We start from the raw sequence: 66,082 nt of genomic DNA on the forward strand, positions 1-66,082 counted from the left end.
TGATAGAATTAGTAAAACCATCAGATCCAGGACATTTGGATTACTGATTCAGACTTCTTTCAGGTTATAGATCTGTTCAATTTTCTGTTTATGAGTTGATCTTGGTAGGTTTTCTGTTTCCAAGAGTTTGCACATTTTGTTTAGATTATCCAAATTTAATCATAGTACCTTTGTAATAGAGTGGTGCCTCAGTTCATGAAAGCCTTCGTTTGTAAACAGTTTGGTTCACAAACAGAAGCATTTGCCAAAATTTTATTTTCGTTTGTAAATGCTGCATCAGGTGGCAAACACGACTGCTGCCATCTTTCCCACACAAACATGTGTAGCCATCTTTTCTAAAATCAGAACAAATGAAGTTCATGAGTCAGTGTACCACTGTACTCTTTATTTTTATAGACTCACTAGGCATGTCACCATGTAATTTCTGATTTTAGTAATTTAGATCTTATTTCTGAGTCCACCTGTCAATTTTATTGGTCTTTTCCCAAAACTAACCTTTATCTTTTGCCTGGTGGTAAAGAGGTATGTGGATTTTTAGCTGTTTGTGATTTCAGTGCAGTGGCTGTTAACTATAGTTTTCTTCTTAGAGTTTGCCCCAGGTCATGTAGGTAGAAAGCCTTCCATTATCCTAAATGTAACATTCATTCTGATTACTGGGTGCTTACATTTCCTTAACTCTGCATTTAAAAACACCTAACAGGTGTAAATATAGCCAAAGCTTTATATTTTGCTGTGACAAGCTGTAATTTGACCTAGTTTAGTGAAGATACAATAAAGCTATAAAAACTGGTGAAAGGGAAGAGAGATAACCGTGATTTAAATCCAGTTCAGCTTTTTGTTATATTTCCTGAGGCAAATGACAGGCTTCATTTCCTTATTTATAAAAATGGAGAAATCATATCTGTCTCGTGTGTTACTTCAAGGATTAAAGAGATGATGTGTGTAAAGTATACATAGGAAACATTTCTGAAATGATAGCTATAGAATGAAATGTGACCTTCAGTTCGTCAGATACTTTAAGGTTCTTTCTAAGTTTTGCACCAGATAGTAGCATTTATGAGTACTCGTGCAAATCATTCAGCATTTGACCTGCTAATGATTTCTGCTCTTTTGGGCAATAAGGCTTGGCTTCTATGAGGTAGATAGCAATGGCAAAAGAACTAAGTTCCTAAAAGCAGTGAAAATGTCCAGACCTCCAGTGTTCCCCAGTAGATGTGGCATCCACTGGTCTCCCTGACAATCAGAACAAGAAGAGATGCCCTGGGGGTCTCTGGCCATCTACCCCGCCTGCAAGGCTCAGCTGCTTTCGTGATCGAGCCCAAGAATGGAGGTCGGAGCCTCTTCCTCCCTGTTGGGAGAGACAGGTGCCCTGTCAATATGTTTTCATATGTGAAATTTCACAGTTGGAGAGGGAAGGAGCATGAGGTAGCAGTAGAAAGTAGGTTGCAAGTTTTAAAGAAATTACAAATGCTCTTTCCCGGACACATCGTTGTGTCATAATTCTGGTCCCAGTGCCTAGGGTGGAACGGAAGATAGGTACGGAAGGGCAGGTGCACCCCTCATCCTATGCCTCCGGCGGTGTGCTCGTTTTTACCGTCCCCATGCCCTCCCTCCTCTGTGCTGTGCTCGTAAATCTGCACTGCAGCTTCCTGTTCCACAGTCGTGCTGGTTTCTAGAGCTGCAGACATCCCATTTGTTACAACCTTGACTTTACAAGTGAAATCGAAAAAAGACATTAGACTCCCTGTTCTTTCCTTCAAAAAAGCAGTATCTCATCTTTTGGCATCATTATTTTTTGGAGTAAAACCCATAAAAACCAACATTTTTGTTTTGTCCTCTGAAGCTTAGAAGACATGGATCCTGATATTTCACAGAACCTTTCTAGGAAAAAAAGCCTGAGGGGTTTTCTAACAAATGTCTATAAAACTTAACATCTAATATGAATGTGCTTGCCTTCCTGTTTTAGAGACACAATGCCATTCTGCTATATTTGCAGTTCAGAGTTCCTGTTCAGACATTGTCAGGAACATTGTATTTAACATCTGAAAACAGTGAGACATCTGAAAAAAATATGTATAGACATACACCTACATTCATTCATGTTATGTTATTCTCTATATTTCTGTGTTTGAATATTTCGTTTTTTTAAGTGCAGTAACATAATTAGCTACCTCAGGTGAGAACAGGTGTACAATACACTTACCAATTAGCTGTGAAGTTAACCATGTTGATGAAGGTTCAGTGATTATTGGCATAGAAGAAAACCTTGATTTATAGCATGTGGCAGGTTCTGTTTTGCAAATTATCAAAGTACCAAGGTGAATAAAGGTAGACTCGAAGAAAGATGCCTAGAATGAGTTCCAGTGATCAGTGTGAGTGGAGTTCAGAATACCACTGCATGAAACTCCCACAGAAGAGTACGCAATTTCCGCGAGTAGGTAGGCAGAAAAGGTATAGTAAGTAGCTGTAGATGGGGCAGAGAGACTGCCCCACTGTTAATCCTGATGTGTCAGCTTTAGGGATTTAAGAATTGCCTGGCAGATTAGCAAAGCACGTGCCGGATGTGTCTGGCTGGGGCGTGCAGGCGCGGCTCTGGTACTGCGTATGAGCTCTCTGCCATTGCTCTCTGGCACTGCTCCCCTGCTCTCCTCCTGCCTGCTATGAGCTAAGCAGCTTCGCTCCACCATGCCCTTCCGCCTTGTTCCTGCCTTGGAGCCAGCGGACCATGTACTGAACTTCCCCAAACCATGAGCTAAACTGAACATTCTCTCCTTTAAATTGTAGGTTTTGTATTTTGTGTCTCAAGTGATTGGAAAGCTCAGTAATACAGAGATCTTTGTAGCATGGGAAATATTAGAGATCTGTCTCTTCTTTACTTATGAAAATCTAAGATTACAGCTTTATTTGTTGGTCTCGTGTGTGTGCTTATAGAAAAAAAACAAAAAACAAACTCTTCATCAATAGATTGTCACTACCCAGGGACTGAGGAAAGCATGCAGCTAAGAGATTTTACACATCTATGAGGCTTCTTTCAAAGTTAGCTTTAGATAACCTTGTCCAAGAAAAATAAGCCTGAGAGGAATTTTTATAAAGATAGAAGCTTTAGAAGTCTATGTAAAATAAAAATTAATTAATAATTTTCTCATAAATGTAAGAATTTAGCTAGTTCACAAAATTACCTTGATATACTTTCATTAAAAATAAGATATAAAAAGGCTGTACAGTGGAGTGAGTAGTATCTCCCCAAATTTGCATACTCTCCCCACCAGATAATTGAAATATGACCTTAACCAGCTTGTGCTGGTGTAACTAATACCACAAGGTTAAGCAGCAGAAACGCTTTGTCTCTCAGTTCTTGAGGCTGGGGGGATTCCAGTTGATATCTTATCCCTTTGATTTCGATGAAGGCTCTCACTTTGACTTGCAGAAATCCAATTTCTCACAGTGTCTTCACATACATTTTTTTGGTGTGTGTGTGGAGAGTGATTTTTGTAATCTCTCTTAAAAGGCCACTATTTTTGCTTAATTAGGTTGTCAACATTGTGACCTTATTTAACCTTAGTTACTTCCTAAAATCCCTATTTTCAAATTCAATCACATTGGAGGTTGGAGCTTCAACAAATAAATATTGAGTGAATATATAGTAGCCTTCTGACCTTTTTTACAGTAATCATTTACTGTCTCTATTACTTTGTTCTAGATTAGGTTCTCTTGTTCTCATCCTTAGTGCTATAAAAGGCGGTATTAGACACTTAATCTAAACCCACTTAAACTGTGAGCATTCCTTTGTGCATGATCCTCTGGGAATGTCATTTTTGTTCATTTCAGTAGACCTCTTTGCTAACCTACTTGAAGATCCCAAAGGATTTCCTGTGTAGTTACAGCTTTTATGATATTGAGTGTAAGGGCCACACACAATTCCAGGTACTCTACAAACATCATCTCTAATTCTTACAGTAGCTTTGGGGTTAGTTCATTCTGGAATGAAGAAACCCTTTCAAGTTTTTCAGTTCTCTGCCATTTTTATTCTGAGGCAGTACTGTAAGCCACAGGCACGTATCAGTGAAGGAAACAAAGCCCCTGCCCTCACAGAGCAAGATCAGCAGTGAATAAAACTTACTGTCAGGTGGTGATTAGCACAGTGAAGACACATGAAAAGTGAGGGAGATACAGAGGGACTGGGTTCAGGAAGATGGTTCTCTGGGTGTGTTCAGGGAACAGCAGAGAGCCCTAGTGCCAACCCAAAGTGCCCACCCTAAGTGACACAGGCTACATTATAGGGTTTTGAGGAAAATGGTGACAGGCTATGATTGATAGTGAACGGGACCACTCTGCTTTGTGAAGAGACTGTAGGGCGTGAGAGTATACTCCAGGACAGCATTAGCATGTGTACTAATCTCGCTAGGATGATGGTAGTTTGGAGCAGAGCAAGAAGAGGTCTGACTTGGGATGTGCTGCAAATGCAGAGCTGGCAGAAGTTACTACCTCCACACAGAGCCAGAGCTTTCTCTGCACAGAGTTCTGTTCAGAAAATGCTTGCCTACAGCTCGATTTCAAGTGCTTTGCCTGGTTTATCTTTCAGTAGGTTCAGTGTTTCTCTGGTAATACTTTGATTTTTGATCCATTTTTATTTTAACTCAGTACCCTGAGAGAGATACAGGTCAAGTTCCAATCTTCTGCAAATAGAGAGTTTTCCCAGCACTATTTGTTGAATACCCTGTCTTATTTCAGGGTATGTTCTTGAGCCCTTTGTCAAAGATCAAATAGCTGAATGTGTGTGGAATATTTCTATATCCTCTGTTCTGTTCCGTTAATCTGCATACCTGTTTTTGTGCCAGTAACATGTCTCAAAGATCACAACTTTTGCTCTCTATCTTCGGATTCTTCCATATACTTCTGTTATCTCATTTTCCAGGTATGTTTACAGCATCATTTTTATTCAATTATCGTTCAGTATTTTAATTTATATGTTTATGTAAAGTGTGCAGGAATCTGAAGCACTGAAACTGATACTATTGTATTTTCTTGCTTGTGTACCTTTTTGTTTTCCTGGAATTGGTCTTTGTCTTTGCAATGATGTAGACCAGCGGTGCTGAACCTATGTATGGCACACATGCCACAGCAAGCTGTTTGTTACCTTGAAAGCTCCAAAAGGTTTGCCGTCACTCGTTTAGAGCAGAACCGTTCCCCGCAGATCCCGTGCATTCCTAGGTGCGGCTCTGTGAGAGTGACTGAATTACGGGGGAGCTGCGGCTGCCTTGCTGAGGCGTTGAGAAGGTCGGTCTGGGCAGGGGCCGGTCACTGGGCGCGGGGCGCGGCAGGGCGTGTCTTCCTTCCTGGCTGCTGTGATGCCAGCCGAGGCGCTCTCCTCCGCACAGCCCGCCTGCCCTGGCTCCCGTGTCTTGCCAGGCGTGACTGAAACCTCCAAACCTGAGCCAAAACAGACTGTTGCCCCTTAGGTCACAGGGTCAGCTATTTAGTCCCAGTGACAAGAAAGTGACTAAGACAGCCTTCGTCCTCATCTTCTTACTTGTGTGTGCCTTTCGCTGAGTCTTTCCCACGCCCTCTGCCACATAGATGGCTTTCTTACTAATACGCTGAAACGTGTCAGGTGTTCGTCTCTGAGAGCTGCCCTCTGGGAGCTGCCTGACGCAGCAGTCTGGGTTGGCCATCCCCTGAGGGTGGGTTTCCCCGGAAGCAGGCATGGAGCTTGGATTCGATCACAGGAGGCTGGTGCAGGAGGTGATACCAGGAAACGCTGTGAGGGGCTAGAGAAGAAGAGGAAGCCTATAAAAGATGCATAAAGTGGTGTGGCGAGGTGGGCAGACGCGGCTGGGACCCGCTGGGGAGCACGGGGCATCTGTACTTCGGAGCTGCCCTGTGGGCGGGGCGTGCTCAGCTGCCCGGAGCTGTGGCTCAGAGCTGCGTGCATCTGACGCTGTGCAGTGTGAGCCGTAGTTGTCCTCCGAGCCTCGTGCACAAGGTCTACTGGAGGTCTGCCGTTGCTCTCTCCTTAGGGATTCTCGCTGTCTCCTTGTACTAGGTCCCTATTTTGTGGATTTCATGTCTATCTATCCCTGTCTTGATTTATACTTGCTTTTTTAGAAGAATTCCTCTGGAATTATCTTGTGAAAAAAACCTTGCGACTTCCCTGTGTGTTTGGGAGCGCCACTACTTTAGCTTTGTACCTGGGTGATAAGTATAGGTTGGTAGATCACTTTTTCTAAGAACTTTGAAGTCACGTCTCACTGGTTCCCTAGAAAGTTTGTTTGTTGCTTATGTTTTTGTCATGTTCGTGGCCTTCTGATTTTTGCTATTTTGTGTGTAACCTATCTTTTCCTCTCTGAAAACTTTTAGGAACTTCCTTTGTTTTCAGTATTCTGAAATTTCATTGGTCATCCTCAGAGTGGGCCTTCTGATCCATTGTGCTGGACCTTCAGGGGGCCTTTTTATCCTGTAAACATTGTTCATTAGTTCTGCAAGATTTTCTTGGGTTTATAGAATGTTTTTATTTCCCTTCCATTTCTGTACTCTTCCTGTTTGGAAATTTAATTGTTCAGCTATTAAATCTCCTGGATTAATCATGATTTTGTACTTTCTTTCCTTTTTTTTCATTTTTTTGATCCTTTAAATTTTTTATGATCTTTTTATCATGTGTAGTTTTGTTGATTTTTAAAATTTAAATTTAAAGATTTGAAGTTATTTTTTATTTTGTGAATAAAGTATCTTAGATACCTGAGAATATTAAATGATAGTTATTTTTCCCACCCTAAAATTGTTGCTTATCTGGTGACACTGGCTGTCCCATTTAGATGTAAGACAGTAAAGCTGCTTGTGGGTAGATGGGGCATCTTACCTGTAACAGCTGCCTTCCAGGGTGATCACTTTGGGATTATAGCACTGATTGCTTCCAACTATGAGCATCTCCAGCCCTTTTCTCTCCCACACTTTTTGGACTGCTCATCGAGCAATCTTCCAGTTTCTCTGCCCAGAGGTTGCAAACCTGATGACCAGTTCTTTGGGAGACAAACGGGCAACGCAGACTGGTGTATTAGTCAGCTTAGCAGTACTGTAATGAAATACTTGACACATGTTACTTGTGAAGTAAAGAGAGATTTATTTAGCTGAAACTTTTGGATTCTCAGGGTCCAACATTGTGTGACCCCCATTGGTTTGTCCTCTGTTGAGGGAATAGGTGGAGCTAGTCATGGTAGGAGCGTACGTAGGAGCAAATGGTCGGATCTTGAGCTAGAGCAGAGAGATAGGCATACACACAAGGTACTGCAGTTACCTTGGAGGGCATGCCCCCAACACCCTACGATCTCCTATGGGCCCAGCTCCCAAAGCTCTGTCATCTCACAGTAGTGCCAACCTGCAGACCAACCACTCAATGTATGGACCCTTCGGAGACACTGAGGGTCATTACAGTCATGTCAGCTGATGAGTGATTGCCTCACAACGCATGCGGTGACTCTTGTGGAACCCTAACGGCGGCAGAGTCTTGGTTCGACCCCCAGTAACCCCCTGCAAATGCCCTGTTTAGTTGTCACTTTCCAACCAAAGGAAAAGTATTCCAGTTCTTATTCTCTGTTGTGCTTCACAAGGCTTTCAGCCTCTGAGCAGTCTGTCTGGCCGGACCACTGGTGCTTCTTGTCTTCTCCAAGGTAACTGCTCTTGCTTCTTGCCCGCAGCAGACGTACTGGGCGCCTCCTGTATGCGCAGCTCTAAGCTGGTCCTCACTGGGAGAAGCTCAGATCAAGCTACCAGGGTCCTGCTGCCATGGACCAGGGAAAGGTTGTTATTGAGAGGCTGTTTCTTCAGTAAACCAACTGCACTAGGTAGTGATGGTGGGAAAGTAAAGCTGGGGCATCCTGAGAGATTTTCACAGTCTATATGAAACACTAAGGCTGTGTGGACAAAAGCGTGGTTTGAAGGAGAGGAATCAGACCCTCCTAGAGGACAAAGGATGTAGGTCTCCACAGTCACTTACAGTTCGGTGACACAATTCAGGCTGAGATCACATTATAAGAATTTGAATGCCTTATATTGTATTTTCCAGGCCGCTCTCGGTTTGGTAAGGTACTTCTTCAGAAAGTCGTTCTGAAACAGTTGTCAGAATATTTACAGACGAGTACTTCAGAGAACTGATGATGTTTTTCAAGAACAAAGAAGTTTGACTAAACTAGGCTTCTTAATAAAATATAATGAATTCGTGTTAGAATTTAAATATCAGACTCTTCAAATATGTGAGTTAATAGTTTATTTAGATTATCTAAAGAAGTAGATAAACTAATAGAATATGGCTTTCTTCCTCCTCATGAAGATACAGAATGTATCCAAAATTGTTAAGTAATTTGTAGAGGAATACAGCTCTTTACCTGAATGACACTCAAAATGAGCAATTTGAAAGTCATCCATAAAATATTACACTGTTTAAGATTGCTTGCAGAAGACCATCTCAACAGAACAAGGACACAGTGCAACCTGACAGCTAGCTTTCATGAAAGGAATATGTTGTAGGGTGTGAAATGTTATCAAAACAGTATTTGAAGGGTTAACCACTGTGTGTGATTTCATGGGTTTTCTTTTTTCTCCATTTACTTTTTTCCTTCATTCCATTCTGTCCTTTTGTCACTTCTTACTGTCTGATGTTTGTGTCTTCATATTTGTGCTTTTCCACTCTTTCCACTGGTGTCTTGTACGTAACATCTATGGTAGTGGTTTTCATAGCTCCTGCCACTGCCTGAGCGATGCCTCACTGCACTGAGCGCTGTGCGGACAGGGTCCGTGCCTCCTGGATCTCCGATGTGGCTGAGCGCTGTGCGGACAGGGTCCGTGCCTCCTGGATGTCAGATGTGGCTGAGCGCTGTGCGGACAGGGTCCGTGCCTCCTGGATCTCAGACATGGCTGAGCGCTGTGCGGACAGGGTCCGTGCCTCCTGGATGTCAGATGTGGCTGACTGCAGAAGTTCTGCAGTTATGCTCTAACGACAGTGTCTGCTCAAAACTGTGTGTTTATAGGGGGTATGGCGTGCACTTCTATAATCCTGGCACTCTGGGAGGCTGAGGCAGGAGGATTACAAATTCAAAGGCAGCCTGGGTAGCTTAGTAACCCGGTCTCAAAATTTAAAAATAAATGAATAAAAAGAGTTAACGATGTAGGCTTAGTATATCCCTGGGCTCAGTCCTCAGTACCACAAGAAAAAAAGGATGGTTACAAGAGGCATTTTTAATGTTTAAAATTTTGCATGTATGATATGCTTTTCTTTGGAAAATGAAGAAAAAAGTGAATTTTACATTTCTGCAGTCACCACCAGCTTTGCAAGTGCGGTTGGCCCAGCTGGCACACACCGTATGGTCCTGAGCTCGATGGCCCTTCCGTCCGGGAGCCTGTGCGGGTGCCCAGTCCACAGGCTGGGCAGTGCCATGTTCCTGTGAATCTGTCGTCTTGCCCCTCGGCACTTAGTACTTAGCCTTCGCTCTAGCTGCTTTTAAAATAGACGTTACCCTCAGTTCTTACAAACTTTGTAAAACCTGGGACCTTCAATGTGCTGCTCACTTTAAATTCCCCCGGTGAAGCTGGGGAGTCCTCTCTCCTGGGAGCTGTCCTTGTCTCCAGTCTAAGCTTTTAAAGCCCAGCGTTTAAGTAAAAGCCTGTTTGAACTGTATATTCAAGGTCAGATTTCAGCCTGTGAGTGCTAGAACCGCCTTGCGCTGTGACTCTGGGGGGGTCTTCGTGCACATGGCCTCCTGGGTGCAGCCTGGATGAGTGTGTGACCCTGACTCCAACAACGGACCCCGGGAGCCCAGCTGCCCAGCCTCAATTGAGCAACAGACCTTAGCAGTCTATTAATAAAGCTGCTTCTCCCACTGAATGGTAGCTGTTTTGTAGCACCTTCTCTTGGAAAACTTAAAGCAAAAGAGAAATTGAAACACTATCTTTGATGCACAGAACTAAGTTTCAAATGCAGTTGTGTACAGAGAAAGAATTAAATATGTTTAATGACCACACCATTTTTGTGCTTCATGGATCTGTTTATGGTCGTAATTTGAGTTGAGAAATAATTTGGAAAATATTCTATTTTATACACAGTATAAGTAGAACACGGCATAAACACACTGCGGATATACCATTGATTCCTTACTTAAATCCATCGACTCTTAGAATGGGCATATAAAACTGGAATGAAGCTTAGAGGTCGTCGCATAATGTATGCGTTCACCAGATGATCCCCTGGTGTCGTTCAGTACACAGAGTGGGTCACTGCCGAGGCTGCAGCAGTTAGTGGAGGGGAAAGGAAAAGTGGGCGTGCTGCCTAACCCGGCCTCGCTGAACGGCGTTTCTTTCAGTTCCTCCTAGGGTTTTAAGGGGCAGGAGAGTGTAGGGTGCTAAGTGTGTCCGTGTCCACGTCTCACAGAATACGGAGACTGAGGAAAGTGAGGGTGTGGTGTTCCATAGTCGGACAGCTTTGAGGCCAGGGTCTCCGTCCGGCCTGTTCCCACTGTGCCGAAATGCCTCCTTTGAGAGCCTGATCTTCCTTTGCTTTCAGCCTCCAGAGCTAAGCTCAGCATGATCAACACGATGTCAAAAATCCGTGGCCAGGAGAAGGGGCCGGGCTACCCGCAGGCGGAGGCGCTGCTTGCAGAGGCCATGCTCAAGTTCGGAAGGGAGCTTGGAGAGGAATGCAATTTCGGTAACAAGCGCGTTCTCTCGTTGTAATCCACTTGGTCGTCCATTGGGGTTGTAGTGCTGGTAAGAAACGCGTAGGAAGCTAGTGAAATTATCTTCTGTTTCAGTCCTGGTTTTAGATCTTACGCATTTGGGCCCAACATTTGTTTCTAGAATTGCTTCATTATTTTTAATGGGATTTATCTCAGGAGTGCTTTTTTCCCCGATGAACTCCGGTCCCTATGCCAGCCCTGGCCGATACCCCGGCTTCCTCAGCACCTTCTGTCGGACGTGCTGGCAGGAAATGGGCTGGAGGCCGAATGAGCAGTCTCTGCTGCAACACCCTGCTCTGTGGGTTTTCTCCGAGGTCTGTGCTTGTTCGTATGTGGTCCTTGCCGTGCTGCAGCTGAGGCTGTGTTCCTTCCCCCGCTCTGCTCTGACGTTCAGTTACAACACTGAACATCTTCTGTCTTCGTCCCCTCGTGGTGTAAGGTCTCGCCAAATGGTTATCCTCCCTGACTGAACCTTGGTCCTTGTTTCTGGTATTTGCTCCTGCTAAACACAGTGACCTAAAACTCATCCTATGTTAGGGGGAGCTGGTTCTCATAAGGGAAGGAAGAGAGCCTATCAAATTATGTTTAAAGGAAAAAGAAAACATTGCATTTTTGACAGTAAGGACATTCCTTCTTAGGAGGGGCATGGAGTCTGGTTCCCAGAACGAACTGTGTAAGTGAAGCAGACCCTGCTCTCTGGGGTGTTGTGTGTTCCCTCTTGTCTGTGTTCTTCTCAGAAGATGAGTGTGTCCCCTGTGTGTTTTCCGTCTGCAAAGGCCCTTGTATTGCAGATGCGTCCTGTCTTTGTTCTTTAAGGTCCAAGAGCTTCATTCTCTCCCTCTAGGTCCAGCACTTGGTGAGGTGGGGGAGGCCATGCGGGAGCTTTCAGAGGTGAAAGACTCGTTGGACATGGAAGTAAAGCAGAACTTCATTGACCCCCTTCAGAACCTTCATGACAAAGATCTGAGAGAAATTCAGGTGTGTGTATCAAGGACTCTGCAAAGGAGCAGCTGAGGTGGTATAGGAAGCATTTTGTTTAGTTTGGTGTTCATAACAGTGGGCACGTGAAGTGTAAGACCTCCCCGCAAGACTAACAGAAACCAGACATGGTATTCCTCACCTGCTGTTCTGCCTTTGCTTTTCAGAGTGTTACATGGGTTTGAAATTGTTTCCTCCTATAGGTAATGTCCTTCATATGTAAAGAAGCAATTTTATTAATTAGTATGATGTGCTGAGCTGATGTGATAACTTAAAATGCTAGTTGTACTAGTTGGTAGCTTAAATAAATAGTTTTTACATCACTCTTAAATATGTATTTTCATGATTGTTGTGACTAAGGAAAAACAGCCAACTACCCTCTTTGTAAAACACAGAAGAGTTGAGCTATTTGTAATAAATGAAGTTCAGCTGGCTTTGTCTCTAACTGGGTGTGTAATATTTGCTCATTCATTTATTCATCAGAAATTTGTTGAACTTGTCTGACACTTGATTCTGTCGGCTGATAAATGGCCTGACATACTTGAACTCAGGTTCCCGTCAGTCTAGCTAACATTGTCATTGGCTAAGTGGTAGACTCACCCTAAATCTGAAGTGTAGCTCTGACCCAGTGCCCTACCCTAAAGCTGGCCGTAAGTTCAGATGTTGTCAGAGTCCCTTCCAAAAGAAGAGACCTCCATTTGGAGCAGAGGGAGGGATCAGAGGCAGGGAGTGTCCGGTGGTTGTGTACCCTCTTCCCGGCTGGCTCTCTGTCACTCCCGGCTCTGTTTTTGTCTCCTTCCCTTTCACTTCTCTTAACCGGGCACAAGGGAAGATCCAGCTTTTGCTCCGTCCGATTAGTCATGGAAGACCCCGGCACTCCGGGAAAAAATGCTTTTTCAGTTTGGGAAACTGCTTTTCTACCTGACCACCAGGGATGAGAGGCGGAGGCTGGAGACCCTTCCTGGGGTGCCACAGGGGACTACAGCTCAGTGTGGACCCTGAGACAAGTACCTTCAGAGTCACCCCTGCAAGTTAGGTTTGATGATAGAGTTGCGTCAGGTGGAAGGTGGACGCTGTGACTGGGTCCCTGAAAGCTGCACCAGTCAGCTGGATATGAATTCCTAGACTTGGCCTGGATATTCTGATTCAGTTGGTTAGGAATTCATATTCTTAGTACAAAATTTAAGTGATTCTTAAATCACTGGATGATTCAAAAAAACGGGAGTACCATTCCTTCTCCTTTTACTTCAGGACGGCATTTTTCCCCTGCTTTCTCCTGAAGATGAGAGTGTGGGACCCCGTGAATGTGTACTTTAAATATGCGTAGGGTATGCACACACACTCCCTGCTTGCCACTGGGAGGGGAAGACTCAGTCCAGCTCGGAGCTGGCCTGGCGAAGCCGGAAGATAAAGGCCGTTGCTGTGACCCACAGTTTCTTTCCCGTGCTTGACGGTTTTCAAGGGTGTTTCTGCACACTCAGTGCCTCGCTGACGCGTGTCTGCGTTTCTCCGAGGACGTGCGTTTAAAAACGTCCCGCCTTAGTTCAGAGTCAAATAGCACGACGGAGACTTTTCCCATGCGTCCTTTACAGCGCACTCTTGTCCTTGGCCTTTTCAGCATCATCTAAAGAAGTTGGAAGGTCGACGCCTGGACTTTGATTACAAGAAGAAACGACAAGGCAAGATTCCAGATGAAGAGCTTCGTCAAGCTCTGGAGAAATTTGACGAGTCCAAAGAAATAGCAGAGTCAAGCATGTTTAATCTCTTGGAGATGGACGTGAGTGGCTCTCTTCTGTTTTTTTAATTTAATTTTATCGTAGAAGCACAAAAATAATGTGAGAAAATGCATCATTAAAATGTTAGTATCTGGTTATACCCTGTGCTAGGAACACAGAGATGGTAATTTCTTTTAAGTAATTTTAAATGATAAAGTAGATTAAGAAATGGGAAAGTGTTTTCTTCGTCCTTGGAGTTTGATTAAATAGATTTTTGTTTGCCAGTGAATGTTGGTGTATTACCAGTAGTGCAGAGATTAAGAATATTTGTGATGATCCATATATAAATACACTACTTCATAAAAGCACTCTGTGGAGATGCAGATCAGATAGACTTTAGATTATAAATGAATATTAACTAAAATACATTCAGGATTGAGTGTTCAACATAGACTAAAATGTTCTGTGTTTGGAGTAAAGCTGACATTTTCTTTGGAAAACTAATGAAGATTGATGATTCTAGCATAAGGAACACATTTGGAGCTTAGATAAGACAGTTTAGAAGCTGCATCTGTGTCTTCAGAGTACTAAATTAGTATTAGTAGCTGCTGAGTTCTTTTAGCTTCAAAACCACGAGGGCAATCTCTCCATTCTTACTCCACTCACATAATAAAACTCGTTAAGCCGGCTCTCCTGTCTGTGTTCATCTCCCCCTCCAGCCTCATCAGCTGCTGATCAGCTTCCGCTGAGATGTGGACAGATACTTTGTGTACCCAGTACTTATATTAGTCAGGGCTCTACAGAGAAGTAAAATCAACAGGACGTGGACATAAATGCAGATATAGATACATAAATACACAGACGGAGGAGGAGAAACATACCAGGGAAACCAGCTCATAAGATCTCGGGAGCTCAGAGGTCTCAGTGTGTTTCCTCATTCTGTAGAACCAGAGGGGCTGGTGTCTTGGCTCAGTCCAAGTGCAAAGGCCTGAGAAGTACCAACTTGAAGGGGTCATTTTCTCTCTGAGGCAGGGGCCTGAGAACCTGGCAGAGATGAGGAGCCCCTGGTGCAAGGCTGGGACTCTGATTTCCAAGGGCAGGAGATGGTGAATGACCAGCCTTAGGAGAGGGTGAGGGAGAGAAAGAGGAGAGAAAGAAATGGGGGAGGGCGAGTGAAAATAGGGAGAAAGAGAGAGGGAAAGAGAAAGTAACTTGGTTTTTTTTCTTTCTGGTCTTGTTCTGTTGAGGCCCTTAGCTGATTGGGTAGTGCTTGCCCGCACTGGGTAATAGCAGCTCTTCCTTCCTCTGCCCTCTGATTCAGCAGACATGGTATGCAGGCTCGGGGGTGTGAGGCAGCAGGATCACAAGTTCGAGGCCAACCTGGGCAACTTAGCAAGACCCTGTGTTCAATCCCTGGTGCCACACCCCCAAAACAATGACTTGGATGCTAGGATCTTTTGGAAGCACTTTCACAGACATACCCAGAAGTAAGGTTTTGCTAGCTAATCTTGAGAGTCCTCAGTCCAGTCAAATTGACACCTAAAATTAGCCATCACATTTTTTATCTGCTTTAAGCCTAACTTACCTTTCCTACAACTCACAGACAGTACATTCGTATTTGTATAAAACTGTATAATCAAAGGGATGCTGTGGGAAACCCTGAATTAAATGCTTCTTCCTTATACCTAGGGTCCCACCCCACCCTCAGGTTTACAGAATAATATTGCCTGTGTTATCTGGGGAGCCACTACTCAGTTGGATCACAGAACAGCACAAGACACGAAATGAAAATAACTAAGGATGCTTAGAATATTAGGGCTGGAATGGAATCAAGATACGACATTACCCAGCCTCTGCACATTGCAGATGAGGCTCAGAGAGTATGAAAGATTTTCCATCATACCATGCCGACTCCTTTGGTGCCTTATGTGAGAAAGTCAGTAGCCATGCTGTTATCCATAGCACTAATACTAACTTAGCATGAAAAGTATAGGGAACAAGGAGTCATTTGGCCAATGCATCTTTTTTCCTATAGAAAATTAATAAAAGCCACATCCTATCAGAAGAGTGCGGCTAAGCGTGAGACTATGTAATATGACTCATGTGATCTTCCTGAGGATTCTTTCTAACTTTACTGCTCCTCGTGGTGCTGATATGCGTGGTTCCTAGTGTAAGGATGCTTTCTTATCCTTAATCAGTATGGAACATGCAGAAACATCCGCCGTAGCCTGGCTTGCCTCACGGTCATTAGCATTGCCGAGCGCTAGAGTGTATGTTGGGGACAGCGCTTTTCTACGTATGGGGCAGTAGTAGCTGCTTCAGGATGGCACCCTGGTAACGGAGGCGTGATTTCTCCATCCATCTGCAGATTGAACAGGTGAGCCAGCTCTCTGCACTTGTGCAAGCCCAGCTGGAGTACCACAAACAGGCAGTGCAGATTCTGCAGCAAGTCACTGTCAGACTGGAGGAAAGGTAGGCTGCAGATCCCTGCATTTGCATTCTCTTCCTATAAAATGATGTATAAAGAAATGGAAATAATACATTTGGAGAGCACCTTCTGCCAGAATTCCTGCTGATCCTATGTAGACACCCTGTGAGTTGTTTTTATTTTGTCTTGTGTTTTGTTTTACGTTATTCTCTTGAATCTAGTCTTGTGTTCATGAGAGACTGCTGGATGCGTTGGCTGCCACAGTGGGGATACCGAGATGCACCGATGATGATGATTATGCAATTTGGTGAAGAGCTGTTCTGTGTGGAGAGTGGGTGCATATAATCGGTCTTAAAGCAGTCAGGTAGACTAAGTGTTCTTAGCCTCAATTAGCTGATGAGAAAACGGACTCTCAGAGGGGTGAAGTAACTCCTCCGGGCTTCACGTGCTTGTGCGTCTGCGCCTCACAATCAAGTATAAGCTATGTGAAAGCCTGAAAAGGAACTTCTCACACTTGGTGTTTCTGTGAATGGTAAAGTCATCCACCTGAGAAAGAGCCTTTGCACCTCCTTGGCTGTGTGCCATGGCAAGCCGTAGTACTCTGCTGTGGGACGGGGTTCTGAAGGGCTCAGCTGTGCAGCCACCCTGGACTGCATACAGGTGTTCCTTGACCAGCTTTGGGTCTTGCACTCTAGGAAACCCGAAGTCATGAGGCATTCAATGTACCTCATGTGTGGAATAAGATACGTTAGCAGCACAGTACACTGTAGTGTCCACCATTTGTACTTTTGGGTACATGGCTGGCAGATTTGTGGCTTATGGCCTTTGCCCAGCCCTGTGAGACTCTCTTTGGACTACATGTTTTAGGAGGTTGCAAGTATGCAAATCTTCCCTTCCTTTCCTTTCCTTTCCTCTCCTCTCCTCTCCTCTCTTCTCTCTCTCTTTTTCTCTCTTTCTCTCTCTCCTTCACTCCCCCCCTCGTAGTAGGGATTGAACATGGGGCCTTCTGATAAACTTCATCCCTAGCCCATTGTTAGATTTTATTTCCAGGAGGGTCTCACACAGTTGCCCAGGCTGGGCTTAGAATTGTGATCTTCCTGCCTCAGCCTCCCACAGTGCTGGGATTTCAGGTGTGAACCACCACACGTAGCTTGGGCTGCATGTTGCTAATCTGGGAAAAGAACAAACTTCGATGTATTTCTCCTGAAGTGTGTACCTGTGCGCAGTAACAAACTTTAAAAATACCGAGTCAAACTATCGTGAGGGGCTGCGTGTGTATGGCAGGTAAAGCAGTGTGATTGTGCGAAACACAAACACTAAACGGGATCACCCAGCAGCCTCTTGTTCTCAGGCTATGGCCAGGTAAGACTTTCGGAGCTGATCTTATGGCTTAAGGCACAGTGAAGACTCCACTTGGATTATGCCGCAGTATTAGAAATGTTACTATTTCCGTTGTTCCCACCTGGTCGGCCTCAGTCTCTCCTCAGCCGTGTCTGGTTAGTGCCTGGATTGTACAGTTCCCTTTGGTGCACCCTTGTGGAAATGTGCGTAACAGTGAGTCCTGTAGAATGATTAGAAAATCATAAATAATGTACAGTACTACTTCAGTTCACACACGCTTCTGTTTGCAAGTAATTTGGTTTGCAGACGAAAGCGTTTAGCAAAAGTTTGTTTCCTTTTGCAAACTCAGCACCAGGTGACAAACACAGCCATGGCTGTCTTCCCCACACAAACGCAGATGGAGCCATTCTCCCCCAAATCATGAAATGGTCTGTAACCCGAAGCACACCATTCATGTGCCTTTGTGACTTCTGTTGAGCATAAAGGGACTGTATTCCCTTTGCCCCCATCTGTGAAGTGTAGTCAAAGCTGTGCCGTTACACAGCCCGCATACTCTTACTCCTCCTAACCTTTGCAAACAGAATTTCAAAACATGGTGATAGGGTGTTAACAATGGCTGTTATATTACCTAATGTCATCTTCATAATGGTTGCATATATAACCAGATATAGGCATGCAAGAGTGATCAATTACCCATTAACAGTTCCTTTCAATAGACCAACAGATATTAATAGTACAATTATCCCAGCTGTCCTGTGTATACATATACATATTTTTCCCCTCTTCCTTCTTTCTTTTTCCTCTCCCCTCCTTCATCCCAGTTGCACCTTCCTATTTGAGCAGTTTCTTTTCTCTTTCACAATATCTATTGTACCTTTCAGATTTTATTTACTCTTTCAGTTCTTATTGTAGGGAGGAAATATGATGTTTACACATGTGAATCTGATTTCTTTCACTGTGTTGCATCTCTGATTTATTTCACTATTTCACTATGAGTGTGGTCTCTATTTACCTTTAAAAGCCTCTAGTTTATCTTTCTTTATAGCTAAGTAATACTCCATTGTACAAAAATACCACATCTTTTTTATCCATTCCTCAGTTGACGGACATTTGGGTTGTTTCTAAGATTTAGCTATTACAAATTGTGCTGCTGTAAACAGGGGTGCACATATATTCCTGTGCTATGGTGTTTTCAGTTATTCTGGAAAAATACCCAGGAGGGGAATAGCTGGGTTGAATGGGACCTCTAATCCTTGTTTACTGAGGAATCTCCAGACTGATTTCCACAGTGGGTGCACCAGTCTACACTCCCACCAACAGTGGAGAAGAGTTCATTTTTCCCACAGCCCCTCCAGCATTTGTTATGGGTTGATTTCTTGATGATAGCCATTCTTTCTGGGGTGAGGTGGAATCTCAGTGTTGTTTTAATTTGCATTTCTCGAATGACTAATGATGTTGAGCATTTTTTCATGTATTTATTTGCCATTTGTATTTCTTTGTTCATAGAAATGTGCATTCATCTCAGATGCCCAGTTTTGTATTGGGTCTTTGAGTTTTGAGGGCCTGACTTTTTAAAATTCTTTACATGTTCTAGATAGGAGTCCTTTGTCTGAGGGACAGTTGGCTAAAATTTTCTCCCAATTCGTGGGTTTTCTTTTCACCCTATTGGTGGTTTCTTCTGATGTGCAAAAACTTTCCAATAAGATGAGATCCTAGTTTTTGATTCTTTGAAGTATTTCCCTTGCAGTTTGGTTTTTGTTCATGAACTCTCTGCCTACCCCTATGTCTTCAAGGTTTTTACTTACTTTCTCTTCCAGTAGATCTAGTGTTTCTGTTTTAATATATAGATCTTCAAGCCATTTTGACTGTATTTTGGTGCATGGTGATAGGCTTGGGTCTAGTTTTAGTCTTTGGCATGTCAAAAGCCAGTTTTTCCAGCACCATTACCTTTGCAAATTTCTGGTGTTCAAGAAATATAAATTTTTTTTACTTTCCTTTATAAACATCTAAAGCTCAGGAAAATATTTGTTGGTGTGCACTATGCATTTATTGGCCACATCTTTTCCCTTTTCTTCCCTCATTCCTTTCCCCTTCCCTATATTTCAAACTGCTCACTACTTGGAGTACAGTGTCTCTTACCTCCCTTCTTCCAAATGATCTACATGAAATCCTTCGCTTCCGCATTTTCTCCTGGGATGAACTCCTTCAGATGTTTTCTGTCTTTGTATAAACTTTCACCAACCTCTTCATGGAGAAGGGGCTTCCTCCCTATCCTCACTCCCGCCCTGGGCGATAACCTGCAGACGTCTCCGTCAGCACTTACTATAACGTGTGGCAATCAGTTGTGCTCGGTCTCCTCTGCAGACTGTAAGTTGCTTGATGGCCAGAGCTCCGTCCTGCTTCCCTCTGTGCTCCCGGCATAGCACAGTGCGTGTCTGTACACGTGGCTCTGAGTGAAGAAGGGAGGAAGTGAGGGGTTAGCAATAAGGGTGAAGACTGAGGCTAAGGCCAAGCGCCCGCATGCACAGATAAGGAAACGCAGGGCGCTTCCCCACGTTTTGCACCCTGTCTTGGGTTAGATTAGTGAGTGAGACATGGTTTTCTTTTTACTTCTTGTTGGTTACAGAATCTTCTCCCTCTCTTTCCTTTCTGATGCAGGATCAGACAGGCGTCATCGCAGCCTCGGCGGGAATACCAGCCGAAACCAAGAATGAGCCTGGAGTTTCCCGCTGGAGACAGCACTCAGCCCAATGGGGGTCTCTCGCACACCGGCACCCCCAGACCTGCGGGTGAGGAGCCAGGCTGCACGTCGGTCACGGGGGCCTGGGGTACCGCTGACACTTCTCAAGAAGCTCTGGTGGCCGCCCAGCCCAAGGCTTAAGAAGTGTGCAGCCACAGTTTTCATGGGGGGGCTTGTCACAGAGAAACTCCGGAGTCCTTTTTCCTTTTCTCAGAGACCTTTCCCATCTGTACCCCTTCCTTTCCCAGTGAACTGTTCTTTGTATGAACATTTTTCTCTGTCAGTCTCAACACGCACAGGTCTCCTCGCAATCACATCTGCTTTGCCCTTGTCTTGCGGTCATAAACCACCTTAGCTCCTCAGTTAGGTAGCCTTCCCGTCTTCTCCTCCTGTGAATCAGCATGCGTGAGAATGAACGGGCCCTGGGCCGCGTGTGCCCACCCATACCCCAGACGGGGTGCGAGAACATGCGGAGCTGGGTTTGTGGGTCACAGAAGCATGTGGTTGCATACCTTTCGAAGCTGAGCCCCTGCTAGGTTTCCTTCTCCACTCCCACCGCTCACTAGTGCATGGTTCTGTGGTACTGAGGTTGACATAATAGAAACTGGATTTTATTTTCCTTAGGAGTACTGAGGCACACCCAGTAACCCATTATTTCTACCCCGTACAGAGTCACACCTTTGCTTGAAATGTTTCCAACTCCAGCTCTTGCGTGGTTAAATAAGCAGGAACTGTTTTATACCGGGTGTGGATTTTAAAGATACACAGTTTTGTCACATTGTCCTTGTATCCCCAGTGGCAGATGTTCTGCACTAGGAAACATTTTATGAGATGAGCTCAGGACACGAGGAAGGAAAAGGAAGGGTCTGAGCTGTCAGGTGGAGCTCACTGTCCTCTGTGCTCACCTGCTCTGTGTCAGCTCCCAGAGTGCTGTACAGTCACCCGTGGGTCTGCAAGTAGCTGGCTACCAGGACTAGCCATGTGCATTCTGACCATGCTGGGTTACTAACCTGCAGCTCATTATAGACTCCTTAAATCACTTGGTCTCCCGTCTCTAGGCATTGTCAGGAAGACAAGCCTTAATTAACTCTTTTGCAAATATCACAAGAGTAAATGTGACCTTTTTTCATGCTGGAAATAAAACCAGGAATATCCAACAACACCCAGAGATCTGGGGAAGCCTCAGAAAACTTGTAGGAGGCCAGGATGCCCTTCCAGTGGACGCCAGAGTCTGCCAGCAAGGGGCAGATTTCAGAGGGAGAGGAGCGAAGGAGGAAGGAAGGGGAGCAGCGCACCGTGAATACTGAATATTAAATACTCCTTGTCCTTTTGTGTTCTTCTCTCCGCTCTGACCTCCAGGTGCCCCCATGGATCAGCCCTGCTGCCGAGCGCTGTACGACTTTGAACCTGAAAATGAAGGGGAGCTGGGCTTTAAGGAGGGTGATATCATCACACTCACTAACCAGATCGATGAGAACTGGTATGAGGGGATGCTTCATGGCCAGTCGGGCTTCTTCCCCATCAATTATGTAGAGATTCTGGTTGCCCTGCCCCATTAGGATGTTACGCTGGCTGGCTCACCTCCTTCTGACCCAGGTAGCTCAGTTTAACCACTGCTTTGGTAATGCTGCTTACAACACATCTTGGGTGCAGGCTGCAGTGGACCAAGTGATCAAGGCCCACTCTTGTCTTGGGTTGACTTGTGTGCGCCCACTGGAGTCATGGTGATGGGCGGTATCTTCTGAGCCTGGTGAGCATGGCATGTGCTTCTGAACACCATCTGAGACTAGCCAGCGGTCACAGAACTGCTGTTTACATGGCTCTCAGGAGGCTGTGGTTTTTAGAATATGACCATGAGCCACATCATAGAAAAAACATCCTACTGGAAGATATTGTCTATCACCCAGAGGCCATATCAAGATCGCAAGTTCTCCATTCACGGAGGAGAAAGTTCTTGCTTTCACATTGTCCCTTCCCAAATATGTGAGTCAGAATTGTCAAACAAATCCTCCCTCACCAGCAAATTTTCTTCTGGTCTAAGTGAGTTAGTCTCTTGATGCCAGCAATAGAAAAGTATTAATTGTGGATTGAAATCATTCTTGAAAATAGCACCTTTGTTCATCCCACTTATGCCTACTTCTGCGGTACAGCCAGTTTTATTCGCTCTGTGTTATTAAAGCTAGAGATGAGATTCTCATTTATTTCTAAATATGACAGCAATCAGCATATGAAATAGGTTGGAGAGAAGAAGTCCTCCATGATGAGGAACTGGGAAGAGATCTTGTTTCCCAGCTTAAATTTCTTGCTGTACAGAAGCCATGTATATATTTAGGTATTTCTGAAGGTTAAGGGAAGGGAGACAACCATCTTCTCTTAAGTTTTATTTATGAATTGTGTTTCATGAATCTATTTGGCACAAAGAAATAAGGAGAAAACACCAGTAACCAGTTTCCCACTACTTCGTAGACCAAGAAACAGTAAATGTCTTTCACTTTTACCTTGTGTTCCTTGAACATTGTTTTGTGCATATTCTGCCCTCAATGAGGACCAAATGAAGATGATTTTTGTGCTTAGCAGTTTAAGGTTTGTGGCTGCAAATACCTTCCCAATTCAGTTGTTACTTTTTGATCTGTTCTTTCTATCCCACCTTCATTTTGTGTGTACAGTGCTGTGTGTAAGCTTATCAGTGTTGGGGTTTTTCTATGTCATGAAAGTCCTGTTAGGTATCCAGAGTTCTATTTATCTAGCTATACAGACTCTCCGAGAGGTTTAATGTGCTGCTTCCAATGTGCCACCTGCGGTAGTGGATCATGTGGAGTAAAAGGCAAATCTTACTGCTTACTGTATAGACTCACCATGGGAAGCATCGCTGTTTCCAATAAATATTGCTGAGAACAAAATCAAAGGCTGTGCTTCTTCACTTTGTGTCAGTTCTTTGGGTCTGACCGTGGGTGGATTAAAGCTTGTCTTAGTCTTGATTAGCTTCTGATGTAACCAAAGCAGATGTGGATCCAAGCCCTGTCTGTCTCACTGCAAGTAGGGAAAAGAGCAAGGAGCAAACTAGCCTGGAAACTACACCGATAGCTTCTTGGTAACCCCAGGAAAGAGGACAGTTTGGGGGAGAGGAGAGGTGAAAAAGAGATGATTTCTTGGAGTTAAAGGAGGCGCCATCCATAATGGTATCTTCAGGAGAATATAATGTTAGAAAGGGAGAATAAAACCCATCATGTTTACCAGTCTTTCCTTTCATGCGTGAAGATAAAGAAAGACATGGTGAAATGCAGCTCGATCAGAAGCCAGCGTTCTTTCTCTTGATGTGTCATTGATGTCAGAGTCGAGTGGGGTGGGAAAATTGCACAAAACACGGATTTCCCACTTTCCCAAGAGAATAGGCACGTTCCTTACGCGTTAGGGGCCCTTTGTTTTCTCCATGCCGGAAACACTATCCAGGTTTTCTAAGCTCACAGGAAGAATTTAGTGTACAAATCCTGTATGTAAATCAATCTAACATAAAAGAGTTTGCTAACTGCATGAGTTCTAGGATATTACAGATTTCTTTAAGTCACTTAAAAACATCAGTGACATTATGAATATAAAAAATCCACAAGAATTTAAACTGTTGGGAGTCCATAAGTGAATTTAATAGGACTGCTGGATATAGGATGAATATACAAAACTTGGTTTATTTCTGTATACTACTTAGAATAATGCAGTTTTAAATAGTATTATTTGCAAAATCATCAAAAAGTCAAACTCTTAGACACAAGTCTGGTAAGATTGTACAAGATCTTTACATAGAAAATAATGAAACGTGCTTGAGAAAAAATATAGACCTCATTCAATGAAGACATGTTCTCTGCTTATAGATTAGAAAAGTCAATCCTATAAACGTATTATTTCTCCCCAGATCTACCTGTTGAAAGACTGACAGCAGTTTCAGCCTAAATCTCAGGGAAACTTTTTTCTGTTTAAAAATTGACAAGTTTAGTTTTTAAGCCTAATCATAAAACATACGTGGAAAAGTCAAATGATACTTTTCTGAGAAGAACAAAGGATTTATTCTTTATAGATAAAAATATTATAAAGTTAAAGCAATAAAGCTAGCCTGTATTGATGTACCAGTAGCATACCTGGTCTGTAGACTCACTGGTGAGTCCAGAAAGAGACATACGGACATTTAACTGTATTTGGACCAGTGAAGCATCCCAGTATCTTTAATCTGGTATATTCACATCAGCTATACCTATCTAATGTTAGGTCCACAGCCCCACAGGGAGACTAACAGCAAGACTGCACAAACAGAGTACAGTAGCATCACTGTGAGTCAGTGTCAGATGACACGAAAGTGCCCCGAGCACGGGTTTCAGGAAAGACATTACTTAAGGGAGTGTGTTGGAGATCATTACTGATACTTACGAGATCACCACTGATTGAATCGCTTGTTTTTATTGAATCAAAATAAATACATTTGTACCAAATCTGATGGAAAAGATAGGCAACTCTGCAGACCACCTGGAAGTTAAACTTACCTGAAAACTTGTTCTTCAAAGTCTAATCACAGAACAAACTGTCTGAAGTGGAACTGGAAGTGGAAATGAATTAAACTGAACTAAAATTATAAGCTAAATACAAGAATTACCTATTTTTCCAATATGTTGGAAAGGCCTTTAAGTGAAAACTCTGGGAAAATAGTTTTTCCCCCTCAGTTTATCTTCACTGAAAAAGTAGAGAATGAGAGTGACATGACCAAAAACGAAAATCCCCTGGTACTGGGTATAGTAAACATATGTCCTGGAATATACCTAATCCTAGTCTGCATGCGTTGTTTAGGAAATTAGGGTTATCTAAAAACTAATTTTAAGATAGCTTCTGGTGTCCACATCATAGACCCTCTCACAGTCCGTGTTTCATTAACCAGATTAGGAGCTGTTGCTTAATGTACAGACCACCTTTAATCCCACATGGGAAGTCTTGAAGGAAGGGCTTCATGCTGAAGGGGGAGGCGGGGAGAGCTCTGGGTGCTGGCCGAGGAAGACGGCCCCACTACTGAGGACCTTTTGTGAGCCTTTAGGTTAAAGGAACTGTCAAAGACAAGAGTACAGCTGCTTTTAAGGGGCCGCTGAATGCTAACTATGTAAAGGCCAAGCCTTTGACCGTCCCCCAGCCAACACAAATACCCTGATGACGGCGGCCTTCCCTTTGTGGCCGGAGAGAGCTGTGCTTCTTGATGGGTGGAACAAATAAACTTGGGGAACAGGAGTGGAGAGTGGCACTCCATCACCATTTGCTTGAAAGGCAGGGATTTTCCAGAGTTTGGGGAAAAGCCAGAGAATCCATTTTTAAAGGCCTCTACCGGCGATTCACGTACATCTCTTAATGGAACGCCTGCCTCCATTAAGGCCTGGAAACGAGAGCCTGGGAAAGCTCCTAGAGCAGTGCCGGCAGGCGGACGGCACACATGCTGCCCTGGGCTGTTCGTATCGCTGAAAGCTCTAAAAGGCTCAGTGTCGCTGACCTAGAGTGTCCTGAACCCATGTGACAAGGAGTCACCTGGGAATAACTGTGCAAACTGAATTTCAAGCTTCTGTCCCACCTGGTGTGACTCCGAGTTGCCCATAGAGGGGCCTAGGAAGTTGTACTTAGCATTAAGAAGGTTTAGGAAAAAGTCATACATCGCACCCACAATGCTGACATGCGTGAGAGTCACCTGGGTCTTGCGCAAACAGATGCCTGGGCCCCATCCCTAGACATCCTCGGTCAGAGGGTCTGATGTGACGTTTGGGATTGACATTTTTATCAACCTCCATAGCAGTGGTGCTGATCCTTGGAATGCATTTGGAGTGGCGCCACTCTACTTGATAAATTCCTTGGGAAGAGCCAGCTGTTTCCTGGCACGTGGGACCGCCTGTGGTGGTCGGCTTGAGGAGAGGACGTGGACACATCATTCAGTTGCTTTCCCCAGGAAGCTGTTCTCTGCGCTCACACAGTGACCAGCACTCCCTTTGGAGAGGGGTACGGAAAGCCCGGGCAGTGTTTGCAGAGTTGGAAGTCTGCACTTCAGCGTGCTCTGGAGGCTGCCTCGACACATCACGGGAGTCCAAGCCAGGGTTAGAAAGCAGCTTCCCGGGTGACTCGGATCCAGGGAGGTGTGGGAAGTGCTTGTCTGAACACAAATGTCTTAAATAGGCAGCTGCTCACAGGCTTTTCTTACTTATTCTTTTCTCTGATTGTTTAAGACACTAAAATTTATTGATTGATTCTCTAACATTTGACACAGAGGTTTCCCTCATTCAGGGTGATCTTACAAATCCAGAACCTCCAGTGTTTTCCCAGCATCTACTGATGACAAAAGATAGCTTGATACGAGTCAGTGCTGACTTGGAATCCCCACCTTCTTCCTGGCCATTCCTTGCTGATTCACTGGTCACTCCATGACTCCTAAGGGAATCAAAGGCAGGGATGTCTACAGCGGTCAAAGCTTCTCACATGCGGCTACTGGCAGAGTGCTTGCTTTCATTATTTAGATCAGTGGGTCACATGCTTCTATTCAGAATCACGAAGGGCATCGTTAGAATGTCTGTTCTTGGGTCCTGACATTAGAGAATTGGATTCAGCTGCCTAATACAGGTCCGGGATCTGGATGTTTTCCAAGCATCCTGCCCCATCCCATAGTTCCTATGTGGGTGATCTCCAGTCGGAATGCTTTGACTTGTGAGCATGTGGAGGAAGGATCAGTTCAGCAGTGAAGGGAAAGAAAGACCCAGGAGGACCATTTCTGCCCCGAAGGGGAAAGAAGGAACCAGCTTCCTTGCGCTGTGTAATGCAGGTGCCTCTCCAGAGGCCGGACAGTGGAAAGTGCCGCAGAATGCACGAGCCAGTCCCTGACGTAACGTAGCCTTTTTTCTTCCAGATTTTTCTTTTCAGCAACATCAAAATAATTCTGTATGTGAGGGATAATGAGAGGAGGGAGCTGGTTCATGAGTGTGGGGAAACCTAGACTAATATACCCAAGTACCGAAAGTTAATGCCGTCTGATCTCATGCATTGACTATATTGTTGTCTTTTTTTTTCATCCTTCTTGTATTTTCCCTAGTTTTACAGGGCCTAGATTGCCCTCTGCTGGCCAAAATGTATTTAATCCATTTTTTAAAAATCTAAAACTTCCCTTTGATAATAGTCTGAATATTTGCTTTCTAGGTCCATTTCTGGCACTTTCTTAGCCTGGTACTGTGGTCCAAGGAAGCCAGGACATTTCTGTTTCTGGCACAGTAAGCCAGCCAGTACAAAGGTACATTATTGATGTGTCATCCTGCTTTGGCCACTAGTGCTTGATAGTAGTGGAATAACTGAGAAGACGTATTCTGTTGGAGAATGAAAGGAGAAGTATTCATCTGTCGGTTCTTGTCCCCACACTTCGGAGGTTTGCATGACTGGATATAGGACGAGGTTCCCAGGAAGCAAGGCCAGCACTGCCTTCTCTACAAGCCAGGGGAAGCGTGCATGGGTGTGTGCCGCAGCCTGGCAGGAATCTGGGCAGAGAGGACTTTGGAGTGAGGCACGCTATGCACCCTACTTCCTGTGCTGTGTCTGGCTCCTGCCCAACCCGTTTCTGCCAGACCCTCTGTGGCTTCTGCAACTCTGATTCTGCCGCGTTAGGGGAAGCCCCTTTCCTAGAGGCGGTATATTCTTGCTGGCACGTTCTGAGCTCCTGAGCCAGCTCACTAAGTATCCCTTTGCTGAGGTTCGGCACCTGGTTCAGCCACCTGGCACAGCCCTTAGAGGTGCCTTTTCAGCCTCAGGATTAGCTCGCTGTCCTAGCTTTGATCAAGGTGGCATCAAGGCTTTGTTTCCATTCGTCCCATTTTGTACGGCCTCATGGGGGAGAGCTGGGGAATGGTCTGACCCTGCCGTGTTTATATCAGAATGCTTACTCTAATTAATTCAAGGAGATGGAGATGATCAGGTCTCCAAGGAAGAGACAAACCTGAGCCTTCCTCCGCACTGTGCTACTGTCCTCTCAGCGCCAGAGGCTGCTCAGGTACTAGCTTCATTGATGATTCTCCCTTGCTGCAGCCAGGATGTTTCAGTTGTCTTCACAGCTCCCGCTGCAGACCTGAAGTGGCTCTCCTGGACATAACTGCGGACACAGGGGTTTTGTAAGCGCACGGGAGCCCTAGCCTCTGTGGTGGCCAAGACTGAGTAGTCCCTGGCGAAGGAAGTGTCTCTTCTGACCCATTTTACCATTTTTCCTCAAGGTGGACATCATAAGACCATGGGGATCTGATTGTAACTGTCTCTGTTTCCTTAGCATGTAGCTCCCTGTCCTAGGATGACCTCAAGTGTGTCATGTATATTACTTCACCACCTGTAGATGGCGGTCTGTTAACCCCATCTGTTTCTACAGGGAGGGGTTGTCTTACTGCTTTTTCTAGCTGCTTGATGTATCATTTCATTTAATGCACACAACAAACCCAAGAGAAAGGTGCTGTGAACTTTTTACATACAGGAACCGAGGCTTAGAGTGTAGCTCAGACTTCCCCCACCCCAAGCCGCATCCATACTCTCCTGGTTCCCCAGCACATAGCTTATAAATAATTTGTATTTTGTGCATGGGAATTGTAAGTCCTCACATTCAGAATACAGGAACACTGCTCCTGCCCCAGTCTGTCTCCACTGGGCAAATAGAACCTGCTATGTAGGTTATTATTATTAAACTCTCTGAGCCTCAGTTTATTTAATATTAAAATGGGTATATACTATTATCTACTTATTGTTATGCTAGGTTGTTGAAGATTAAATGATTTGATAAGTGTTTAAAGTGGCACATGACAAAATAAGCATGCTAAATGATTTAAAAACAAAGTAAAACCAAAACCTCAAAGATTCTGGAGCTAGGATAAGTTCTTCTGAGTCTTGCTTTAAAGTCTTCCTCTATCACATATCTCTAAAATGGTGATTTACGTCTATGGGAAAATGAATTTCACTTTCCAAAATACTCTCTATCCACTTCGTTTGAGCCAGCATGATACTGAACAGTAGTAATTTATGACTTTGGTTATTAGAGACTGCATCCAGTGTAGAGTAATTCAAAACAAGACCATTTATTCTTCATGCCAGGGCCAGCAGGAGCTCATACAACTGGAGCCAGTGGGGCTTTAAAGACTGGATGTGGCAAATTGGGAAGATCACATAAGAAGCAGGACAAGGGGCTGGGGATTTAGCTCAGCGGCACAGCGCCTGCCTGGCAAGCACAAGGTCGTGAGTTCGATTCCCGGTACCGGAAAAAAAAAACCCAAAAAATTAAAAAAAGAAGCAGGACAAGTCATGTCCTGTGAATCTTTGGGATGGACAGAACTCATACCTGTCCTACACAGTACAGTAGTGAAAATCCTGGTTGCAGGTGACAATAAACTAACACCTTAAACATGAAAGAATGGGTTGGTGCTTGTGCGTGGTAGGGTCAGGGGTAGAACTCACTTTGGACGAGGCAAAATCTAGGGCTGAGCAGTACAATACCACTGAGGCTTGTTGCCGCCCTCCCCCCGTTTGTGTGCTGTTTATGCGTCTCCTTTTCACGTGTTGGCTTGATATTCTAACAGTCCACATTATGCACATTAGGGGAACGATAACTGCTTACAAATTCTTCATCCTTCCAAGAAAAGGGGCAGCAGTTCTCCAAATACAAATAGAAAAGCCTCGTGGAACAACTCTGCTGGCCCTGCTTGGATTTGTGCCTCCTCGAGGAGTATGGCTCAAATGTGCTTCAGCACTCTCTCATTTCTGGAAAACTACCTTGAGTAAGGTTTCCTTCTTTGGCCAAACTTAAAAAGCATCCTCTAATACCAGTTTATGTAAGTGTCCTGGGCTTTCCAGAGCCAGAGATCTTGTGTTATACCAGAGCTATAAGGCCTCAATTTATGTAAATGTCCCAAAGGAGAAATTGAGAGGTAGGATCCCAAGAACTTTAGAGTAGGAAGCAGAATTGAGGAATAAAGAGAAAGAGAGAGAGAGAGAGAAAGAGACAGAGAGAGGGAGGGGAGGGAAAAGGATTGTGTTAGCTCAGGTCTTGGGAACACTGTAGAATTTTGTGTTAGAAGAGAAACAGGATCACTCCAAGGTCCATGAGAAGTAGGGTGGGGTGGGGATCAGTAACTGCCTCTTCTTTTGGGGAGGAATGATACCTCTCTTAAGACTCAATCTGTTACTTCCTCTCTGTCTTCTTGCAGTTTGGTGACGACAAGGTCATTTTGCAGAGCACCCCGTAGTTGGGTATTGTACATCTTCCTAATAGACTCTTGGTTTCTTGGAATTTGGTTGTAGGCTCTAAGGAAGGGCCTTGAGGTTTTAAGGCAACTTCTTAAATTTGCTCTTTCATCAAGAGATTTTTAACCTTTGATAACATCTTTTTGTGAATTTAGCAGCCATGGATGATCATTTATATACATTAATTTGCTAGGAATTGTGAATTAATATTAGAAACTTTATCATTCATTATTCATTTATTTGCTAGACTATTTCTATCCGAGAAATTTCTTTTGCTTATTACTTGTTTATTGGTAGTATAGTCTATGTAGAAAAGGCAGCATAAAATCTTGATATTTTTCCTCTATTTTTCGTTTTCAGAATAATTAATTCACCGCACTTCTAATGGTAACCAATGAGGTTTGATAAACAGCGTTATTATGAACTCATGGATTGAAACGTGTCTCGTATGTTTCAATCCACTGGTACTGTCCTTACTGATACTCAGCTTGCCCCTGCCTTGGCAGTGTGAAGTGTGACTGCGTTCAAACTGAGTTCAGAGTGTTCTGATACAGGCTCCGAGCTTCCTGCCTTCTGATGGAGTGGTTGGTGATAGGCTTGTCTGGCAGGTTTCTTGATCGAGGGCTGGAGTTAGCCTTTCCTTCAAGGAGTCCTTGTTCCGTTGAGTAGCAGACAGAATCGCAGGACCATTCTGGATTAACAAGAATGCTAAATTATCCAGTTATAATCTACGTAAGTAACAGATAAACTCTGACTCTCGCTAATTCTATGAAAAGGATGTGGAGAGTATGTTTCAATATCCTGTGGGCCTCCCCCTCCCCACACAACCGTTACCTCTGGAAGTCCCTGGGGGCTCTTGTCCCCCGCGAAGCTGAGCCTGTGGGACTGCTGATGGTGCGAGATGTGCCAAGTGTGCAGAAGCCAAGCTGTGCTTCCACATCTAGGTCACTGGGCCGGGTGCTTCACATTTCAGGCGCTGGTGCGTGTGACCAAGCTGTTTCGTACATGGTCGGCGCTGTGTAATAGGTCTCAGGAGAGCTAACAGCAAGAATGTTTTATTCAACAATGGTTAAACGTTTATTCAAGCAGTGTGGGATGCCAGCTGATAGAAAAAGTATCATCTAGACCAAAAGGCCGTATCATTCAACCTGTGTGTTCTTTGTGCAGGTAACTAGAGCGGTAGATTTTTATCACATGTGCTTAGCCTGATTTCAGGTCGCCATTAGTCAAAACGTGCAGCTTCACTACATCCTGATAGCTAGATGTCGGAGCTCCACCTCGGAGGCACTGCTACCACCAGGGCTGGAGTGCAGCTTTCCAGCGGCCGGGCTTCGCCTCCCTGAACGCTGCTGTGGGCGGTAAAGTGATGCAGAGGGCGAGAGTCCTCTTTGGGACTGAGTTAGCACCACCTCTCTATCTGCTAACGGAGTTTCACTTTGTGTACTTTATGGCGCAGGTCAACTAAAGGGTCCTGGAACCCTTAGCGGGGAAGAGCCTCGGCCTTGCACTCCGCATTTGTTTAAATGCGTGCAGGCTTGCAGCGGCCTTTGCCCGCGCGTCTGGAGAGAACTGCTCACTTGGCTTCCCAGAATTACGTCCTCATTCCAGCTTGAAAACGGAGCTTGGAATCTTCAGAAGGAACTTCTCACTCACAGACAGAATTTATTTTTAGATAAAACCCACAAATTACAGTTGACTGTTTGGGGCTAGCGTGACTAAAGGTCGGGAGCAAATACCTCCAGGTGAGGGCAGACCCCGAGATAGCACGACGCTGCGTCCTTTACGGCCGTGCTGTTCTGTGAGCAAATACCTGTGGTGAGTGAGTGACGGGACCGATGCTTCGTTTTGGTGTATAGTCTCAAACATTCGGCTCTGCTTGGCTGGCGTCAGTACTTTTAGGCCTATGGCAAGGCAGAAACATCAGGGCATAAGGGTAGGACTGAGGGAAGCTGCTCACCTGGTGGAAGCCGGGAAGCAGAGAGAAGGGGAGGGAGCCTGAGGAAGGCCCAGCCCTCCAAGGCCCCCCACAACCGTGACCTGCTCCCGCCGCCAGGGCCCAGCTCCAGGAGCCCAGTCAGCTCGGAGCGCGTCCATGGCTAGACCTACGGATGAGGTTAATGCCCTCCCACGCCAGTCGCTTCTCTAGTTATCGCTCAGTGTGGTCAAACCGACAGTCAAGGTTAACCATCATATCACTTACTGTTACAGCAACGAGAATCTTAAGCAGTGAAATACCGTGTTTTAGTCTCTCTGGCTAGTACAAGCACAATAAATACGCTCCTTGTTTCTGTTAAGAGGCCGGCCATATGCCTCTATTTCTGAGGGACACGTAACTTTCACTTTCACCTCACCTACTTCTTTTACCTTCTCTTTTGGAGAGAAGAGAAGAGGGAGAGGGAGCTCAGTGGAGTGAAAAATGCACAGGTTACCATATGTAGAGCTAGAATGATTTTCTGAGTGTTGGGAGAAGACTAGGGGTGAGCAGGAGAGAGTTCCAGCAAGCGGTAGGGACTCGGTAGCAGCCTGTGGACCTCCGCATGTCTATGTGATAAATCCAGTGATGCTGCTCCAAAGGCACGTGGGATCCGAGTGCCCCCAAAGCACAGCAGACCCTAAGTCTTAAAGAATGAGCACCTTTGATAATCGCTGTGTTAGCAATGCAGTGAGCGTCCTGATGTTTTGGTGCTGTGTTGAGACTCCTGTGTGGTACTCAGGCAGTGGAGCTCCAGCGGTGGGTGGGATTAACTTTTCCACCCAGGTTGGGGATAAGTTGCTTCAAAAGGAAGTGAAGCTGGGACTTATTTGCCGGGCTCAGACCTACAACTCCCCGCTGCATCCTCAGGGTCTTTCTCTCTTCAGTTATCACGGTCTCCCTCTCTCATACGCCCGCCTGGCCTCTTGTGCTGGTTCTTTCTCCTCAGTGTGTAAACATACATCTTGAAAGAGCATGAGGAAGGAGTGGGGAAGAGGAGTGTCCCTCCCAAAACTCAACCCCGTTCACCCTCTCTTCTGGCCAGGCTCCACCTCCAAGTAGCGCGTTTAGCTATAAACTCACCAGTGAGTGTAGAGCCCCAGGGTCCGGTCACCTCCCCAATCCTCTGCCTACCTTCTCACGAGGCTTTGGGGAGACACCTAGGTATAAGCCGTCACGCCTTCCTCCTCTACAGCAGGAGAGCACTCCCGTTGCTCCTGGAAATGTCAGTTCTCGGCCCTCAGACACCTCCTTCTCTGGCTTTCTCTCCTTGTCTCATGGTGTCTGTGTGGCTTTTCCTGCCGTGAATGTTGTAGATAGTGAAGTCTCTTCTCGGACTCTCTTATCTCCCTCTGTTTACATGTACTCCAGAAAGGGTCATCTTCGCTCATGGCCTCAGTAACCATGTATATATTGATAGGTTGAAACCTTCAACCTCAAGTCCTGATTTTCTGAACTCCAGTTACAAAATTCCACTACTCACAGGACATCTCTTCTTAGCTTTCTAAGCCCAGTGTGTCCCAAACAGAATTCATCATTTTCATGTCATCTCAATCTCTGCCTTTTCTCCTAAATTCTGTATATCAAGAAATGACCCGCCCACCTACCCTATAATCTACTAGCTCCTCCCCATGAATTACCAAATCCTTCCATTGTACTTCCTAAATTTTACATCCATATCTCTCCTATATCTGTATCTGTCCTATCCATTTCTTTCCTAGAAACTCAGCAGTCAGGCTCTAACTTTTTCCTTTCTCCCCCATGTCCACTTATATCATTATAAATATCCTGACTTATCCTTTTGTTTTTCTCATTCTCTTTCAATGCGTTCTGTGTTGGTTTGAAGCCTGCTCATTCTGAAAGGCAAATTTCACTTTGTTACAGCCATTCTGAACGCTCCCCACTTGTCCCTCACATTATAGAGCATGAGTGTGTCCATGGACACGGCTTGGCGACAAAGAAACAGAATACTTGATCAGGAGTGATTTATCCATAAGTGTTAGTTTTTCTCCTATAAGAATTCCAGAGAGAGGGGCTCTCAGAAATTGTTCTTCACACAATGACTTCAACAAGCAGATTAAAAATGATTAGGTGTCTTTATGGTTGTCGTCTTTATTATCATGATAGAAATTATATCTCAGCTATCCCTCCAGCAAATGTCCCTGCACAGCTCAGTGACCAGAACTGGGTCACATGTCCAGCCTGAAGATAAAGCAGGTGGGAAAGTCAGTATCTGGTACTTTCAGCTACCAAGAGGAGAACAGATATACAAAGAAAGATGCAAAGAAAGACAGGCTGGGGAATGTTAGTGAACGGGCAGACAAGTTAATCATCCCAGCAGTCAGCTCCTACAGTCCCTACCCGCCTCCCTCTCGCTGTGTGTGCCTCTGGGTCTGCACACACCACCTGGAGTGTGACTCGACGTGCACACACCGCTCCCTGCCTCTGGCCACCTGCTCTTCCCTTTGCAGACTTCAGCTCCACCTGCTGGACTAAATGTCCATCTTCTCTTCTAGGTTGTGTCATTTATCCTATTCTACTGTTAGTCCAGATTTCTGTTCTTCATACCAATCTTCAACCTGTTTGAAAGCAAGCACTGATTATTCCGTATGATAGCCACAGTACCGCTCTCCCTGTTTTGGGGAAGGGCTTGAAATATTTTTACTAATCCCATTAATGGATTTGAACATAAAGCAGCTTCCTCTGTGAACCTGCCCCATGGCTTTATCAGGTACCAATGGCCAGTAGAGGGCACTACAGCCTTTAGCTAGAGTGCCTTTTAGAGATGGTTGGTTCCTGTAACTCTAAGCTTGCTTTTAATTTAATTTTCCTCAAAAGAAGTACTGATTTTGAGTTTCTTAATGAAAAGTATGCACTATGTGTTTAAAATTAGATTTTGCTTGTTTAAGGCATCATGGGCTATATTGTGGTCATACACTTTCAGCAAACCTTCGCTTAGTCTTCTGAAGTTTATTGCTAAAATGATGTGCATTTTAAACTCCCCTCCTTAGGCAGAATAGGTCCCGCTTTTGAGGTCTCAAGAGTAGCTGAAGTGATTTGGAGAATACAGTCTGGTGTCTTGAAAGTGTACTGATTTTCACTGGCTTCAAAGCGCCTTCCTCCCCACCGCGTTGAGGGGAGTCACTTCGGCCAAGTGGCCCAGGGTGTTGTGAAGGGAAGGGTGTTAGTTCAGGACTGGAGCAGCGCTAAGGACGGCGTGTGATTCATCTCCCAGTCTTTCATACCTTACTGCGTATGTGAGAGCATGCTGTGTGCTGGTCATTGTTTTAGGAATTGGAACAAAGCAGTTAAACAAAACAGATCAAATCCTGACTTAGAAGAAAGCTTATATTCTGGGGGGGGTGACAGACAAATCAACAAGTGCTTAATGAAATTTCAGGAAAAGCCCTATAAAATATAAAGCATAGTAAGCGGCTGTAGGGAGGGTACTGTTTTGGATGCATACCAGAGACGGCAGAATGTTATAGTGTTCAGTAGACAAAAAGTCTCCAGAGCAAGAGGCTGCCTGGTGTGTTTCAGGGCTCGCCAGGCAGTCGCAGGAGCTAGAGTTGGGGGCGGGGGTGGGGAGGGGTCTGAGAGGCAGCAGGGGTGGGTGGCGAGGGCCTGGTAGGACTGGTGAGGAATGGGTTTTTGTCTCGGTGTGGTGGGAAGCCTCTGAGCGGGAGAGTGACTTGATCTGAGTTACTCTTCAGAAAGGCTGAGCTGGTGGGAGGGCGCTCAGCAGGGGGAGAGAGCCCTCTGGGAGGCTGCAGAGGCCCTCGCAGCGGGAACATTGTGACAGCAGTGAGGTGGCTCACAGTGATCAATTAGGCTCAAACGGAAAGGTTCGAAGATAGCTGCCAGGGTTTCAGTGGGTGGCAGTACGGAAGGTGTGGGAGGACAGCTGCCAAGCCCTGAGTGCATGCTTTTTCTTTCTCCTCTCAGGATGCAACTTACACGGAGTCTAAACTAAAGTCTAGTACCACACAGCTTTGTTAACGATGAGGATCTCCGGCTTTAAAAAGTTTTACGTATTTCTGAAGCACAGTAGGAGAATCCCACGCGTAAGCAGAACGTGTGCGGGTTAAAACATGGCAGTGGGTGTCTCCGTCTCCTTGAACGTTTGTTACCCCTCTGCCCTCGGGGCCTGCAAAGCCCGCTCCTCTAGTCTTCCTAAACGCGCGGAGGCGCTCGTGCCCTGTCGCTCTGCCGCGCGGCGCGCCGTGCGGACTCACCCGAGTCTGCGGGGTTTCGGTAGCGGCGTGTGCAGTGCGTACCGGCTGCGTTCGTCGTGGGAAGCTGCTTCGTGTGCGGGACGCACCAACGCTCCGTCCTTCTTCCCTTCCCTTCCTTTGCCCGCCCTCCCTCTCTCTCCGTCTCTTGGTTCCCTTCTCTTTTGCAAAAGATCGATCTCCCTGCTTTCTACTTTTTTTCTTGAAGCTGGAAGTCGAACTCAGGGCCTTCTGCTCGCCAGGCGGGCGCCGTGCCGCCGGGCTGGGTCCCTGGCCACTGCTTCTGTTTTGATCCTCGATTTGCAACGGCATGGGCAGCAGCGCGGGACCTCCCTGCCTCGCCCGCTGACCGACAGCAGCCCACCCGTCCGGTCTGGATGCCTCGGGGCCTCGCCCGTCCTCCGTGCCTTCTGCCCCCGTCCCGCCCTTCCTGCTCCTTCGTCCGGAAGGGCAGCACTTCCCTCTGCCAGCCACAACACTCTACGTTTGTAACCCCAGCCAACACGTATTCTGTGTGTCCTCTGAGAAAGTGCGAGGAAGCCTCCGTGAGAGCTGCCCGGCACTGCCAGGCAAGTTGGCACCTGCCCGGGCGAGGGAGGAAGGCGGAGCTCCCGGGCCTGCAATTCGCGGAGCAGCCGCCAGAGGCGCCCGCAGAGCCTGCCGGGTAACCGGCTCCACGAACGCGAGGGCGCGCAGGCGAGGCCGCTCCGACTCTTCCTGTTAACGTAAAAGCTCGCCGTGCATTACAGAAATGAACCTCGCTGGGAAGTGCACCCAGGAAGCGGGGATAATGCTCGCACAGTCGCTCGTGAGGCGAAGGCCTGTCTCCCGCTTCCCGAGGCACCTCTTCCCCGCGGCCTGCTCGAGCCCCGCGGGGCTGCAGCCGCCCGTGTGCACGCTGGGGCCGCGCTCCCGCGCCCCTCCGTCCGCCCTCCCCGTTTGTCGCCGCCGGCTACCGCGAGTGGGAGGCTTGGTGATCCTGGTGCGGCTCGGCCGCGCACCCGCCCCGCGCCCCTCTCGCCGGCCTTCTTGCCCCGGGGGCTCGGAGCGGGCTTCCCTCCTCGGTGCAGGCCCCGCTTCGCTTTCCTGCGCGGCTGCCGCTCCTCCTGGGGCGCGCCTCCCCTGCCCTTGCCGTCCGCCTGAGCTTCTGATGCTCGGAGCCTTCCCGGTCCCACCAAGCGGCCTTCAGCCCCAGGGCCTCTGTCGGGCGCAGACGCTGCTGCCGCTGCTGCGTTTGCTGAGGATTTTTACGTGCCGGCGACTCCTGCGGGCCTTTTCTATTTACAATAATCTGAGTGTGTGTTTTCCGCAAGACACTACGAGAGGCTCAAGTTTTGTTTACGCTAATTTTTCAGGGTTCAGTAATGTACCGAGGCATAGTTCGTGCTTCAGAACTGTCCGTTGAGTGAAAACCCAAAGGTGTTGTTTTTCACTCTGTTGGGGGCTAAGCATTTTCTGACGATTGCAAGAGTTCCTGTGAGTTTCTGTAAGGGTTTCTGAAAGCATTTGGAGATGACAAAAAGGATCTTGTCATGGCATGACGTTAAGGGTAAGTTTCACTTTATCAACCTGTGCAGTGCCGCAGTTTACCATGGACGGTAAACCAAATCATTCCTGTCTCCTGTCAAGAGCATTTCTGACTTTCTGGCATTAACTGTAGATTTAAGATGTTTTGGATAATAAGATGAAATGTAATTAAATTACCCAATGTGTTGTAAAGTTTTATTCACATATGTGCTAAATAAATAACTCACTTATAGTCTTTCCTTCCCCTTTCCCTTGTGCAATTTAAAATGTTTTAGGAGTTCCGGGCTAAAAAATTGAGAGCAGGTGAAACATTTTCCCTTCACTCTGAAGAGTTTCAAGGGTTACTAGACGTTTCTGTACCCGCTGCTGGAATTAACAATGTGCAAGGAAGGGGGATTATGTGGACTCAGCTTTCTTCTCGCGCTGCTTTGGACTCAGAAGGATGAAACATCTGCAGACACCTGCTTTGCTCTCTGTCTGCAGGAGGAACAGGCTGACCTAAACGCTACCAGGGCAGCTCTGGGGTGTGAAGGAATGTTCTTTTTGTGAGAGAATGACAAAGAATAAAAGAAAAAATGTTGGTAGTTAAGTGATGCATTGATGGATGTGTAGTCAGACTCTTCAATTTCCAGATTAAGACACAAATGGTATTGGAAGTTCAAAAATCATGCCTGCCCCTGTTGAGTGTCCTACATACGCAGAAACGTGCTGCTGAGAACTAAAGTGGTGTGCTCTATTTCAGAATCAGGAGAAAGAAGTTCTTAGTGTAAAACTGGGTAGTACCATTCCAATGGCTTCCAAACAAACCCCAGGAAGCTTGGCTCTAAATTCCGGAAGACAGGAAACTGCATACCAGCTGGGACGCATTTCTGTCTTGAAGCCGAATGAGCCACAGTAGGGCTGTGAAAGGAAGCCTCTCTGTCAGTGCCAGGATGATAGTGGTGGAAGGGCGTCGCTCCTCGTGGACAAGCAGCGAATGACACCAGTGGTGCTGTGAGCACTCAGCGGTCACGGTGGAGGAAGTGAAATGTCTTTAACCTGGGATGAGTGGAGCTTTGGGTGGCTTGGAGTTCTAGTTATTCAGTGTACAAGGAAGCTTAAGAAGGCAAAGGAAATATAGCACAGCACAAATACCCAAAACCTTGTCTCTAGGTGTGCTCAGACACGGTTCACACTGGCTGTCTGGTGTGTATGTCCACCGGAGGAGAGTGTGGCACGGGCGTCTCTTTATCGCTGTTGCTGTGGTTTGCCGCGCTTTGTCGTGTGTGTATCTGTCTCTGTTGCCAGACTCTGAACTATCTGGAGAGAAGAGCATGTGCTGCACGTTTTTGTACCATCAGGACCTGACGAGAACCTGGACTGCTGGTTTATCAGTGTGTCCTGGTGAGTGAATCGGTTTAGGAATGAGTAAGTGGATGAATGGGTCGGAAGGTGCCTTCGTCCGCCCTCTACCACCAAAGCCTGAACCCACATGCTACTTTTTAAACAGCAATTCAGTAATCTCTGAGGGAGTTTAATACTAACATAATCCTCTGTTTTAGAGGTGCAAGATTTAAAATATTTGCTTATCTAAGCAGGTAGGTCTGGGGAGAACCTATTTATGGCCCTTTCAGTGAGATCTGTTGGAGACTTCCTTACGACCCCCAAACGCACGTGGTAGGCCCTGTAGACGTAAAGAGCTTAGGTATTTATCACACAGCTCTAATTCAACTCTTTCATCAAACAGTGCACGTGCTTTTCAGGCTCTGAGGATAGGTGAGCCTGCGGAGTATGACAGTAAGCGTGCTCAGCGACCACACAGCAGCTTCTTGTACGGATCATGGGCATCAGTATGGATTAGGCAAGTTGGGTGCAGATAAAGCAAGTTACCAGTGTCGTTTCACTTTTTCATTTCGCTGTATTTTAATAGAAGTTCTTGCTCTCTTTCCTCCTCACTGTCATTGTCATCATCATCATCATCATCAAACACTTGTGAGGAAATCAAGTTTCAACTGGGCAAACTCCTACTGCAGTCTGTGGGATTTGCATCTTGTGGAGAGAGATGGACAGGTGCTTAGATGACCCAGAAAGCTCGGGCCACGTTTGTCCCCAGCCTTGGCCCCCAGGCCTGCAGGAGGAAGAGGCAGAGGAAAGGCCTTGTGGACCCAACCTGGGGTCAGGCTCGGCCAGCTCTCGTGAGCTCAGGCTGTCTCACCCAGAGCGCGCTGGCCGCAGGCCCAGCTCCACGTCAGAGAGGAGTCTGCGGGGTTCCCTTTCCTCACCTGACATGGAACGTCAGCCGTCTGAATCCCGTTCCTGCAGGGGCAAGGGAAAGCCAGGCAGAAGTGTTCCTGGAAATGGGAGGAGCCCGGCGCTGCAGGCTGTATGAGCAGGAGGCCCTCACCGCCTGGAGAAGCCTGTGGAGCCCATTCACTGTTTAGGGAGTCCGCGGGGCTTCCGGCGTGGGCAGAGCTAACAGCGGCAAGGGAGGAAGCAAAAGCCGCTACCAGCAAATAACCTCCCCCACACAAATCTGCCTCATACATGACCTTCTCATAAGCACAGGGAAACTAAGTCATATCAATTATTTCTGTAATGCTATATTCATAATGGTCTTGTTGTTCTTGACTAAGTGGAATAAAATAACTGTATGGAAACAGCCAGTGTTATCCTGTTATTAAAGTGGTGAACTGTGCTACATATTTTTTTCTACTGTGGCTACCCAACCTTGCTAGTCACTGAAAACACTCAGAAGCTTTCCGGGGCCTTGGGAATCTGCATGTTCTCCTGTCACCTGGTCTTCCTGACGGGCAGCCGGCGCGGAGAGCTGTGCTGGCCTGGCTGACTGGCTTGCTGAGCAGGTGCCATGGTGACGCCCTCATGCTCTCCTTTTGGGCCCAGCTGTGCTTTGGAGCCATGTCGTGTGCCTTACCTCTGACGTGGCCTTCTCTGAAGAGCTGATAACACACAGTGCTCTCTATTTCCTGAACACTTACAGAATCTATTTCTTACCGTGTATTCTGGTCCTCTTTCAAGGTTTACAAATCTGGTTTCCCCAACCTTGGGAGGAATCAAGCGCACAGCTGTTTAGATGATTAGTAACCTCACAAATGAATATGTTTTGGTTTCTTTAAAGCAAAACTAAACAAAAGTGGGATTCTAAACCTAAATTAGTCAGTGTTAAATACTTCAACTTTGAGCTTACTTAGAACTTTGTCTATTGCTAAATACACACACACACACACACACACACACACACACACACCCCACAGTCTACTATTGTCAACAATGTTTCAGTTACAATGGCACATCATGTATAGGGATGTACAGGATATATCATGTGTAGGTACAAATTCCCTATGGTGCATGTGATCATTATGTGCATCTAAACTGTACCCACAAACTTAATTTTAAAAAAGTACTTTGCTTTCCTTCCATTTACTCTCTTCCAATTATAATAGTCCTAAGTAAATATTAAATTTAAAAACCTTCTACTGATATTTATAACCAAATCAGAACATTCTAATTTTGCTTTAACTGTCAAGCTGGGTTTTAACAACTCAGAATGAAAAGCAAAATGTTCTGTATTCATATTTTTGTTTTTTCCGTTCACATGTTTGTCTTTTCTTCTTTCAGGATGCTTGGAATGTCCTCTTTATCTTTCCTTTCTATTTACACAAATTTCTTTTAGAGTATGTCTTCTGGTGACAAATTCTCTTGGTTTTTCTTTCTCTGAGAGTGTCTTGATTTCCTCTTTCATTCCTGGAAGATTTTTCCCTTGGATGTAGTGTTCTTGGCTGACAGCAATTTTCCTTTAGCACCTGAAAATGGTGCATTAGTTTCTCCTAGTTTCTATAGTTTTGATGAGAAATCCACCGTCATTTGAACTGTTTTTCCGGATTGGTGAGGTGTTTCTCTCTCACCGCTTTCTTTATCTTTGGTTTGTAGAAGTTTGACTATGATGTGTGTTGGCAAGATATTCTTGGCGTTTATCGTGATTGAGACTCACTCAATCTTCTTAGATCTACAGGTTTATGCCTTCTGCCAAATCTAGGGAATTTTAAACCATTATTTCTTTAAATACATTTTTCAGCCCATTGTCTTTCTACTGTCTGAGAATCCAGTTGCACGAACATTGGATCTTCTCTTCTCATGCTGCAAGTCCCGAAGGCTCTGTTCCTCCTTTTTCAGACTATTTTCCACTGTTGTTCAGGTTGGGTAATTTCATTGTTCTGTATTTAAGTTTACTTTTATTTTTTTCTTGTGCTGTCTGTTTTGCCATTGACTGCATTCTCTGAATTTCATATTTCAGTTATTGTATTTCCAGTTCTAAAATTTTAATTTGGTTCATATTTAGACATTACATTTTCTTGCTAAGGCTTTCTCTTTCCTCACAGACACTTTCTCTTTTAAACTTGTTTCAAGACTATTCATAATTTTGTTAATGATTTTTTACGACTGCTGCCTTAAAATTCTTGTGAGGTATTCTAACATCAGTGCCACCTTGCTCTTGTCATCTGTTTTCTGGGATCTTTATCTGACACATTCTTTCATTTGAAACCTGGACAGTTTGGTTGTACAGTTATGAAGTCCTACATCTCATTTAGCAGCTTTCCTGCTACTGCCCCCGGGGGAGAGGGAGGCATACTTGTTGCTGACAGGTGGTGAGGGAAGTGTGTTTGCCCAGTTTTCACCCTCAGGGACAGCCAGGGGTGCATGAGCATGTCTTCATACTGCTCGGCCTGCGGTGGGAGACAGGATCCCCACTCTGCCTCAGGGGAGGTCATGAACCTCGTGGAGTGCCGTGTCCTTCCTCAGGGTCCCTAGTTTAGGTGCCTTTTGTTCTCCATCTTTCAGAGTTTTCTTGTATTTCATTTATATGTAATATGTAGGAGTTTTAGCTATATTTAGGAGAAAGTATATTTATTCCAGAAATCTTAGAAAATATTTTCACTCAGTGCTGGTTAAAACATAAACTGTTGGGTTTGTGAAATGTATCTAAAGCAGTAGAGAGAAATGTATACCTCTAAAAACTTAGAAAAGGAAAATGATCTATAACTGGCAAACTTCCATCTTAGAAAGCTAGAAGAAGATGAGCAAAATAAGCATAAAGTAACCAGGAAAATGATAAGAATAAAAACAAAAGAACAAAGAAAGTAACTGAAAATAGTAACTCATTCTTTGATAAGAACAACAAAGTTGATAAGCTTCAAGCTAGATTGATCAAGAAAAAAGGACAAAAGGAGCAAATTACCAAATCAGTCAGTTGTGATACTTGTCTTTAAAGGCAAATTTGTCCCAGTGCACTTGATATATGTAGAAACACTTTAAGGATAATGCACTTTAATGTATGCTTTTATATGCTTTTGTATACAACATACTCTAGGTAAGTACAAAAACTGCACCCAGATGAGGTCAGCCGTATAGGACACACAGAATGCACCCACAGCTGCGCCATGTCGCTGTGCAGTGATCCCACCCAGTCCTGTCTGGGCTTGGACCATTCTGTTCCTTTTTAGATGACTTCCTTCTATGACCTTCCCATAAGCACAAGCTACCCACTTCCACAGGCAAACTTCAGGTCCTTTTCCAGGTCAAGCGCCATATACACTGTACCATTCATGTAGTTCTTAGGCCTTTTGCATACATTAATGCTACTGCTTTCCTCAGTACCTATCTTTTTTTAAAAGTCACTTGCAAAGTTTTTGAGTATTATACTCCTAACCCTCTTTCCCCCCTCAACCTTCTGGTTTACACCATGCAACTTTGCATTGTACAATAATTTAAAGAATGTCTATGTGGCAGAGCAGCTGAACTGATTGTGCTTTAGCGGGTGATCAAATTTAGTGTGCCCAGTAGAATAACCACACATCATATGCCTCCTAACACGTTGTAATCGGAACCATACAATATCACCTATGGAGGCTATTACCAAACATCTTGAACCTGAATCTAATCAAGCCAAGATCAAGCCCTGATCTAACCCCCAGGGGAGAGAAACAGAGGAGAGAGTTACAAATTAAATGTAAAGAGAAACAATTAGATAAGTGCAAAATGCTACAGTCATCCAGACAGTTGGTTCAGATTAGATTCTATGTTGAGAAAAACAGTTAGAAAGCATATTCTTATTACCACATGGAAAACTGACTAGACATGAGGCTGTTACATATATTATGGAAATGTAAATTGCAAGAGTAATCATGTTAAGTCACAAAATGTTGTAGTTTTTTGAAATAAAAAATTAAGTATTTGGAAGTGAAGTGTCCTGATTCTGTAATTTCTTTCAAAATGCTTCAGTAGCATGCACACACACACACACACACACACACACACAAATAAGGGAATGCATGCAATATATAAAAAAGCAAATATGCCAAAATGGTGTGGGCTATCCTACCACTTTTTAAACTTTTTATATGTTTGACATTTTTCATATTTTACAAAACTGATATGCTAGAAGAATAAAAATATTTCCCTTTTTGGAAACGTCAGGCCTCTGCGTCTCAGAGTCTATTTATTCTGCTTGCAGCAAGTGGACACGGACCATCCTCACTGCTCTTGTGTTTCCTGCTATAAAAAGCGCTCTCAGGTCCGGCAGCCTGTGCCCATCTTCGGGATTCCTGGCATTCCTTCGTCAGGATACAGAACCCTCACTGCGTCCCCTTTCCTGGCCCCACAAGGCAAACTGAGTGTAACTTTCTCTCTCGCTTCATTTTTTTTTTCCTTTGAGAAAAGGAACAATCAGAGCAAAACAAAATCTGAAAAAACAAATAGATTTGCATGTAATAGTTACCGAGAGAAGAGCTGATGTGGTGGAAGTCTGGATTTAGAGAAAAAGAGCCAGAGACTTTACTGTGGATGAACAGCCCAAGAGGGAAGAGCCTAGAAAAAGATTCTGAAATTTGTCTGCCCAAATCCTGCTGTCCTGCAAAACTGGGCACAACTCCCCCAACTCCTGGACAGCTTGGTGCGGCGGAATCAGAGCCAGGACTGAAGAAAATAAATACCTGGGCATGGCGGGCACGGCACAGCTCATCCCACACGGCTGCAGTGATAGTGGAGACATGTCAAGGGTGAAGGGAGTCGGGGCAGGGGTCCAGGTTTAGGAGAAGAGGTAGGAGCATTTCAGAGTGACTATAGGATTATTTTTTCTTTTCTTTCTTTTTTTTCCCTGTAGATTTTTCTCCTTTAATTTTTTACTGGAAGAGGTGATTAACTGTTACACATCCAGAAATAGTTGAAGCTAAACATAGCAAAGCTGCTAGGCGTTGTTATAAAATAGAACCGGGGTGTGGGAATGCTGCCTCTTAACTGTAATCCTTCTCTTGGGGAAAGCAGTGCCAATGCTATGAACTCAAACCAAGGTCAGCCTTCAGATTGGAGCGTAAGGATCTCAGCACTTTACTTCAGGAGGAAAAGTTTCTTCTCAAGTCAGAGGGACCTCATCTGTAATAATCATCACTAACGTTTAGAGATGAGAGAGATCACCATTGTTAAGATGTGGTTCAGATTCCTCATTTTATGAGTGAGAATTATAGAAGTGAGCTACCTAAGCTCATGTAGCTACCTGATGGTAGAGGTACAACTCCCAGTTCAGTGTTCTCCTCATATTGCATGTGGTTGCTACCAATGTAGAATTATTTCCCAGATGATGATTAAATATGAACACAAATAGAAGATGATTAAAACCCAGAAGAAGAAATTGTGCCTTGGGTTAGTTGAAGCCTTAAAAAAATTTGGTTAGATGCTTTGGGGTGAAAAGAAAACTAGGGCATAAGGGGAAGCACAACCAAAAAATAATCAGAGCCTCAGTTAGTGTAATCTCAGGGTACCCCCAGAGGTGATCCCAGTGTGATAACAGGACATTGGATGTAGGGATGCCTGTGTGGGTGGAGTAATTCCTGACTATATGCATTGTGAAGTTAGGCCAGGAAACAGGGAAAAGGTAGCTGGAGAAAAAACCCAAATCACCATTTTTGACTCATACTGGTGAAGAGTAGAAGGAAATCTCTTTATACCTCCAGCCTTGCTCCAGTCTGTAATATATGGGATTCCATGCATTTTTTTCCCTATTTTTCCAGTAGAAACCCTTTGGGCATTTTGTATTCATTTATTTATTTTGAAATCTTTAAAAAATCTTTTAAAAATAATAACATTTATTGAACAACTACTTTAGACTAAGCAAAATAATGAGCAATGACATTCATTGCTTACTTTATAAAGGACATTATGTTAGATTCTTTGCATAATCATATATACTTGTTATCTTTAAGACTCTTAAAAATTAATTACTATTATTGAGTTTTCACTTAAGAACAAACAAGAGCATCAATTGGACAATAGAATTATACAAAATCTCCCACCAACTAAGCATTGAAGCTAATGTGTGAGTTCAAAAATATGGGTTCTTTAATACCTCACAGGTAGCCAGGCTTAGGAAAGTTGCCAGGATATAAATCTATCAGTATATGACTAATTATATATATATATATATAGTATAAGATTTTTAAAATATATATGACTGTATACAAATTATGGAAAATACAATGAATGAAAACTTGGTAAATAATTCTGGATCTAGGGATGAACTGTAGGAAAAAAAGTAAAAATTATACTGGCTAAGTATTTAATCTTTTTTTTAAGATTAAGTTTATTGGTACAATTTAGATATACATAATGATCTTGTTATTGTAGGGAATTTGTATCTGTATATGATATATCTTGATTCCTATTTTTTCCCAATCCCTTCCCTCCCTTCAACCCCTCTTTCCTTCCTTATTTACAAAGCTTTGTTTCCATTTTATCCTTCTTTTATCATTTTTTTCTTCTCCCTTCCTTTCTTTCCCCCTTATCCCTCTCTAGTTCCTCTTTACTTTTGAATAATTTCTTCCTATTTCACAATATCTGTTGTACAATTTGGTCTTTATTTACTTTTTTTTTGTTTCTCACATCAAGGAAAACATGATATTCACACATGTGTATGATTTATTTCACTTAAGAGTATGGTCTTAAGGTACATACATTTACCTAGAAATGTCTCAAGTTTATCTTTCTTTATGGCTGAGTAGTACTCCATTGTATAAAAAAACCACATCTTTTTTATCCATTCCTTGATTTTTGGGCATTTCACTTGTTTCTGAGATTTAGCTATTAGAAACTGTGCTGCAGTAAACATGGGTGCACACTGGTTGCACCTGTCTACACTCACACCAACAGTGGAGAAGGGTTCCTTTTTCCTCACAGCTCTACCAGTGTTTGTTATTTGTCAGTTTCTCAACAATTTCCATTCTTTCTGGAGTGAGATGGAATCTCAGCATTGTTTTAATTTGCATCTCTCAAAGGACCAGTGATGTTGAACATTTTTCATATATTTATTTGCCATTTGTATTTCTTCCTCTGAGAAGTGTGTATTCATCTCAGATGACCATTTTTGGATTAGGGGTATAAACTTTGAGGGGGGCCTGATTTTTTTCAGTACTTTATATTTTATGAATTTAGTCCTTTGTCTGAGGGACAACATGTCAAAGATGAAGGGAGTGGTGGGCAGGGATCCAGGATTTAGGAGAAGAGATAGGGGCATTTCAAAGAGACTATAGGAGTTTATTTATTTTCTTTCTTTTTTTCTGAAGATTTTTCTCCTTTAAATTTTCACTAGGAGAGAAATAGTTTAAGCTAAACATAGCAAAATTTTTTCCTACTCTGTGGATTTTCTTTTCATGATATTGGTGATTTCTCTTGCTGTGCAAAAGCTTTTTAAAAGGATGAGATGTCAGTTGTTGATTCTGTATAGTATTTCCCATGTGATCAGGGTTTTGTTCATGATATCTTTGCCTACCCCTATGTCTTCAAGAGTTATATCTGTTTTCTCTTCCAGTAGATTTAGTGTTTCTATTTAAATGTTTAGATGTTTGATCCATTTCAGTTTTAGTTTAGTGCATGGTGAGAGACATGAGTCTAGTTTTAATCTTTGGCATGCAGAAAGCCTGCTTTTCCAGCACCATTTCTTAAAGAGGCTATCTTTCTTCCAGTGAATGTATTTGGCCCACTGCCAAAGATAAGGTGGCTGAGTTAAGGAGTTGTGTCTGTGTCTTCTAATCTGTTCCTCTGGTCCTCAGGCCTGTTTTTTTTTTTTTTTTTTTTTGCCAGTACCATGCTGATTTTATCACAGTAGCTTTGTAATATAATTTCAAGTCAGGGATTGTGATGCCCCTGACTGCCTTTGTTGCTTAGAATTATTTTTGCTATTCTAGATCTCTTCTGGTTCCAAGTGAATTTTCGGAATGTTTTTTCTAGTTCTGTGAGGTATGCTAATGATATTTTGATTGGGATTGCATTAAATCTGTATAATAGTTTTGGGAGTGACATAGCTACTATGGCAAATGTGACTCCATTTTTTTTTCTGAACTCCATTTTAAAAGTCACTTAAACTCTAGATGAACTCACTCATCAACCCTCCCACTTAGTTAACCATAAAACCCACTAAGGTAGTTAACTGCAGGAACCAACAGTTAAGATAGCTGTGGGGCAAACTACCATGGTTACCTGCAAATGGGTAACAGCTCAGTACACAGTTCTCTAGGGGTTGATGTCTTCTGACTCCCTGTCAGTGCTGTCTGCTGGCGCTAGCTGAATAAAGCTTGCTTGTATCTGTTATTGGCCTCCATGAGTGTTATCTTGCTAATTCTGCCATAACAGGAATATGACTACTTTCACTTTGTTGGTTCTTCCTACTCATGAGCGAGGGATATCTCTCCATTTTCTGATATCCTCTTCTGTCCCTTTATTCAGAGTACTGTAATTTTCACTGTATAGATCCTTTACTTCAGGGCCCAGGATATAGCTCAGTGGCACAGGTGCTTGCCTGGCAAGAACAAGGTCCAGAGTTTGATTCCTGGTACCAAAAAAAATTATAAATTTTTTATTAAAAAAATTATAAATTTACTTCATTAGATTGATTCCTAAGTATTGCATTTTTTGATGCTCTTGTGAAAGGTATTGTTCCCCTAATTTCTCTCATATGTTTGTTGTTTGTGTACAGGAATGCTATTGATTTTTCAGTGTAGACCTTATATCCATCTATGCTACTGAATTTGGTTATTAAATGTGGAGGACCACCTGGAGTACTCTCCTTGAAAGAAGAGCAATTATGTCCATTTTGGCTAAAGCTGGCCTTATTTCCATGTATGGATATGTACAGAACTGGTTAGGACTTATCCTTATCCCTGCAATTGGCTTTAAGCAATGAAAATTGATCTAGCAGAGGTGCTGATGTGTAGTCTTTGAAGCAAGGTGATAGGGCAGTGTTTCCCCACCTTGTAACTCCCAAAAAGCATGTGTGATCCAGGCAGGAAGGAGAGCAACACTCCATGCCGTTGGCTGGGACTGAGCCTCAGCATAAGAGGCTATGACTTCCCAGGGCATAAAAAAATGACACATCAGAGCTGAAGCACGGACCCCAAAACATTAGATACTACCTTGAGTTGTCTCATGCAGATTGCTCTTTCTGCATTTTCTTCTCTCTGCATATTGCACAGGTGTTTTCAGGCCTCCCACTTAGCCCACCTCATAGCACTCACTCACTTCCTTCCATTCTCACGCTCACTCATCCCGAGCCACTCTCCTCTTCATGAATTAATAAAACCCAGGTTTGGCCTCGAGTCGAAGCCTTTGTTCTGGTTAGCCATCTTACTAGCTGGACTTAGGACCCCCTTACTTCCTGTTAGGGTTGATACATTATGTCAACTTGAGGAGTCTAGAGGCTTGGCTAAACTACTCAGCAATTCTAAGTCCTGGGGTGAAAAAGACATGCCTTTACCTCTCTAGGATGTTTTTTTGGTATTCATCCTGAGCCTGTGCAAGAGGGGGGCACTGAGATGGTGTGGATGTGGGTGGATAGCCAGCATGCAATGTAAGGGAGGAAGAGGCTTGCCCTCCCCATGCCATTTTGCTCCTGTAGCTTTTGATGTCTTCTGCTGCCAAGAACTGTTGCCTTCTGCCATGTGCCACTCTGCCTTGGAGCCAGCCCAGTATGGACTGAAACCCCCACAAACTGTGAGCTAAATAAACCTTTCCTTCCATAATTTTGGTCATAGGGTATTTTGTCTCAGCAACAAGAGAAAAGTGAACAAGACACTTCTCCACAACTACAAATTGCCTTAGCATATTTATTCTAGCCATGGTTTGCACTGGAAGTGGTAGATTGGAATTAACTTATTGGAATTCCAGTACCTTTTCTTGGTACCAGGAATTGAACTCAGGACCTTGCACTTGCCAGGCAGGCACTTGTGCCTCTGAGCTATATCCTCACCCCTCCAATAATTTTTCCATGGGATTATAAACATCCTGGATTGAGATGAAGTCCTGGAAGGGCTTTCTATAATTAAACCTAGAAATCTTTTTGTGGAGTTTTTAGCATCTTCTATGTAGAGTAGCATATCATTCATCAAGAATAATAATTTAATTTCTTCCTTTCCTATCCTTATTCCTTTTATTTCCTTTTCTTATCTAATTGCTCTGGCTAATGTTTCCAGAACTATACTGAATAGGAGTGGTGATAGTAGGCATCCTTGTTTTGCCCCTGATCTTAGACTAAAAGCTTGACCATTTAGTATGATGTTGGCTGTTGGTTTGTCATGGATGACATTTATCAGATTGAGATAAAGACCTTCTCTTCCAGTTTTCTGTAGGTTTTTCTTTTTAATCATGAATAAGTGTTCAACTTTGTCACATGCTTTTTCTGCATCTATTGAGATGATGTCTTGGTTACTTTTCTCTTGTTGCTGAGAAAAAATATCCAATGCCCAAAATTAAAGAAGGAAAGTAATATTTAGCTTACAGTTTGTGGAGGTTTCAGTCTATAACCAGGTGGCTCCGAGGCAGGGTGGCATGGCACAAGGGCAACATTTCAAGGTGGCAGAAGGCAGCAAAAGCAGCAAGAGCAAAAAGGGGAGGAGCTGCATTAAGCAGCCTCTTTTTCTCCCTTCCATTGTGTTGAAAGTACCCACCCCAGCACGGGTGTAGTACTCATACTCATAATCCCAACGATGGACCATGGATCAATCAAAAACTCTAGAGGCCCACCCCATGACTGTGTGATGCTTTTGGGGGACATCCAGACACAAATCATAACAGATGATCATGTGGGTTTTGTTCTTAGCTCTGTTAGTATGGTGTATTACATTTATTGATTTGTGTGTGTTGAACCGTCCCTGCATCCTTGGGATGAATCCTACTTGGTCATGGTATATAATTTTCTTGATGATTTGCTACGTTCTGTTTGTCAGTATCTTATTGTGGATTTTTGCATGTATGTTCATTAGAGAGGTTGGCTTGTAGTTCTCTTTCTTAGTTAGCTCCTCCTCTGGTTTTAGTATCAGGATGATGGTTGCTCCCAGGAATGAATTTGGGAGTATTGCTACTCTTTAATTTTATTAAATAGTTTCAGCAGTAGTAGTATTATGTCTTCTCTAAGTTTTTTATAGAATTCAGGAATGAATCAGTCATGACCTTAGCTTTTTTGTTGTAGTTGGTTAAGTTATTATTTACATTTTCAATTTCATTAACTGATGTTGCATTATTTAGAATTTTTACATTTTCTAGATTCAGTTTTAGCAATTCATATGTATCTAGGAATCTGTCCATTTCTTCTGTGCTTTCCATCTTATTAGAGTACAAGGTCCAAAAGTAGGTATTGATGATCATTTGGACTTCTGTAGGGTCTGTTTGATTTCACTGTTTTCATTCCTAATTGCATAAATTTGAGTCTTTCCTTTCCTCTTTTTTATAAGGTTGGCTAAGGGCTTATCAATTTTATTTACTCTTTCAAAGAACCAACTCTTCAATTCTTAATTCTTTCAAGTGTTTTCTTAGCCTCAATTTCATTAATATTTGCTCTTATCATTATAATTTCCACTCTTGAATGAACTTCAGGTTTTATTTCTTCTTCTTTTTAAAAAAGTTTGAAGTTTATCACTAGGTTGTTTATTTGAGCTTGTTCTGTTTTTTCCTGATGTGAGAATTCACCACTATAAATTTCTCTTGTAGGACTTCTTCCATTGTGTCAGAAATTCTGATGTGTTGTATTGGCTTTATCATTTAATTGTAGATGCTATTTAAATTCTTCTTTAATTTTATCAGTGACCTACTGATTGTTCAGGAGGGTGTTATTTAATTTCCATGTGTTTATGGAGTTTTTGTGGTTTCTTTTGCCATTGATTTCCATTTTTATTTTACTATGGTCATGTAATTTGCATGGGACAATTTCAATTCCTTTGCATTTATTTAAGCATGGTTTATGAGATAGTATGTGCTCTTTTTTGGAGAACATCCCATATGCAGCTGAGAAGAATGTATATTCTGCTGTTATTGGGTGGAACACTCTATAGGTATCTACTGAGTCCTTTTGTTCACAGGTTTGGTTTAGTTTTGATATTTCTTTGTTGATTATTTTGTCTACTTGACCTATTTATTTCTGACAGTAGGGGACAGAAAGTCCCTCATTACAATTGTGTTAGTGCTTATTTGATCTTTCATGTCTGTTAATATTTATTTTATGTAGATGCGTGCTCCTGTATTTGGTGTATATATATTTATGATTGTTATCTCTTCTTCTTGGAGTTTTCCTTTAAGAAGTATGTAGTGACCTCTTTGTCTTTATTGGTCACTCTAGGCTTGAAGTTCACATTGTTTACAAATAAAATAATTATCCCTGCTTTTTTTGGGTTCCTGTCCTGTGGAGTATTGTTTTCCATCCTTTAACTTTCAGTCTGTGAATTTCTTTTTGAAGTAAATGTGTTTCTTGTATGCAGCATATTGTTGGGTCTAGCTTCTTGATCCACTCTGCCCATCTGTTTTTTTAATTGGTGAATTAAGACCATTTACATTGATGGCTGTAACTTATTTTATTGGCTTACCCTGCTCATGTTACTTTCCTGTTGTTGACACCCTGTCTTTTACCTGTTTAATTGCTTGCCCTGACTGGTGGCTTCTTTCTATTGACGTTCTTGGAATTGTAGTCTCTAATTATCCCTCTCTGAAATATCCTTCAGAGCATTTTGCAGAGCTGATTTGGTGTTCATAAATTTACTCCGTTTTCTTTGTCATGGAAATATTTTATTTCTCCATCAAATTTGAAAGATAGTTTTGTGGATACATCAGTCTGGGTTGGAGGCTGTTTTGTTTTAGGGCCTGAAATACTTCTCTCCAAGTTCTTCTTGACTCGAGCGTTTGTACTGAGAAGTCTGCTGTGATTCTGATGGGCTTTCCTTTATAGATGATTTGTTTCTTACACTTGTACTGAATTTCTGAAATATTGATTGTTATATGCCCTGGTATAGCTTTATTTTGGTTATGGCTATTTGGAGTTTTATATGCCTCAATTATTTTTATGTCAAATTCTTTATCCATGTTTGGGAAGTTTTCTGTCATTACTTCTGTGAAGAAGTTTTTTAAGGTTTTTTTGCTAGCTCCAGCTTTCTCATTGACTCTGATCAAGCTTATGTCATTCCTCTTTGCTTCATCTTGCAATTGTTGGATTGATATTTCATGGTCCCTCACTTTTTAAAAGGTATCTTTCTTTTTTTGGTTGCTAATGCAGTTCTGTCTTACAGATCTGATATTCTGTCCTTGGCTTTTTTCAATCTGTTGTGTACACGTTTGATGGAATTTTAAATCTCCTGGGTATGTTTGGATCTGTTTCATGGATTCCATTTCTTTCTCTGTTGGGCATTCATGGTTTCTATTGTTTTCCTAACTCTTCTTTTTTTTATGTGTGTCTACTTTAGATTCATTGAGCATGTCTTTCATATTGATTATCAATTCTTTTTTTACCTGACATATTAATTTTTTCTATAGCCTCACCCATTTGTTTTTTCACTTATGCTGCTATCATTGCAGAAAGTTCTAATGAGTGGCTTCCTATTTCCTCTAGCTCATTGTGCTCTGGGCTTGTCCTGAGTGGGCTGGAGGTGTAGGGTTGCATTTTTCTTCTGCATCTTGTCATTTTCTATTTTTATTTTATTTTGTCTTATGTGTTGATGCTTTTAGATTTGTTATGGTAGATAGCTTTATCACTTGTATTGAGGCTTTGCTAGGAAATGCCTATTCCTCAGAGGTGTCTTCTAGGTATAGGGGATTCTTGGTCTTTGTGTCTATCCCAAGAATCTCCCCAATTTATTAAGAATGAGGCGTTGCTATCTGTTTGGTGCAGCACCCAGTCCTCTTGTCTTGGACTACAGTGATGGTTATGACCCTAAATGATCACAGTATTGTCATACAAGGGAGAAAACTTGATTATACCATGTATGACATCCTTGCTAAGGTAGTACAGTTAGCAGTAACAATAGCTTAAAGCACAACCTAGCAACTCACAAACTGTGGTAACTATTAATATGGCACCTTTAACCATAGAAACAAGCTCTACAGTTATATACTGTAGGCTAAGTCTGCTTTCCTCCTTGCACTGCTGGGCCAAAACCACTCTGCTGGTCATAGACCAGGGGGATGCTTCCTTTCCTTGGCATTTAGGGTTAATACTGGCTTTTGGCAGCCAGCAGAGTGGAGTCTGGGTAGTCCTAGCTCCTGCCTCACAGAAGAATTCCCCCTGGTCTGCTTTCCAGCTGCCAGCAGTATACTGTTACTGGATGGTACTTCCCTCGTTTCCCTCCACGGAGTGGGCAGTGAAGTGACCTGGGATGTTCAGTTGCTGGGGCTCACCCTGAACCCTCTGAAATAAAATGACAACCCCACCTGCTTCTGTTCTGCATGTCTGTGTGCCACAGCATAGCACCAGTTCACCTCACTCACCAACAGTGGATCTGCTGGACCCCTTACAAAAAGTATCTCATATTTTCGTGCTGCTTCTGATTTTTTCACTGTCTCTACCATCTGCAATGCTGCTGGGCTCTCTGCTGCATCCTAAGAAATCTTTATATTTAGAAATAATCTTAAACTTGCAAGGTTGAACAAATGCAGTGAAAAATTCCCATATACTTTTAATGAAGATTCACAGTATATTAACATTTTATCAAGCTGATCTATCATTTTCTTCCTCTGAATCATTGAGAATTACAATTAAAATTTATTGCCTCTTAGTGCCTTTTATTTTGTGTATATTTCTTGAAACAAAAGCATTCTTTCACATAATAAAGCACAATTATTAAAAATAGGAAATTGGTGTTCATACAGCTATTATTCCAGTCTATAGACCTATCCACATTTTACCAATTCTCACACTAACGTGCTGAAAAACATTTTTCTACTGTAATGTCTAATCTCAAACTGGGTGGTGTCGTTAGTTGTCATGTTTCTTTCATTCCCTGTAGGTTCAGTCTTTTTTAAGACGGAGGCGTATCTGAAGACTACTGGTCCGTTAATTGGTAGGACGTCTGCCATTTTTGGTTTGTCTTCTTTGGCTTCCCCATGATTAGAAGATGAGTTTTTCTCAGTTCATCATTTCAGAAGTCAAAGTATTTTATTTCCCATTGTAAGTTTTGTCAACTCTGAACACTTGTTAAAGTGGGGCCGCTGAGACTTCTGTGCTGTAAAGTCACTATAGTTTTCATTGTTATTAATAAATGTCTTTTCTGATGTGGACATTCATAGCTATGAGCTTTTCTCTTAAGGATGCTTTCATTGCGTCCCATAGGTTCTGATATGTTGTACTGGCATTATCATTTGATTCCAGGAACGTTCTAATTTTTTCTGTAACATAGTGATTATTCAAGAGTATATTGTTTAATCTCCACTTGTTTGTGTAACTTCTGTGGTTTATGTTCCCATTGATTTCTAGTTTCATTGTACTGTAAGCTGATAATATACATGGCATAATTTCAATTCTTCTATATTTACTTAGGCATGCTTTATCAACTAGTGTGTATTCTATTTTGTACAAAGCACTGTATGTGGCCAAAAAAGTATATTTTGTTGTTGTTGTTTTTCGATAGAATACTATGTATACATATCTATTAAGTCTACTTGTTAGAAGGTTTGGTTCAACTCTAATATTTGTTGATGTTTTTTGTCTAGTTGATCTATTTATGAGTGGGGTACTCAGGCCACCCACTCTAATTGGGTTGATTTCTATCTGATCTTCTGTGCCCAGCAGTGTTTGCTTTTTGAAGTTGGATGTACCAGTGTTCAGTGCATATAGATTTATAATTGCGACCTTGTTCTCTTGAATTGTTACCTTAACAAATACATAGTGACCTTCTTTACCTCTTCTGATCAGTTTTGGCTTGAAGTCCAGTTTGTCTGAAAGTAGGATTGCTACTCCTGCTTGTTTTAGAGCTCTTGTTGAATGAACTATTGTTTTTCCATCCTTAAATTTTAGTCCATGAATTCTTTGTGGGTTAAATGTATTGCTTGAATATAGAATACAGTTTTGTTCTTTTGATCCAATCTGGTAATCTGTGTCATTTGATTGAGGAGTTGAGACCTTCCACATTGAGAATTGTTACTAAAAGTTTTGGACTCATTCATGTCATTGTGCTATTTTCCTGTTGCTGATTTTTTTCTTCCCCTTCTGCTTGATTGTTCATCCTACAGGATGTATTCATTCCTTAGACATTTTGGCATCCTTGACTTCATTGTTTCTTTCTAGGATATCTTTGAGAATTTTAGCATGCTTGGTTAGTGGTCAAACATTTCTTTAGATGCTTTGTGCAATGCAAAGACCCACTTCTCTATCAATTTTGAAAGATATTTTTAAAGGACATAATAATTTGGGTTGGAAGTTTTGTGTTTTTTGTTTTGGCAGGGGTACTTGAAACAGTTAACTCCAGGCTCTCCTGGCCTTTAAGGATTTTGTTGAGAAGTTTGCTGTGATTCTAATGGTTTTACTTTTATATGTGATATGTTACTTTTCTCTAATAGGTTTTAAGATTCTGTTCTTGCTTTGGACTTGGGATTTTGACTGTGATGTATTCTGGAGAAGTTACTTCTGGTCATGGTTATTTGGGATTCTATATACCTTGCTTATCTGTATGTTATGTTCTTTCCTCGTCCTTGGAAGTATATCTGATATGAGTTCTATAAACAGATTTTTTATGTCACTGTTGCTATCTCATGATTTTTCACTAATTACACTTACTCTTAATATTCTTTATGTTGTCTAGCAGCTATTGGGTCCATTTTTAATGCTCTTTTGTTATTTTAAGGTGTCTCTGAATATACGGTCACCTGTGTTGACTGTCTTCTAGCTCTGTCTTCTGTCCTTTCACATTGGCCATTTTTGCTGCCCATACTTTCAGTAGAAGTTTTTATCCTTGGATTTCTGTTTTGTACCTTTGTATGCACTCCAATTCCTTGCTAGATGAGTAATTCATGTTTTGTATCATTTTGTTTACATCAGCTAGCTTTTTATTAGTGTCTTTTGTAGGCTCACTGATCATTTTTTTTTACTAAGTCCATTATTGTTTAGTTATACTATCTTTGAACTTGCCAAGCATCTCATTGGTTTGCCTTTTTGTTTCCTCTTTTGTTATTTAGCACAGTTTAGCTACTTGTTTTTTTATTTCTTTCCCATCAGTGCCCCTGGATCAGCTCTGGGAGTGTTAAGAGTTTTTGGAGGTATATTTTTACCTTGTTTGCTCATATTTTGTCTGTATGTATGTGTGTGTGTGTGTGTGTGTAATATTTGTTCAAGGTTGAGAGTTGACTATAGTGGAAAGGCTGTGTTACTAGTATGGAGAACTATTTATTGTCTGCTTTCCAGGGATATGCTGTGGACGTGACTGGCTATCAGCCTTTGTCTCTGTCCTGGATCTGACCACCTCTATTAATTTGGGGAAGGGAGGATGCAGTGTAACCGGCTCGGCACCCTGTTCTCCAGAAATGAGCTATAGTATTGTTGAAGACATAAAGATAAGCCATATATTCGTATACAGTAAAAATAAATTAATGACATCAACTATGCCACCCTGGTAATAGCAACAAAATGCACAACAATAATAGAGTCAAAGACAAACTGGACATTAACATATTATAAGAACCGATAAAAGCTACCCCTATACCACACTTAACAAAAAAGAAATCTGCAATGATATTATAGACACAAAGACAAACCAAACATTGATGCATGCTGAATATCTACTAAATGCAACAACTGTATCACCATTAACAATAGAAAAGAATTCAAACATAATAGCATAGAGCCAACTAAATATCTAAAGATTAAGAAAGCTTATTAGTAATGATAAAATGTAGGAGAGGAGAAGGGGAAGAAATAAGTATAATTTGAAAAATAAAAGGAAAATGAGACAGAGGAGAGAACAGTGAGATAAAGGAGCCTATTTAGGTATAAAAGAAAATTAATAGAACAAGATAAAGGTAATAGGAAAGAACAAACAAGAGAAAAAACAGAGCACAAAAGAAAGGGACAAAAAGGGGAAAACACCTCAAAATTCCACTAAGGAAAAAGATATATGAACTCAAAATACTCCCGTGTTTTTGTATGTGTTGTTTCTTTCCAGAGTCTGTGATGCTGAAATCCACCAGAAATGGGAGAGTCACTGCCAAGCCATAGTTTGTCTCCTCACTTTTTGTGTGTGAGGCTGCGTCCTACACGGCCTTTCTTACTGGGCTTGTTAGGTCAGTGCTGGCCTCCCTCAGGCTACACTGACTCCAGCTGCTCCCAGTCCACGTCCCTCTGTGCATCCCAAGTCACAAGCTCTATGGGCTGTGCGTGTCCCTCTGTCCATACAGCGCAGCTCCTCAATAGATGGCAACTGTTCAAGTCCAAATGTGTTGCTGGTCACGTTGGCAGATGGTAAAAATCAAACAGACCACTGGATTCTGAGCTGAGTGTAGGAAGCAGGGCAGGGCTGGGCATCAAGCGGTCCACCAAACTAGCACTTTCAGACCCACTGTACTCTGAAAACCACATACAATCAGCCTGGCCTCTCACCAAAGAGGGAAGAACCCCCATGTCTTTCCCGGTCTGAGATTAAACTTAGGTTATCTATGTCTAGCCCCTGCTTTGCCTGCTACTGTCTCTCTAGGGGATTACTGACCTCTCTAGGCTTACCTTGTGTTGGCAGAGATAGGCACTCCTCCTGAGTGCTGTGGCTAGCACTCCAGACTACTTCATTCTTTTCTCTGTGCTGTATCCAGAGTCCCTAGTTTCTGTTTTTCCTGATGGGTCTTTCTTAATTCAAGGAGAACTGCTTTTTTCTTCAGTAAGTTAGCATTTTCTAGGTGTTTCAATTTCAGGTTCCAGAGAAGTGCTACATATTTTTTTTTTTTTTTGGTACTGGGACTCAAACTCAGGACCTTGTACTTGCCAGGCAGGCGCTTGTGCCACTGAGCTATATCCCCAGCTAAGGTGCTACATTTTGTAGCTGATCTTTACTCCATCATTTTAATCCATCTGTCTGCCTGTCCATCTATCTGTCTGTCTCTGTACCTACTGATACATTTAGATTTATGTATATAGATATATATATTTACATCATCTATCCATATCTGTATCTATATCTATATCTATTTCCAAACACATTTTATATATACTTCTTTCATCATTTCACTTCTATAAAATTTTCTGGGCCTTTCTGCTAGTAAGACCCAGGACCCACTTTTCCAGCCGCAGGCCAGACCCATGTGTTGCCTCCTGTCTTCCTGTAAGAAGCTTCTTCTTGCTAATTCTCATCCTCATAGTAACATTATTTTTTAGTGACTACAGAATTCAAGATCTCCAGAGACATCCTTTCTAAGAGTCCTGTATGGGGAGACACTTCTCGACTCTCTAATAATTGTGTCTCTCATCAAACATTAGTTTTGTAAAACTGAGACATTTCTGAAGACTACTGGCTAGTTCCTTGAGCAATCCTGTATTCTGAGCCCAAACTAGGAAATTATAACACATTACTTCACAGTCTGAACTACTTTTTGGTAGAAAAGAATTATGTATTTAAAAACAAAGAATATTCTTAGAAGTTATGTATATCACCAAGAACCAAAACCTTACTTGTCCTTTGCCAAAGGGGGTACAGGCATGAAGAAACAAAACTGATAAACATGAGTAGAGCTCAGTGTTTCCAGACATTGCTCATGTGCCTACAACTTGCTCCGTGGACTGTGGTTTTCAGAGAAGTTTCAGGGAGGGCCTCTGCTTCCTATCCTCCTTAATTCTTAATAGAAAAGCTGATATATTCTGCTCTTTTCTATCTTGCATCTCTCCAGATGGAGTGAGTCCTCGTCAAAGCATTTGTTCACCACGTGGATTCCAGAATGCTCTGAAATCAGCCCAACAGGAGGGAAGAGAGGATGGTGAGCTCCGGTGGGCAGGAAAAGTAACTGACATAATACATGTGTTCCATTTTTCTAGTCCTGAGGGTGTTCTCTGGACAGCATGATTATTTTGTCTTAACATCCCGCTTTGTTATCATTCGATTTGTAAATATATGTCTCTGTTTAAAATTCATGTTAGTTGGCTTCAGTTGTTTGTAGATCCTGAAACATCTTCATGGAATGATAGTAGTTTTCATTAGCACAGGAAATGTAGCATTTCCTCATGCAGGCAAAAGCAGAAGCACACAAGAGGCCTGTCGGGGCTGGCTCCTGGCTCTGGCCTTGATTTCCCTACATGATGTCATCAAGTCTTTCTCTTTGTATCTATCATTTCCACCACTTCTAGCCCAGATGGTAACTGCGTGAATTAGGAAAAGATCTCAAGAAATCTGAAGCTCACAAGTAATTGTCACTTTTACTTCCAATCCACCTGCTAGCATGAGTCTCATGACTTCAGTCAGCCACAAAGTGGTTCAAAGTGCTCCCCACTCATTATCCGGGGTGAAAGGAGCAAGGAAATGTTTGTCAGCAAGACTAAAGATGATCAAATATCTTACAATTGGTCAGTATTTTACTATGTTAGTAGTATGTAAAATGATAGTTCTCACAAAGTAAGAATAGTCACAATAACTCTTAAATGTTTTATGGATCATTTGAGAATATTATTGGGATTTCTTCATAGCACTACCAACACGAAGGGGAAAAAGCAAAGTCTCTGGTAATAACGACACTCAATGCCAGGAGATGTCCTTGTAGGAACAAGGCTGTGCTGTCTGTGTGTGGGAGAGCTGCAGCCTCGGGCCGTGACTGCTGTCACATTCCTTCTCTCTCCCTTCTATTCTTGCCCCACAGCTCTGTGGTCACACAGTCCTCTGGCCTTTGGGGTTCTGGTGATCCCTGTAGCTCTTGTCAGGACTGCTGCTTCCAGTAGGAACCTAGTCAAAACTATTTTCACTAGAAATAATTGCCATATTGAAGAATGAATTAGTTTTATTTTAGTTAGAAATTGCCCTTGGGCAGTGCTTGGGGTCTAGAGTCACAATTTCATGGCAGCCCAAACCCTGGAACTGTTTTGAGGTGGATCGTCTGAATGCCTGAACCCCTGCCGGTGCTGGAATTTGGACCTAATGCTAACATACACCTGGGCAGGCTGTCCCAGCAATGCCGCACCTTGGTTGCTATGTTGCCAACCACGTAGCAAGTGTTTCCTGTGCACCTATGATAACGCTGCGGACACTGTATTTCTCCCCTGCTGATTATTAATGGACTTCTTCAAGGGCGGAGAGCCCCACTAAGAGAAGGACTGTCCCTGCTGCCTATGCGACATTAAACCCACTCAAATCTGAGCACTTGTTCTATGAGCAAACATCTTATTCTCCCCACATACCTTCCTCCGTCCTATCCTTGCGCATTATGGTCCACCTTGTGAAGCAGTTTGCAACCCCTGGGCTCTCTTACACTTCAAGTCTTCACACAGGTCTTTTGTTTAGACGTGCTCTAGCTGATCCATCTTACTCTCTCTGGTTCTTGTGCATCTTTTAATGTCAGGCCAAAGCGTACCGCCTCTCTGGCACCTCCCTCATTTCCACAGCCTTACCCTCCCTCCCAAATCCTACTGTATTTTGCCAGACCCATGCTGATCTAATGATGGTGTTATGTTATAACTCTCTTCACGGAGAGTCCTTCAAGGCACGAGTCATGCTTCTGCATTCCCATATATCTATCCTCTAGCACAAAGCTGGTACACTGTAAAGGTTTAATGAATGGTAAACGAGTGCGAATCCATATTCTTGAGGAGGAAGAAAGAAAGTAAGCTACTCGGCATAGGAGCTTGAAGGCTATTACAGGGCCTGCTGCTGGGATGAAGGTGACATCCAACCCTGAGAGCGCACTCGTGAGACACTGGAGTGAGAAACGCCGCCCGCTTCAGCTTCCCTTAAGCGTGGCGAGGAGGGAAGTGAGCTCAGTGATGCCGAGGAGGAAAGATGGGGCTTCTCCCAGAGACCCACATGTGCAAAGAGTCAGTTGCAGCACTGAGGCCGGGAGGACAGACAGCCTCGCCTGAAGCGTCTCCTCTGTGGCCAAGACGCACTGTCGAGCACCGGTGTCGCCGATCCTGCCGCCTCTGCAGCGGTCCTGCGTTCCGTGGGGTTAGGACGCCAGAACCTGACCTTACCACGTCTCAGGTTCCCTCCTGCGCGAGGGCTCTGCTACACACCCAGCGGCCTGACGCCTCTCGTGCCCTCATTTCCCACATTGAGCCCACACCCGGACCCGGCAGTGCCTTTGCCTGGACATCTCTGCACTCGGTGAACGGCTCCCGGTTCCAGCCTCTCACCTCTACTCTAGTGTCTCTGTTTGAATCCAGGCTACCAGCTTCCCCAGGAACTCAAGCTTCCCTCTCCACGTCTCGTCTTCGTCCAGTGCTATGTGATACGTCTCTCATTTTCCTCAGCCATGTTAAAGGCCACTCATGGCCAACAGGACAAGGTCTTACCTCCTTGGGGTGAAGTGGGCCCCCTTCATGACCTGGCCTCCCCAGGCTGTGGGTGCAGAACTGTTTCAGCTGTAGCTGGCAGAGAACCCTGATGCAAACGACTTAAGCCAGTGATCCCGAACTGGCGGGCACACATCTCGGGTGTCTACCAGATGTCCCGTTAGGGTACAAGAAGAAAGTATTAGAGGTTTTTTTTGAAAAGTAGGAAATAAAAAATGGCTAATATTTAGTATAAGAATTACATGAAATATAATATGATTATTTAAATATAATTATCCACTGATGAGTTCACTTAGTTCTTATTCCAGCATGGCAATTATGTCTCCTTTAAGAGGTATCTTGAGGGAAGGGTTAGGAAATTCCAAACCGAGGGAGAATTGACTAGTGAGATTCATTTATGCCTGGCTAAGTGAATTTTAAAACATGCTTTCTGTTTTTAGTGAGGTTTGTTTTTTGGAGGGGGATGATAATAAAGATATTGAGGTAACTTTTTCTTTTATTTTTTATTTAAGTATAATTTATAAAACTGAAATCCCCATTAATTTTACCATTTATATAACTTCTTCAAAACTTTATATAAATGAAATCAAATGGAAATATACTCTTGTGTTTGGCTTTTTTTTTTTTTTTTTTGCTCATAATGGGACTCATGCATGAATATAAATTTGTGTATGCTTGACTTCCTAAGGCATAGCCAATTCATTTTCAAATTCATTCATTGTTAAATGTATTATTTTATACTCCCAACCAGTGATATGTGAGAGTTCAAGTTACTCTGAATCACCCCCAAGTTTGCTGTTGTAATACTTTCAAATCTTTGTGTGCTCTCTCACTGGGAACAGTGAGATGAAATCTCACCGATAGCAAATGATGATAAAAACCTTTTAATACACTTATTAAATATTTGTGTATCTCCTCCAGTGAAGTGTCTAAGTCTTTTCTCCATTAAAAATTTGGTTGATTTTTGTTATTAATTTGTGCAAATTCTATATATAAGTACTACATCAGATGTATCTATTGTACTTATTTTCCTCTAATACATGACTTGCCTTTTCATTCTGTTAGTGTCACTGGGTGGACTTAAGTTTCTATAATTTTGCTAAAGTAGAATTTGTGTATTGTTTCCTTGGCCTCAGCACTTCTCATGTCCTTTATCATAGCATATTACCGCATTCTGAATATACCCCTTTGTGCTGTATTCCAATACAGGGTGGAAAAGAGACAGTCTCGGCACAGACTCCTTCACGGGCTCCGGGGTAGCCAGATTATATTTTTAAGAACTTACACTTGTAACTTTACTACTTCTTTGGTCTACACTTCTATCAGAAAAATATCTCCAATTCTCACACTGGTTTTCCCCACCCTCCTTTAGATCTGTCAAATTCTATGATTTTCTTTGTTTTGCTTTTGGAGTTTTTTGTTATTGCTTTGTTTGCTTTGGTGACTTCAAGTGCCTTTCATGGGGAAGCAGAAGCTCACTGTTATGTTTTTTTAAAAATATATGTGAATTGTATCTCAGGAATTAGAAAACTACAGCCCCACTGTCTGGTCTGCAGCCTTGTGTAGCCCCACCGTGAGAAAACAAATGAAAAGATTTTATAGTTTTAAAGGCATGGTGAAGGTGTTGTACAGAGAAAGTGTGCGCTTTGTTTCACCCACAACAGAGGCGCCCTAGGATCTTAGCTCCTGCTGAAGTTTTCCGATGTCAGCACTTTCTCCGGTGTAGGGCTGTACAGTGGTACGGTGCATGCACCAGTGCACCACGTCTGTCCGCGCTGCCTTTAACCAGGAAGAATTGATGTTATGTAACAAGCGGGGTTTGCGCTGTGGAAAGAATTCTCTCCCAGCCCTGGACTTAGCTGTGATGTAGATCTTTGTGACATCATTCATGAGAGAGGCACGGTCTGGCAGAGGAAGAGAAACCAAAAGAGTAAAGGTGAATGAAAGATAAATTGGGGCAGGTAAAGGTGGAGGAAAAGGAGAAGGCGAAGAGAGGGGGAGGGACTGGAATGCAGAAATAGGACTCACCTCCTTCCTCTCCACAGGCCCTGTCAGTGCCAAACCTTCTGGCGGCCTGCACTACGCTGAGTCACGTAGAAAATATATAACATTGTCAATGTATGTGAGTAACAAAACATCCTTTATTTTTAAATTACTTTTAATTATAGGATTAAAAAGGGGGAGCAAGCAGCCTGCAAGCCACAGGTTGATCATGCTGTGTGTGGCTTGACCCCTACAGCTCAGAGGTGGAGCAGGCTGTAAGCCAGTGCTCAGCTTTCTTGTAATCTATAAGGAAAGAAAGGCAACTTTAACAGACTATTGGAAGTGTCCCCCACCCAAGATCCTCTTTACTTAGTCCTAAACACTACTATTTTGCCCGCCTCTCATCTTTGCCAGTCTGCTGGCATCAGCTAGGATCCTGGCCATGGTGCTCACTTGCTGAATCTGGTTTCCAAGCATTGACTCTAATGTCTATTGACCGTAGGCAAGCTACCTATGGCCACCACTTCCTGTACTCCTGGTAGGAAGCCCGTCACAGCTTTGCACTTATTCATGCAACGGGGCTTGGTCATCAGCCTGACTAAACTCCGTTTTCCTTCCTGGTATGCCTAACTATTCCTTTGCTCTTCTATGATTTGAAAATGTCCTTGTTTTGCTGCATCTTTCCAAAAGACACTTCATCATCTGCATCACCACACAAAGATAGGACTCACATCAGTGGTGCTCTTTTTCTTTGCTTTTCTTTTCTTTTTGTTTCGTTTCTTTTCTTCTCTTTTCTTTTCTTCTTTTTCTTTAAAATTATTATGGTGTTGGAGAAGGAAATCTTGCATGATAAGTAAGAGTTCTACCACTGAGCTACATCCCTGGCTCAGTAACTATGCTATATTTATCACTAACATGTGCTGTTCATATGTCTAACAAAACTAATATTTGGTTATGTTGTCAACAACAATTGTTTAATTAGATTAACAAATCTATCAGTGTAAGTGAACAAAAAGAGAAACCATAAGCCAGAATGTAGATGGACACCACAACTAAGTTTCCCTTACGTAGGAGGTATGATCAAAACATGCAATGAATGTTTAAATTTGAAAAATGTATCATGGTAAAAGACAAATTGCCATTAGTCCCCCTCAAAATACTTTCTGTGACTTTGAGCACACTTATTCCTTCATTCTTGCTATTTTCTTAAGCAGTTCTGGAAGTCTTTCATAGTATCTGTCATTGTGCTGTCATGGCTAGATTGACATTCTCAATTAATGCAAAATGTTTAGCTTCTGTAGTCATTTTGACACTTAGGAAGACCCAGAAGTCACACTGTGCTGCATGCACAGTGAATAGGTGGATGATGTGTGCATCTGACAGGAAGCACCATGAGCATTTTGAATTCATTCGGGTCAGCAA

At 43.2% G+C, this 66,082-nt stretch overlaps 2 protein-coding genes across 4 annotated transcripts in view; both read left to right on the top strand.

The window, feature by feature from the left end:
• Positions 1-22,823, top strand: part of Sh3gl2 (SH3-domain GRB2-like 2) — a 48,594-nt gene extending 25,771 nt beyond the window's left edge. The window contains exons 3-8 of the mRNA XM_013516394.1: positions 10,550-10,693; positions 11,566-11,699; positions 13,318-13,476; positions 15,783-15,886; positions 19,842-19,972; positions 21,283-22,823. Of these exons, the coding sequence (XP_013371848.1) occupies positions 10,550-10,693; positions 11,566-11,699; positions 13,318-13,476; positions 15,783-15,886; positions 19,842-19,972; positions 21,283-21,482 (872 nt within the window). The 3' untranslated portion in view covers positions 21,483-22,823. The remainder of the gene's footprint in view (positions 1-10,549; positions 10,694-11,565; positions 11,700-13,317; positions 13,477-15,782; positions 15,887-19,841; positions 19,973-21,282) is intronic.
• A 14,245-nt stretch (positions 22,824-37,068) lies between these two features.
• Positions 37,069-60,282, top strand: LOC102023290. Of its 3 annotated transcripts, XR_261634.2 has the most exons (3): positions 37,069-37,939; positions 38,193-39,300; positions 39,644-40,547. XR_261634.2 is itself a non-coding variant. In XM_013516291.1 (2 exons), exon 1 carries the CDS (start codon positions 37,142-37,144, stop codon positions 37,793-37,795), a length of 654 nt encoding a protein of 217 aa, XP_013371745.1. In that variant the 5' UTR covers positions 37,069-37,141; the 3' UTR covers positions 37,796-37,939; positions 60,073-60,282. The 3 variants fall into 3 exon arrangements, 2 of the variants coding, with proteins under 2 accessions (XP_013371745.1, XP_013371744.1); XM_013516291.1 differs by lacking the exons at positions 38,193-39,300; positions 39,644-40,547 and adding an exon at positions 60,073-60,282; XM_013516290.1 differs by having other exon boundaries at positions 38,193-40,547.
• The last annotated feature ends 5,800 nt before the right edge of the window (positions 60,283-66,082 follow it).

Source organism: Chinchilla lanigera, unplaced genomic scaffold (genome assembly GCF_000276665.1).
Source record: "Chinchilla lanigera isolate Chin_1 unplaced genomic scaffold, ChiLan1.0 scaffold00033, whole genome shotgun sequence".
In the NCBI taxonomy this organism is placed as follows: domain Eukaryota; kingdom Metazoa; phylum Chordata; class Mammalia; order Rodentia; family Chinchillidae; genus Chinchilla; species Chinchilla lanigera.

Excerpts from the sequence above, each read along its gene's own strand:
- LOC102023290 (XM_013516291.1), top strand. The coding sequence starts at position 37,142 with ATGAACCTCGCTGGGAAGTGCACCCAGGAAGCGGGGATAATGCTCGCA.